Genomic DNA, 72,089 nt, shown 5'->3' on the forward strand with positions numbered 1-72,089 from the left:
CAAAGTAGTTAACCATGAATGAAAGTCAATTGTTGAAGTGTATGGACAAACCATTCTGAAAATTCTCTTAGTAAAGGTTTGTTATTTTTGTTGAAATATGATTTTCCTTCAAATACACAAATTATAATGCTGTCTTAACTTTTAATATGCGTCACCATATCAGAAAATTTGTTCCATAATTGGATTATGCCCAGTTTATGGAAGTAATAATAGAACATTAGATATTTTCTCTATCGTTAAGTGCAATACTTGTGAAATGTTGTGTGGATGGAGAGTGAGCATAAGAGGAATCAAAGTAAAACTGTTATTTAAAACTATGCTAACAAGGTAAATATTTATTATTCTCATTTAAAATAATTAATATTAACAGTTGAATCAAATAAATGATAAAAAAAAAACTAATGTTTACATCGGCTATGTGATTCGTTGTCAATACCAAATATGCAATCAGATGTGGATTGTTTGCTAATTTCTTCAATGCCTATAGTTTCGTTTTTAATTGGTTCTAGAAATTTTAACCTCTCACTTAAGGAGGTAAATGATTGTCTATCTTATTTTACTTTAATGGTTACATATTTTGTATTTTAATTGAACTGATATAAAATATTTAATTTGTCTTGAATTAGTGTATAATGAAGACCGGAGAAGGAGATAAGACTAATTGCACAAGTGGCTTTATTTCTAGAGATCTTTCTACTCGCGACCTATCTGGTTTGACATAATCTATTTCTTTTTAAATACTTGCAATAATGAAAACAATTTGAAAATTTTATTGATGAATTTAAGAAGGTGTCTCAAAGTGTGGCGATCCTCAATTTAAAGAATTCTTAATCATGAGATCTTTAATCTCTTATTCAAATATTCTTTTTATTTTTTTATTTGAATTATATTAGTGAGTTAAGATTAATTCTTATTTTTATAAGTTAAAAAGTTGAATTTGAGATATTTGATTTCTTAACTAAATGATAATTTTTTTAAAAGCTAGAAAATATACATCATAAGTTTTTTCATAATATGTCAAACTGGTTAAGACAATTATATATTAATTCATTAATCATGATTATCTTTGTTTTATCTATAAAGGGTTTTGGGGGACATATTCATGGGTCCTTAGACCATCTCCAACCGAAAAACTCATTTTCAAACTTATTTTGGTGTAAATGTCACATCAAACAGTAATTCTACTCCAACCGAAAAACTCATTCTCAAACCCAAAAGAATATTTTTATAATATTCTTTCTTACATCAACTTTTATAACTTTTTAATATCACTCATATCTTTTACAAACTTATAAATTACACCACAATATTATAATATCATCTAAATATTTTAAACTTAAATATAAATTAATTATAAAAATTTATTAAAATAATATATATATATATTAAAATAATTTTTTTTAATATTATTATAATTTTTTTTAATTATATTATAAATTTATGTTATATAAAAAATATTATATAAATTAAATGAATAATTATATAAATAAACTTAATATAAAATATAAGATAAAAATAAAATATAAATAAATAAAACATATAAACAAATTAAAATATAAATAAATTAAAATATAAATAAATTATATAAGTATGTTTAATATATAAAATTAATTAAGTAAAAGTTAAAGGGCTAAAATGCAAAATATATATATATATATATATATGTGTTTGTGAACAGTAGCAACGCATATTTGGGTTTTTTGAAGAGGGAAAATGAGAAATCTCATTTTGAGTTTGGTTTTGCAGTTCGGTTGGAGGAGAAAACCCATTTTGGGTATGCGTTTACAGTACTATTGGAGATGCTCTTACACACAATATTTGACTATGGCGGATTGGATGTTGGATTTGCCGATACAACATAATATTAATAATAAAAATATTTGACACATATTTGTTAAATTATTTATGTTCATAAGAATATTTGAATCAAATTTGTTTCCATTTACAACATTTATATTGAGTCTTGTATTTATTTTTTTCTCTCTGACTTGTTTTTCGATCTTTAAAATATTTTAAGATAATTCATAGCTCGCAATTGGTTTGAGTCTCGTGCCTTATTTTCTACTCGACTGCACCCGCCGTAAGAAACGAGGAATTTAAATGTAGGCTCGATCCGAGTGTTTTTAGAAAAATGATTTAGTCAATTATTTTCTTAAGTCCCGTGGTTTATTTTCCTCTTGAGTCTCGTAAAACGAAACAGGAAAATGACTCTATCAAGAGTCGTCTCATCTTAAATTTTGATGAGGAACTGCAATATTACTTAGCAATAGTTAGACATACTTTTGTGCTTTTTAAGAGTCATCACCTAGTTACTTATCGAGAAATTAAGAAAGAAATGTTTTAGAATTTTTTTTTGGCTCGGCGCTTAGTTATGTATGGGAAATGGCCTCGCTGTTGTGTCCCACACGCCCATCAAAATGAACTGTCTCTATTCCGAAATAAATTTGATTTTATTTTATTTTATCATGACATGACATGTTACACAATTATTTATAAAATTTAAATCCTGAACTTAATCTCGTTTCTCTTTAAAAGATTTTAATTATGCCCTAGTCCAAGATATAAAAGAGATATACTATTTTCACCTAAATTTTATCTATATTAAGACATTTCAGTAGAGAAAATTTCATCTAAGTTTAACCGAATTACCTGCAGTGTAAGTGGTAAATATGGACCGAAAATTGATAAACGATTAGGGTCAGAAATGTAAAAAATTATTCTAAGTAATTTTCTATTTTTTAAAAATTTTAAAAAATGTTTAGAACCTTCCTAGATCAAAAATGACTTAGATAATTAAATTTCCCAAAATAAAACTACAAACAATGCCTTAACCCTGAACTAGGAGTAACATATTGTATAGATATCCTTGCTAATTAGAATATTTTTGAAACTAGGAGTATACTGGAGGTAGCATTTGACTTTTAATAATCAAGATTCATCCTTGATATCCCAAGGAAAAGCTACTAGATGAAACTACTATATTTTGAGATTGTGAAATATATGTATTTATTTTCTTTCATACAAATAATTGCCTGTCCAAAATATCTTTATGTTAGTTATGAGTATGAGAAACTAACATGTTGTTTTGAGTATTAAGTGAAACAATATTGATAATTTTTTTTATTAATCTAAATAAACCTGCAAACTAGTTGAATTTGATGATTAAGACATACCAGTATCATTGTAATTAACTTAAGTTATTCCTTGTTTGTGGCAATAATACTTAGAGGTCATGAGTTGAATTTTTACTATTATCTTATTTTTTGTTTTAGAATATAAGATTGAACTTGAAGATCTAGTGAAATATGTTAAAATCAAGTTAGTGAGATCACTTGGAGCAAAGAAAAATGATCTTTACAGGTATGGCTTTACAACTTTAGTCATATTTATAAAATGTCTAATTTGACAAAAACGTGAATGCGAAGGAAGAAGAATGATAATCATTTTCATTTGATTAAATTCTCAAATATATTAATTATCTTCAAACTGCAATCTAAATTCTAAAGAAAATTATTGTCATTATGTCGGATTGCAATATTGTCGCTGCTGACATTAATCATGTATTTCTAAGGGATTAAGAAGACGGGCATAACCCTTATTTACGAACTCAAGCTGATGTCAATATAAGTAAAAAATTTACTTTGTGTGATAATGTCTTCTTTAAGGGTAAAATTATTTTGTATTAATTTATAATTTATTTAATATCGTATTAATCATGATGAACATCTAGGCATTATTTACATGCTTTTTATAATTTAAAGATTGGATAAGTCAAAAGCTCTTGAGAGTTCTGCACAAGAAAGGAATTGGCAAGAAACATTTGATGGTAGTCAATCTGTAAAAAAATATATATTATGTATGAAATGTATTTGGATAAACAAACTTTTGTAGATTTTGGGGCAATTTAATGTTGATAGACTTATGGCCTTTGATCAAATGGTTTTGATTATCTCCATAAGCTTAAAAATTTGTGAGTTTAGAACATTATTTGTTGTATACGTATTAGTATCAACTTTTTTTTGGTAACATTTGATACTATGTAGTGGACTAGAAATAATTGTGTAGAAAGATGAATTGTTATATAAGGTTAAAATTTCAACTGAAAAAATAATGTAAGTTAATCTTTGTTAAAAATCTAGTTTATTTATTAAAATTTATGGTTTTGTTTGTAGGGAATCAATCAAAACATAAGAAGAGGAAAGGTTGATATATGGAATTCAGATAATATATTTCCAGATTATTTGCTTTAGACATTATTAATGTTGTCTTAGATCTGATGAATTCTCTATTATATTTCCCAATATTCCACCTGGATAAATGAATAGTACCTTTAAAATCCTGGATAAATTAATTATACTTTGATTTTTTTTATCTGATAAATGATAATAACTCAATTTATTTAAATCTATGATTTATGTTGTCATATAAACATGGTAATTGACTAAATAGTACCTTTAAAATTTCTTTTTATATTATGGTTTTGACATATTACATAACTAACATGCAAAATTTCTTTTCAAATTTTATTTTATCTAGGATGAAGATCGGTTTAACTACAGATTTTAATATTACTCCCTCTTAATCAATTATAAATTTTATTTGTAGAATTATCATCTCATTCATTGTTTTTATCATGGACAGATATTGAAGACTATGTAATAATAATAAAAAAGAGTTTTCTGATGTGATGTGAGGATTCAAATTTATATCTTTAATTTTATAATTGATGTATTTTATATTCACTTTATATCATTGAAAAACAATAATTATATTTAATAGAAATATTAATATGTTTCTTTGTTTTTGCTAATGAATGTTCTAGTTTCTTAATTTTTTAATTTTTATAATTTAAAAAATTGCTTATTTAGTATAAATAATTATAAAAACATTGGGTGAGTTTTAATTTCCCATAACACACCATTAGCGACAGTAAATTATTCATGTAGTTATATTTATAGCGACGGTTATTTATTACTATAGTCATTGTTTAGCGACGGTACTTAATCATGTAGCTAGCAACGGGTATATTAAATGTGGCTAAGATCAATAGCCACAATATATTCATCAATAACGACGGTATTTCGATTGAGTAGACTTAAATATTTGGGCATTGTTAATGGGCCGACCTAAATCTATATTAAATAGGATTATGATAAATATATATAATTAGGACTTTTGGAAATCTGAGTCTTATAGTTTCTTATATAAACTCATTCACAACTAGAGCGGTCAGACGAGTCAACCCACGGCAGGGCGGGTCTACCCACCAAAACTCATTGTTTGATGGATCAATGGCAAGTCGGCCTCCATCCCGGGCTGAAAATCCCCAACCCAACCCAAGGTGGGTTGCATGTTAGGCAAGCCAACCCGCGGGTTGTCTCACTATAAATAAAAATCATTAATAGTTCTAGAAAACAAGAGTTAATAACATGATCAAATAGTCATAATACACACCAAACAATTGAGAACTTTTCCATAATGGAGGGAGTAACACTATCATAAAAGAGTATTTGCTCACCAATAATGGAGGGGTAACACTATCATAAATCGAGAAGCATAAACTCAATTGAGAACTTTTCCATCTCCACAATGCATGTCCCAGATGACATCTCATCATAGGAAAGAAGATCAATCCTTTGCATTCTAGTTCAAATATCTTGCAACATCCTTGGTTTGTAACATATTTTCATTCCTCATTGACATTGACAGTCCTTGCAATTAATTATAGTACATACATCATCTCGTGATACTACTTCATAAGAGGATTATGTACCTTTTTTTATTTAAACATGTCTAGTAATTATTGGGATAAAGCTCTAGACAACATTTGTGTGGCATACCTTCCTAATGTGTCTATTATCAAGAGTTTAAAACAGTAAAAACATATATAATTTTATAGTCAAAATTTTGTTTTTCGAGTTAAACAGGTTAAACCCCAGTAGGGTCGCCAAGGGGAGGTGCTCGCATCTCCCGATGTATTTTATGCCTCGGGTTTGGGTCCGTGAGAATTTGTTTTATCAAAATGGGATAGCTCAATTAAGTTTAAAAAAATCCTTTTAGAAATATCTTTTAGGAGAAATTATTTTTAAATTAACTTTTTTTAGAATCTCGACTATGAGTATTTTTTTTTTTTTACAATTTGTCATATCAAACCGCTAGCAACTTAATTTGAAAGAATTTCTATTTGACTTTTAAGAATATCAATAAAATATTTACGTATACAAACGCAAATTAGATAATTCTTTTGAATTCGCTATTTGGTTACACTTGGTAAAGAGTTTTCGCAATAAATTAACAACGCTCGTTAAAGAATAATGTCTATTTCACGAAATTTTGGCTTTAAGAAGTTGGATTGTAGGTTTTATTTGTCCGATTATTTTTTAAAATAAATTTCAATACATGTAATTGGTGTCAAGATTTATTGAAAAGTACTTTAAACTAATTTGAAAATATTAGTTTAAAGAAGTTATATTTAAAAATAAATTTAAACTAGTCTTTAATAAAATATTTTTTATGATAGTATTCTATTACTATTTTAAATGAGTTTTTTATTTTTCGAATTTTTAAAAAATAATTTAAAACTTTTAAATATCAGAAAGGTTTGAAATTGAAAAAAAAAAAAAAAACCTCTAGGAACGAATTTGGCCGTACGCGAGGTAGACCACCTGTTCTTGGCGTGGTTTGTGCGTGAGTTGGGTCGTCTTTAGGGCGTGGTTTGAGCTGAAGTCAAAGTGGCTTAGGCTTTGGTCAAGGTCAATTGGAACGCAGGTTGAACGGACGCGACACGGTAAGGACTCGGTCTCATCGTTCAAGGCGCGATAAACTTTTTTTCGTTTGTTTGATATCCGTTTGATTTCAATTTTGTGTTTTTCCTTAGAGAATTGATAAACTAAACGAAAAATTCAACGAAAGCCGGTCCACAAATCCGACGTGGCCTGCCAGGTGTCTTCATGTCCCAAAAGTGCTCATTTCGTGTCCCGAAACTACTCATTTCGGGGAAAAAAATAAATTTTCTCGAAATGGCCGTTTCGGGTCCCGAAATCACACATTTCGGGTTCTGGGTCCCGAAATCACACATTTCGGGTTCTGGGTCCCGAAACTACTATTTCAAAAAGAATTTTTTTTTCGAAATGGCCGTTTCGGAACTTGAAATTACCGTTTCGAGACCCGAAATTACCGTTTTGGGACATTTGAAATTTTTTTCTCTCCTACCCAAATGTAATAACACGATTCGTGAACTTACTTTTATTGAATATTTCGTTGAATATATTATTTTTTGTTTCCTGGTATGGTTGTGTGTCCATTTCATTTAAATACTTCATATTTCCCTTTTAAGTTTATTTTGTAGAATGATGTTGTTTTCTTGAAAAAAAAAATTAGGTCTTATCCAGATTGTGAAATCAAAACAAATGGAGAGCTTCCTCTCCTTTTCGAAGTCAAAACTATTAAAATAAAATACATATTTATTTGACTTATCTTGTTTAATAAATTTTATAATAATTTTTATTTTTATAATACAATAAGATTTTTATTGCAATATGTTTTATATTAATATTTATATAAAGAATTATATGATATTTAAATTAATATTAATTTTTAATAAAATAGATAAAGTTAATAATTTTTTTAAAAAAAAAGTAAGGTCTATAATTTTTAAAGGGATTTAGGAAATATAACCTTAACCCTCCTTGTTCATTTGCTTTCCCCATCGTCACTTACACGATCATGCAAAAACTACTTTGGGAGAAGAATTTCAGCTCTAGAAATGTCCCCATCCATCACTATCGATTCGCCAAAGCGAAGAAACACAATCATCCAAGTATTTTCCAAATCTTCGTTCTTCTTGCACTTCTACTTCTCATTCGTTTTGTTAATTAATCAAGTTCTTCAAATCGCTTTTGCAGGTGGTCAAGCATGGGAACAAAGTTTAGAGCAGCAGTTATTCTCCTTTTTCTTTCATTCATCCTTCTTCAGCTGGTGTTTTCTGAATCCAACGATGGATTCGTTAGAATTAGACTCAAAAAGTTTAAGTTAGATGAAAACAATCGGAACGCTGCTCGACTTACCAGGCAAATACTGGATTCTAAAATTGCTCGTGGCATTGTAGGGCTAAAGAATTACATGAACATGCAGTACTATGGTGAGATTTCAATCGGTACACCGCCACAGAACTTCACTGTGCTTTTTGATACAGGAAGCTCTAATCTGTGGTTACCTTCCTCAAAATGCTACTTATATGTAAGTTAGATCATATTTATACAATGTATATATCATCCATACAATTTTTCATACAATGTATCGCCTCTATTTCTGCTGCAGCCTGCGTGTCATTTTCATTCCAAATACAATGCCAGTCAATCAAGAACATATAAAGTCAACAGTTAGGTGTCTGTTGCAACTTTTATAGAAATAACTTCATGTAATCATGAAGGTGACATTGACTTAAAACAGAATGTTGTTGTTTTGCACAGAAACATCTGCTGAGATATTCCATGGTTCAGGTTCAATTGCTGGCAACTTTTGCCAAGACAATGTTTTAGTTGGTGGTTTGACAAGTAAGAATCAGGTTCATAGACTTTCCAAATCCCCATTTCTTTAATACTAATACTATTACTTAAGTTTACTACAACTACAGGACTTCATTGAAGCAAGAAGACTGTCCGGTTTTGTGTTTAAGTTTACCAAGTTTGATGGTGTTCTTGGCCTTGGATTTCAGGAGATCTCAGCTGGAGGTGTTGTTCCAGTATGGTATGTACCATCTTTTGTCAAGTTCAAATTTGTTGTGATCGATATTCCTCGTTAAGATAAGGAGTATTCGCTCATACTTGTAGGCACAACATGATGAACCAGGGTCTGATTCAGAATCCAGTGTTCTCATTTTGGCTAAATAGAAACACAAAAGAAGAGGAAGGAGGTGAACTTGTGTTTGGGGAGATTGATCCAAGGCATTACAAGGGGAATCATACTTATGTCCCTGTGACCCATAAGGGTTTTTGGCAGGTTGATAAAATTTATAAACATATTTTTAATTTTTATGGTTGTTTTTTTTATAACTATATTCCTCTTGTAGTTTGATATGGGTGAAGTCTTCGTCAGGGGTCAACCAATAGGTAAGCTCTTTCATCGGTTATTCATAAAGGAAGAGGTCATTTCTTAAACTAAGAGATATTGTTTAATGGGAGGTCATGTTGGTGTAATGAATAAAAGAAAAGGAGAGAACATGTCATTCATTGATTATAGAGTACATTTTTCAGGTTTTTCTGGTTGTTCTGCGAGGGTGGATTCTGGAACTTCTTTTTTGTCAGGTCCAACGGTATGTGAAACTGAAAAAGGGTTTTATTTTTTTGTGATTCATACAATACAATGATGATCGAGAAATAATGAATGATTTTCATAAGTGTAGGCTGTGATTACCATGATAAACAATGAAATTGGAGTCAGAGGAGTTGTTAACCGTAAATGCAAGACAATCGTTGGAGTGCATGGACAATCCATTCTGAACAAGCTCCTAGTAAAGATTTTTTTGTTTTTTTTTAATCTGATTTACCTTAAAATACACAAATTCTAATGTTATCTTAACTTTTAACAGGTTCCACCATTTCAGAAAATTTGTTCCCTAATTGGATTATGCTCTTTTAATGGAAGTAATAATAGAAGAACTTCAGATGTTTATAGAGTACATTTTTCAGGTTTTAGAGTACATTCTAATGTTGGTGTAATGAATAAAAGAAAAGGAGAGAACATGTCATTCATTGATTATAGAGTACATTTTTCAGGTTTTTCTGGTTGTTTTGCGAGGGTGGATTCTGGAACTTCTTTTTTGTCAGGTCCAACGGTATGTGAAACTGAAAAAGGGTTTTATTTTTTTGTGATTCATACAATACAATGATGATCGAGAAATAATGAATGATTTTCATAAGTGTAGGCTGTGATTACCATGATAAACAATGAAATTGGAGTCAGAGGAGTTGTTAACCGTAAATGCAAGACAATCGTTGGAGTGCATGGACAATCCATTCTGAACAAGCTCCTAGTAAAGATTTTTTTGTTTTTTTTTAATCTGATTTACCTTAAAATACACAAATTCTAATGTTATCTTAACTTTTAACAGGTTCCACCATTTCAGAAAATTTGTTCCCTAATTGGATTATGCTCTTTTAATGGAAGTAATAATAGAAGAACTTCAGATGTTTATAGAGTACATTTTTCAGGTTTTAGAGTACATTCTAATGTTGGTGTAATGAATAAAAGAAAAGGAGAGAAGATGTCATTCATTGATTATAGAGTACATTTTTCAGGTTTTTCTGGTTGTTCTGCGAGGGTGGATTCTGGAACTTCTTTTTTGTCAGGTCCAACGGTATGTGAAACTGAAAAAGGGTTTTATTTTTTTGTGATTCATACAATACAATGATGATCGAGAAATAATGAATGATTTTCATAAGTGTAGGCTGTGATTACCATGATAAACAATGAAATTGGAGTCAGAGGAGTTGTTAACCGTAAATGCAAGACAATCGTTGGAGTGCATGGACAATCCATTCTGAACAAGCTCCTAGTAAAGATTTTTTTGTTTTTTTTTAATCTGATTTACCTTAAAATACACAAATTCTAATGTTATCTTAACTTTTAACAGGTTCCACCATTTCAGAAAATTTGTTCCCTAATTGGATTATGCTCTTTTAATGGAAGTAATAATAGAAGAACTTCAGATGTTTTACTTATGTACAATACTTGTGAAATGATAGTTGTATGGATGGAGAGTCAGCTTAGGAGGAATGGAAGAAAACTGTTATTTTAAAATATGTTATTAAGGTACTTATTTATTATTCTCGTTTAAAATAATTAATTTTAATATTTGAATCAAATAAATGATAAAATAAAATGTTTACATAGCTATGTGATTCGCTGCCAATTCCAAATATGCATTCATATGTGGATTGTTGGCGAATTTCCACCATGCCTACAGTTTCATTTTTAATTGGTTCTAGAAATTTTACCTTCTCGCCTAAGGAGGTAAATAATTTTCTATCTTATTCTATGTTAATTGTTACATATTTTTGTGTGTTTATTGATTTGGTTGATAAAATATTTAATTTGTTTTGAATTAGTATATATTGAAGACTGGAGAAGGTGAGCCGGCACATTGCAAAAGTGGCTTTATTTCCCGTGATCTTCTTTCTTTCCGCGGACCTCTATGGTTTGAAATAATATCTTTTAAATTTCTATACTTGCAAAAATGAAAAAAAAAATTAAAAAACTTATTGATAAATTTAAGAAGTAGAACGAATCTCATAGTGAGTGGCGATCCCCACTTTAAAGATTCTTAATCATGGGATCTTTAATCTCTTATTCAAATACACTTTTTATTTGAATTATATAATTAGGAGTTAAGATTAAATTTTATTTTTTTAAATAAAAAAAATGAATTTGAGATGTTTGATTTATTAGCCAAATAATAATTTTTTTTTTTTGTTTTAAAAGCTAAAAACATACTTCTTAAGTTTTTTCATAATATATCAAACTAGTTTTTGACAGATACATTTTAACTCACTGATCTTGATTATGATTAATGTTTTTATGAAGGGTTTTGGAAGATATATTCATGGATCGTTACCACACAGTATTTAACTTTAGAAGATCAATAGTTGGATTTGCCGATGCGGCATAATATTAATAATAATAATGATAATGGACACATATTTGTTAAATTCATTTATGTTCACAAGAGGTCAAATTTGTTTCCATTTACAATATATATTGAGTCTTGTAGGCTCTATTTTTTTATCACTGTCTCGTTTTTCGATACTTAAAACAATTTAAACCTTGTCTTTAAGGCAGTTGGTAGCTCACAATTGGATTGAGTCACATTCCTTACTTCTTTCTGCTCGACTGCACCAGCGGTAAGAGACGGGATATTTTAAATGTAGGCTTGCCTCGAGTACTTTTAGAAAAATGTTTTAGTCGATTATTTTCCTAAGTCTCGTGGTTTACTTTTCTCTCAAATATAGTAAAAAAACTAGAAAATGATTATATCAAGAGTCGTCTCATCTTAAATTGAGATACTGAATCAAAATATAACTTAGCAATAGTTAGACATGCTTTAATTATTTTTAAGAGTCGTCGTCTAGTTACTTATCGAGAACTTAAGAAAGAAAATTTTTAGAAATTTTTCCAGCTCAGCGTTTGATTACGCGTGGAAAAGGGCTTAGGTGATGTGTCCCACATTCCCATCCAAATGGACGGTCTCTACTCCGAAACAAATTTGGCTTTTTAGATTTTATTATAACATATTACAAAAAATTATTAATGTAAATCCCGAACCTAATCTCGTTTCTCTGTAAAAGATTTTATGAATGTCCCAGTCTAAGATCTAGAAGAGATATGCTCTTTTCATCTAAATTTCATTTGTATATGGTAAATATGGACCGAAAATTGATAAACGATTAGTGTCAGAAATGTAAAATTTTATTCTAAGTCATTTTCTATTTTTTAAAATGTTTAGAACCTTCTTAGATCGGAAACGACTTAAAAATATTAAATTTGTCAAAATACAACTATAATCAGTGCCTTACACATGAACTAAATTAAGGGTGTTTATCGGTTCAGTTTTCGAGTTATTCGAGTTCATCGGTTTGGTTTCTTAGAATTTGATATTTGGTTCGAATTTCGAATAATACGAATTCGAACCGAATTTGATTTTATTTTTTATTTTATTGTTAAATATTGAAAGCAAATTATTCTAATTCAAACTAATTCGAACGGAATTCGATTTAATTTTATTGTTAAATCTTGAATTCAAATTAGTCTAATTCAAAACAAAATTTGAAATTCAATTTGAAAATCAAAAATGAAATTCGAATTCAGTAAATTTGAATTCGGTCGGTTATTCGGTTCAGACCAAATATTAACACCCTAAATCGATTGTTCTAAGTGTGAAGGCGGTTAAGAGTTGAATCATGGTTAAATGTAAAAGTCAACTTACCAAAGTAAGTCTTAACCTTAGCCCCCACCAATTTATCAATAATAATGCAATAACAAGTTCTTTTTTGGGGGAAAAATAAAAAATAGGACAACGGATTAAGTATGTAGCCCACAAACACACTTAACCATTTAACCAGACGCAGAACTTGCCGCCTGACAGACTCGAACCTAGGAACTTAGGGTTGGTATCCACTTCTTATTACACTAACAAGTTTTGAATATATCAAATCAAGAACTTATCATAGAAATTAGATGGTGTTTTTTAGAAGATTTTTTACTTTCAATCGAATGTGAATTCCTGGTTAGGTTGGATTATACAAATTTCTAGAATAATAAATGAAGTAAGTGATTTGCGACTTGTCTACACTAATTAACACATTGGACCTTCGCCTCACAGACGAGAAAGATTATCATAATTTCTCTGATGGTTAAATCAAGATTACAACAATCAAATTAATGTTCTAATTAACTTAAAATTGTCATACAAATATGCTGCAAGTCTCATATTAATGTATGGACCAACAAATTGTTAAAGAAAAATTAACACTAAACTCTGACAGTCATCATAATTTCAATACATTATCAATTTTTCTTTACAAACATTTTATAAATTGATCATAGGAGTTTCTTATATCATCTTTTTCAAGCTTACACTGGAAAGAGACGATATGAAATTTTCATCCGAAATTCAAATTTAGGCGAACTCTAGTTAGATTTATTCAAGCGTTTAAGGATCTAACAATTAACTTCTATATCATCCTAGGTATATATCAGTAACCGAATCAAAAATTGATGTAGTGCTTCTTCATAGTTCCTACCACACCTTATTACCAATATTCTTGCAATTTTTTTGTTCTTTTTTCCTCCATTTTTTTTTTTATTTCGGCAAAGAATCAACCACAACATTAAATCTCAAAACAATATATATTTAATATTATTATTATTATCATTACTTCCCTATTATTTTTATTTATTTCAACACTTAATTTTATTATATCTTAGTCATGTTGTTTTATTTTATTTATTTGTATATTTATTTAATTCAAACAAATCTTTAAGGCTGCAAGTATTTTCAAGCTTTTAAGTTATTTTTGAAATCTTGTACTGAGATTTTAAACTCGGTTATAGATAATCTGAAAATTTCAACAAGAGTTTAGGAGTGCTATTCAACTCATGGTACTTTTCTTCACAATTTTTGGCATCAATCACAAATGTAGACACTCATTTTTTACATCCTTCAAATTTATAACTTTTAAAAATTTCAAACATTTTTCAAAAAAATATAATTTTTTTGAAATTCATAAACACAGTATCCTTACACGAGATTAAAAAATTAATTCGAATGGTGTAGTTGTGTCAACCAATTTTTGAATTAGTTAAAATTCAAACATATTTTTAAAGTAGTCAAAATAAATAGATAAATAAATACATATTAAAAATCATAAAAAGAGAGAGTTATTATAGACTTACTTTTTTTACAGGTCAAGTCCAACCTAAAGGACCAGGTCCAGCCTCTTAGAATGCCCAAGCCCAAAGGGTAAAATTTTAAGGAAAAAAAAGGAAAGAATTTTAGGTTTGTTTTGTTGGAAGGCTATTTCATTTTTGGATTAATTAGAATAGAGATAATGATGGGTGTTTGTGTTGTTAATAAAAATGGGTTGGGCCAAGAAAAAAAAATTATAGCTCACAAATTAAAAAAAGTTATAGATCACAAAGTTAAAAAAATATATATACTTAAAATTCCTTTACTAGTGAGGCATTAAAATATAATATTGTTAATTTATCTTTGAATAATTTTAATATATATGGTTAGTATACCCACTTTGAAATTGTTATAACGAGTTATTACGAGAAAAATAATATTAAAATAAATGAAATTCATTGTTTTTAAAACTTTTAATCTTCATTTCAATTTCTTGAGTAGAAATTATAAGATGAATGAGATAGTCAATATTTTCTTTATAGAAATCATACTCATTAAAATGACTTTAGTCATTAATGTTGGAACCATTCCAATTTCTTGTGTAGAAATTATGAGATGAATGAATAGTTAATGATTTTTTTGGTAGAAATAAGACTCCTTAAAATGACTTGAGAGTCATTGATGTAAAAATCATTCAAATTTCTTGTGAATTATGAGATTAATGGGATGACGATTTCTTATAAAAATATGATTTGTCAAAATGACATTAATCATTATTGTTGACATCATTATAATTTCATATGTAAGAAATTATGAAATGAATTGGGAATCCTAATGATTTCTTATGTAGAAATTTAATTTGTCAAAATGATGTTGTCATTAATATTTTGAAACATTTTAATTTCATCTATAGAAATTATGTGATTAGTAATGACAGAATGAATGTCATTTGTGTTATAACTCATTATATTAGCATTCAAAAAGATAACTATGTAAATCGAAATATTTTCGCAAGAAATATCTCGGTGAGAACGATCCACCTAGATTTGTTTTAAGTGTTGTCGCTTCACGTGGATTATCGGTCAAAACACGATAATGTAATTACTTCGATTAAGACATGAGATACATTTGTTGTCATATATTGTGTTGCTAAGTGATTGTTTATATATATATCATGCATATTAGCTAATAATATGATAACTTGTGTTACATTAACTTGTTATTTATATACATACGTGAATAAAAATTATTGTATATCTATTTTATTTTAATAGAAAATTCTAATTTTTTTTCATAAAATTATTGTGTCTTTTGGTATACAGTAACTACTATGGAAAGTTAAAAGTCATCATTAATTAAGAAATTGACGAATTGATGACATGAATAATTTATATATATAATGATGCTTAATTTTTAAAGTGTCCGGATTGCCGGGTCGAGAGCTGTGGTTAATTTGGATATATGTGAGAGCAAATGGATACTTGGGTCGGATTGTGGGTTGACCCGCGCATAAAAATTTTACCGTAATATTTTTTTCACGGTTTTTTATATTATTACTCGTGCAAATGCACGGGATACATGCTAATTATTTATAATAATTATTTATTTTATATTTGATTAAAGATAAATTGTCAATTATTGATGTATTTTAGAAAGATATTTATTTAATGATATACGAAGTAATTATAATATATATGACATATCATTTGATTATATTATTTGATTATGTTATTTGATTATGTTATTTGATATATATAGTTCATCATAAAGACTTGTTTAATTTGATGTTTTTGAAATCTAATAATTACAAGAAAAGTTGTGTTTGATTTGAGAAATAATGTGGCAAATGTGTCGATATTATGAGATACAAACGTGCAATCAATATAAATGTTTAAGCGTCTTCAGCCAAAAATGCTTGAAACATTATGATTTATTTTGTAGAAATAATGTGACATTGTGAATATTAATTTGATTAAATATTCTAATTTCTTTTATAGAAATAATGTGATGAAATAAATATTTTAATTGATTAAATATTATAATTTCTTATGTAGAGATTATGTGAAGAATAATTTATATATGAATAAACATTCTAATCTCTTGTATAAAAATTATGTTTTATTCAATTAAATATTTATAATATAGTTATCTTATTCATTATAGGATAAGTATAACAAAAGAAATTTATAAAAGAATTGTGTGACAATTTCTTGATTAGAAAATTATTGATTTAAATCATAAATGTATGTGATTTAAAAAAAGGTACCAAAACAAATGTGGGGATAAATATTTTTATTGATGATAACAAAAAAAAATTGTGTATATTATGTAAAAAGATAAATTGGTAGAGAAATATGTTCTCTATAAAAGATAAAGTTGCGCAATTTTATAAAAAAAATAACAAGAAAATGTCTTGTTTATATTTGCTGAGTTGGTGCTCAAATCGATATTTAAAATTTGAGGATTTTGATATCAATAAAAGTGTCATTTCTTTGACATTACTTTCATAAAAAAAAAATTATAAGAACCAATGTCTTCAAAATGATTTTATGAAATAGATGAAAAAGAAAGTTTATAAGTCTTTGTATGACTTATAACAATTTTTAGTAATGATATGAAAATTTGATCATACTTTGATTAAAAGTGAATGTGACAATTATATATATCATAAAAACAATGGAAATTATTTCATTATGTGTCTTTTGTACGATATTTTTATTGTTGAAAAATACAATAAAAATGATTAAATCCATTAAGGATGTGAATTGCACTACACGAAATATCATGTTGTTATCAAATAATATATCGATATTATTATATGAAAGACTTTACATCTAAAAATAAATATGTTTACACTTAAAAGTGCAATTTACGTATGAAAATCTTTTAAGAAAATTATGATGGATAGATTAAACGTTATAATCTATATTTTTGACTTATGTCGAAAAATAAAGAAGGCAGAATAGTTCAAAGACATTTTATCTACTAGTTAGCCAAGTAAACAATATTTTCATAAAAAAAATAAAAAAAATTAAATGATAAGCATGTACGAATGACTATGCTCTTATTAGAAGATGTTCCAAGGTTAACTAAGAATGTAACAACATAAATTTCTAATTATTTTAAAAGTAATTTTAAATTGGACAAGCTTAGATCAGTCAATGACAAGTCTAGACATAAACGTCTTAGACATAATGTTATTAGACTACTCTCTAATGGAGTTATCAAATTTGACTATGTAAGTCAAAGATAACGTAACATTGTGGATCCAGTAACCAAATTATTGAATAGATAGTTAGTTTGAAAGTCTTTTAAGACATTAGCCTACTATAAGTTGGTATGAAGGAAAACTCAACCTATGTAGATTGGAGATCCCAAGAATTAGGTTCAATAGGACAACCTAATTGTACTGACTTGGAAAGTTATTATTGAGAATTAATCATATAACGAAACAATATATATTTTGACGAGGATAAGCATATCATGTTCCATGGCCAAAATGGACACAACCATGACAGCTTGACATGTATCAGGGAAAATTCGATTTGAAAGTGTGTAATCATTTACACATATGGTATAATAGTTCAAGAACATCAAGTCTACTAATTGGCTAGTAAAGTTATATACTTTTATAAGGGAATGTTCAAATGGTTGCAACTACCCATCCTAGGTATAATTTAACTTTTGAAACTTTCAAAAAGTTAATCTTTCAATTTCCATTAATGTGGGGATTGTTAAAATTAAACTAATTCTATTAATGAATGAATGGAAATAAGATTGTTAATAAATAATATCAAATAAAATTTACACAAATTTAAACGTGAATTAACGGTGAATTTAGTCCAAATTATAATTTAATTAATATTTAATGTATAATTAGAAAATTAAAATTCAATGTTATGATAAACATTCAACTTTATGAATTGGCTAATGTATGGACTTTTCATTAGCTAGCATTGAATATTAAATGTTCAACATTTTCCTTCAGCGAATCAACGTATATGCAATGAATGAGCAATATTTATTGCCAATATACCTTTTTGGATGATTTTATTTGAAAGTTTAATTCTCACCAATATATACTCATTCTTTATTCATTTCAGCACACAACATCATCTTATCATTTCTCATTCTAGAATTCCAAAAGTTCTCTTCTTATTACGTGAATAATAATCGAATTTCTTGCTTGATTTTTTCGTTGAAACTCAGTTAAATTCGATGCGTAGTGATTTCAGTGTAGAATCACTATTGGATTCGTTGTACCTTGGGAGATAGCTATCTGCGATAAGTTTCAGCACAAACAGGAGACGATGAAACTGTTTTAAGATAAATGTGTTTAACACATTTCTCGAATCAATATCAAATTCGGTGATATTGTTCTTCATATATCTTATTTCATTGTAACATTGTATTTTTATATATTTCTGTTATTTCAAGACAAGATTTTTAACACTTTGAACCTCTTGGTGGTCTGTAAGAATTTGTTGTAACAAAGTGGACTAGTCGAATAAATTTTAAAAAAAAAAATCCATTTAGAAATATCTTTTAGGAGTAAATTTACTTTTTTTTAATTAACTAGTAATTTGATTTTGTAAGAGTTGCCATTTAACTTTAAAAAAAATCAATAAAATATTTACCTGACAAACATAAGAATTCATTTGGATTCGCAATTTGGTTACAATAGGAAAAAACTTGTGCACATCAGTGCTGGTTAAAAACGGTGTCTACTTCATGATTTAGGTCTTAGAAAGTTGGATTTTACGTTTTATTTATCGAAAGGACCCGATAAGTTTTGACCGGGTTATCTTCGTCATTAACTTCCTGTCATACACAGTTTTGATCTTGAACTAGAAGGCTAAATCGCGAAACCAAACAAACGGGGAATTTGGTCTCCCCATTTAGAACAAATTTAAGAAAATAAAATATGTATTTGATTTGATTTCTATTGTTTAATAAGCTTTATAATACTATTACTTTTATTTTCATAATAAAATCTCACTTTAATATATTTTATTTTAATTAAACAGATAAAGTAAATAATATAAAAAATGAAAAATAATGTGTGTAATTTGAAAAGGTCGGTAAAAATGGACGGATTTAGGAAATATATCCTCCTGGTTCATATGCTTTACTACTGGTGCTTTCTTCATCGTCACTAACACGATCATATATACATGCAATTTCATCCAAGTATTTCCAAATCATCGTTCTACTTCTCATTCTTTTTGCTACGTACGTACACGGCGCCGTCTGTCTGTCTGTCGGTGAGTAATCAATCACTTATTATATACATTTTCTGAATGAAGTTCTTCAAATTGCTTTGCAGGTGATCAAGCATGGGAACAAAGTTTAGAGCATCAGTTATCACTCTTTTTCTTTCATCCCTCCTTCTTGATCAGCTGGTGTTTTCTGAATCCAACGATGGATTAGTGAGAGTTGGACTGAAAAAGTTTAAGTTAGATGAAAACAACAGGATCGCTGCTCCTCGACTTACCCCGCAACTACCGGATTCTCAAAAGGATGGCGTCACTGTAAGGCTAAAGAATTACGATAACATGCAGTACTACGGTGAGATTTCAATCGGTACACCACCACAGAACTTCACTGTGCATTTTGATACAGGAAGCTCTAAAATGTGGATACCTTCATCAAGGTGCTGCTTATCTGTAACTGTAAGTGTGATCATTCATACAAATTTTATTAGGGGAGAAAATTGTGTTGAATTTGCCTATATTTTTGCTGCAGCGTTGGTGTTTCTTTGCCCGTCGTTCAAAAACATCTAAAAGGAACAAATACAATTCCTGTCGTTCAAGAACGTATAAAAAGAACGGTTGGTGTCTGTTGCAACTTTTATAGAAATAACTTCATGTAAGCAACAAAGCAGGAAGGTGATATTGAATTGAAACATAATAATTAATGTTGCTGTTTTGCACAGGAACATCTGCTGAGATACACTATGATTCAGGTTCAATATCTGGCAATGTTAGCCAAGACAATGTTATAGTTGGTGGTTTAACAATCAAGAATCAGGTTATATATACAACATTAGCCTTTCATAGATTTTCCAAATCATAATTTCTTTAATACTAATACTATACTTTAAGTTTACTACAACTACAGGGCTTTATTGAAGCAACAATACCGCCTGATTCTGCGTTTCAGTCTAGTAAGTTTGATGGCGTTCTTGGCCTTGGATTTAAGGAGCTAAATGATTTAGGTGTTGTTCCAGTATGGTATGCACCATCATATGCTAAATTAAAATTTGTTTTGATATTCCTCTTAAGATAAGATAAGGAGTAACCACTCATATTTGTTTGCAGGTACAACATGATGAATCAGGGTCTGATTCGGAATCAAGTATTCTCATTTCGGCTTGATAGAAACAAAAAAGAAGAGGAAGGAGGTGAACTTGTGTTTGGTGGGATTGATCCAAAGCATCACAAGGGGGACCATACTTATGTCCCTGTGACCGGAAAGGGTCATTGGCAGGTTGTGAAACTTATATACATATTTTTAATTTATATGGTTGTTTCTTTTAAAATCTTATAATGTGCTTGCTCTTGTAGTTTGCTACGAGTAATGTTTTAATCAATGGTCAATCAATAGGTGAGCTCTTTCATCAATCTTACATAAAAGATGAGGTCATTTCTTAAAATAAGAGATAATGTGTAATGGGAGGTCATGTTGGTAGCATGAAAAAGAAAGAAAAAGAGAGAACATGTCATTTATTGATTATAGAGTACATTTTGAAGGTGTGTGCAGATTTGATTGTTCTACCGTTGTGGATTCTGGAACTTCTTTGTTGTCAGGTCCAATGGTATGTGAAGCTGAAGAAGTGTTTTATTTTGTTGTTATACAATGGTCGATAAATAATAAATGATTTTAATAAGTGTAGACTGCAATTACCATGATAAACCATGAACTTGGAGTCAACGAAACAGGATTAGTAAGTCATGAATGTAAGTCAATTGTTGAAGAGTATGGACAAACCATTCTGAAAATGCTCCCAGGAGAGGTTGTTATTTATGTTACTGAAATTTGATTTTCCTTAAAATACACAAATTCTAATGTTGTCTTAAACTTTTAATAGGCTAACAAAATTTGTTCCCTAATTGGATTATGCCCAGTTAATGGAACTAAGAGTATCGAGGAAAGTGATGATAGAAGAACAATAGATGTTTACTCTATGGGTATGTGCAGAACTTGTGAAATGGTAGTTGTATGGATGGAGAGTCGGCTAATGAAGAAACAAACAGAAAATAATATTTTATACTATGTTAATAAGGTAAATATTTATTATTCTCACTTAAAATCATTTAATTAACTTTAGAATCAAATAAATTAAAAAGATAATGTTTACATCAGCTCTGTAATTCACTGTCAAGACCATTTGAATCATATTTTGTGGATTGTTCGCAAGTTTCCTCAATGCCTATAATTTCGTTTTTAATTGGCGATAGAAATTTTACTCTCTCATCTAAGGAGGTAAAAAATGTTTATCTTATTTTACCTTAATTCTTACATATTTTGTGTTTTTATTAAACTTGTTGATAAAATATTAATTTGTAATTTGAATTAGTATATATGGAAGGAAGGAGAAGGTGATTCTGAACAATGCATCAGTGGCTTTTTTTCCAATGTTGATTATTATTCTACATGGTTTGACACAATCTCTTTCCATTCTCTAGCTCAAATGAAAAAAAAATAAAAAATATATTGATGAATTTGTTATTATGTTTTCTATAAAGGATTTTGGGGGACATGTTCATGGGTCGTTATCACACCGTATTTGACTATGAAAAATCTAAAATTGGATTTGCAGATGCTGCATAATAATAATAACAATAATAAACACATATTTGTTATCTTTATTTATGTTTACAATAATATTTGAGTCATTTTATTCCATTCACAATATTTATATATATTGAGTGTTCATTAAACATGCATGCATTAAATCTCTTTTATTGATATCTTCTATTTCTTTTTAACTTATATTTTAAACTAGAATAGTCTCTCATTATCAAGAACTAGGATGGAGAATTGTATGTCAAATTTATTATAAATTTGTTAAAATATATATAACACAAACATTAAAATAAAATATATTAAATAAAAAACAAAACATTTATAATAACTAAATAAAATATTAATTCCCCTAATTTGACTATTGAATTTTAATGAAGTCATCATTTTGATTACCGAATTTTAGAAAATCGATAATCTACATGGCGACTTTTTATGAAAAAAAATGTCAAAACTCTCCCTTCGAAGAAATTCGGTAATTAAGTAAGAAACATCGTTTTGTATAACTTTAAAAATAAGAAATCTCAAATTTTAAGATTTAAAGAAAGATATTTCAAGTTTCTATTTACCTCACTAAAGAGCCCAATTTGACATTTCAATCAAAAATAAAATATATTTTATAAATTACAAAATAAACTTACCAAAATTTATTAAAATAATATATATATATAATGTTTAACTGTATCTAGATTGTCAGATTTTTGTTCAAGAAATATTATTGGAACTGTCCATATCTGGTTCATCCTTCGAAACCATAACACATCCTGAATCTGATAAAATACGATGAATTGAGACGGTATTTTGTAAATACGTAATTATTTTGCATATATTAATCATTTCTTTCTTTTCCGATAGTCTGGAAGAGACAAAAGAAAGATCTCAAGGCGATGGATGACTATCACTTACTTTTTTCCCTATGACCGAGTGAGCAGTTATTCTTGCTCTTCTTGAATCAGTTGCATTTGTTCTTGCTCTTCTTGAATCAGTTGCATTTAATTTGGGAAGGTGGCAGTTTGATCCGTCCATAAACTTGAAATAGTTAAATTTAAAAAATCTAATTAAAAATGTGATACACAATTCTAAAACTTTCCACACCTATGAATATAAATTCATAATTTTAACCAAGAAAACTAATAATACTTTATATTTTAAATTTAATATAAAAATTTATAAATATTTTATAATATTTTAAATTCGTTTATATAATTTTATAATTTATATATATTTTTAAATTTTATTTATTTATTCTCATAATTATATATATAACATCCATATATAATTATAATTTTTTAAACTTATTTTATATTTTAATAAAATAATCAATAAATATATATATATATATATATATATATATATATATATATATATATATATATATATATATATATATATATTCTGGATTGTAAGAATTTACGTGTAGCACGGTGGAGCGATTTAAATATTTTTGTTAGAATATAAACTCAATCGTTACAAACTGTTTGTAAGTATTCGACCGAAATATTTATTATTCTCATATATATATATATATCCAAATTAACGATGAATATTTTGAAATTAAGTATTATTATATAATTTATATAATTATATATATATATATATATATATATTTTATTAATATTTATATAAAATATTATGTAATATTTAAATTAATATTTATTTTTAATAAAATAGATAAAGTTAATAATTTTAAAAAGAAGTAAGGTGTATAATTTAAAAGGGATTTAGGAAATATAATCTAACCCTTTTTGTTCATTTGCTTTCCCGTAGTCACTTGCATAAACTACTTTGGAGAACAATTTCATCTTTAGAAATGTCCCCAATGCCTATTTTCGTTTTTAATTGGTTCTAGAAATTTTATCCTCTCGCCTAAGGACGTAAATAATTGTCTATCTTATTCAACCTTAATTGTTACATATTTTTGTGTTTTTATTGATCTAGTTGATAAAATATTAATTTGTTTTGAATTAGTATATATTGAAGACTGGAGAAGCTGATGCGACTCATTGCATAAGTGGCTTTACTTGCAATGATCTTCTTTCTCTTCACCGGACTTTCTGGTTTGAAATAATCTCTTTATCTTCTCTATACTTACAAGTAAATGAAGAAAAAAAATTATTAATAAATTTAAGAAGCGAAAACGAATTTCATAGTGAGTGGCGAAATCCCAATTTTAAAGGATTCTTAATCATGAGATCTTTAATCTGTTATTTAAATACTCTTTTTATTTATACTATATTAGTGAGTTAAGATTAATTCTTATTATTAAAAAAATAAAAAGTTGAATTTGAGATATTTGATTTCTTAGCCAAATAATAATTTATATTTTTGTTTTAAAAGCTAGAAAATATTAAACAATTAGTGTAAAAATATAAAAAAAAAATTATTCTAAGTCGTTTTCCATTTTTTATTTTTTTATAAATGTTTAGAACCTTTTAGATCGAAAATAATTAAATTTGTCAAAATAAAACTACAAATATTGCCTTAGCCTTGAACTAAACCGGTCGTTCTAATTAAGTTTGAACACGGCTAAGAGTTGAACCAAACTGGTCAACTGTAAAAGTCAACCAAAACAAAAAATCTTACCAACACTTAGCCCCCATTTGATTGATCAAATCATCCACAAATTCTCACAATTTATCAATAATAATGCACTAACAAGGTTTTTGAATCATATATACTAAAGGAAGAACATGGTGTTTTTTAGAAGATTACTTTACTTTCAGTCGAATTCGCATTAATCCTCGTTAGGTTGCATTGATCGACATTTCCTACCACACAATGTTACTAACAAATAAAACCCAATGTTCTTGCAATTCCTTGATTTTTTTTTTTTATTTCTACAAGGAATCAAGCAAGACATAATCTCAAAGCAATATATATTTATTATTATTATTTTATTTAATATTATAATTTCCAATTATTATCCTTTATTTATATAGTAACACTTTATTTTATTATATCTTATTCATGCATGTTGTTTTATTTATTTTATTTATTTGTATATTTATTTAATTCAAACAAGTCTTTAAGACTTAAAAATCAAGTATTTTCAAACTTTTTAAAGTTATTTTTGAAATCTTGTACAGAGATTTTAAACTCGGTTCTGAATTATCTGAAAATTTCAGCAAGAGTTTAGAAGTGCTCTCCAACTCACGGTATTTTTTTTTTCATAATTTTCGGTATCAATCAAAGGTATAGACACTTATATTTTACACCCTCCAAATTTATAACTTTTATAAAGTCCGAACATATTTCAAAAATATATATTCTCTGAAACTCATAAACATAACATTGCAGGAAATTAAAAAAATTAATTTGAATGGCTTATTTGTGTCTGAACAAATTTTGAATTATTTAAAATCAGAACGTATTTTAAAAATAGTTAAAATAAATAGATAAATAAATAAATGAGAAATGATTGAAAGAGAGAATTTGATAGAGAGAATGAGGGAGGAAATGATGTGACTGTGATTGGCCGAAAAATAACAAAATTTCTCTCTCTTCTTTCTCTCCTCACTCTTTATCATTTTTTCGATATTGTGACACATAATTCCATTCTCCGTTCCAGAAAAGATTTGTTTGGTTGGAAAGTTATTTTATTTTTGGATTAATTAGAAGAGAGATAATGATGGGTGTTTGTGTTGTTAATAAAATTAGAAAGATTCTCGGGCGATTCACACGGATAAAAATATAATAAAATAAATAATAATAATAATATGTATTCAATGTTTAAAATTCTTAATAAATCACGAATAATATATTTTAAAAAAAAGAACACTCTCATTCTATATTTTATTCATTCGATAAAAACAACATGTTTTCTCACATATCTCATCATATATTTTTTCCGAATGAACCTCTTATCTCGTAACCTTATATTTTCATTTTGAAAAATCAAATATTTGACTTATATTTTTTAACATTTAGCATCGTGACCTCACACTTTGGTCAATCAAATATTTGATTCATATATTTTAACCACTTTTAATTGATACCGGTCTATTATCCCTCGACAAACCACATGTCAATCACACTTGTTTAAATGTTTGTACTTGTTTTATTAGGTTGCAAGTTCGAAACATACATATAACATTTTTAATTTTATTTTTAACCGTTTGAAGTTTATGGCGGGTCAACCCACAATCCGAGTCAAGTATCCATTTACTCTCATATATATATATATATATATATATATATATATATATATATATATATATATATATATATATATATATATATATCCAAATTAACCACAGCTCTCAACCCGACAATACAGACACTTTGAAAATTAAGCATTATATATATATATATATATATATATATTAGTTAGTTAAAAAGTTGAATTTATATTGTTAAAATGTCCTGCGTTCATCAAATTTGGTGTTGAATTTAAAATATAAAATCTTATTAGCCTAGTTGATTAAAGGGTTGTACTTGTTTTGTTAGGTTAGGTTGCAAGTTTGAAACATACCTATAACATTTTTAATTTTATTTTTAACCGTTTGAAGTTTATGGGTGGGTCAACCCACAATCCGACCCAGATATTCATTTACTCTCACTTATATATTCAAATTAACCACAGTTCTCGATCCGGAATCCGAACACTTTGAAAATTAAGCATCATTATTTATATATATATATATATATTAGATTTAAGATTTTTAATATTTTAAGATTATTTCATATAATTATAAATAATTTAATCACATTTACAAATAATATATGTAAATTTTAAATAATATAACATTAATATATATATATATATATATATATATAAATATATATATATATATATATATAAATATATATATATATATATATATATATATATATATATATATATATATATATATATATATATATATATATATATATATATATATATATATATATATATATATATATATATATATATCGTTTTAATCAAAATTTATATCTAAATTATTCTTATAAAATTATATATATATATATATATATATATATATATATTAAGATAAACTCTTTTTAATTTTTTTGTAAACTTTTATCATTTATAATTTGGTATACGCTATTATCTTTTATGTCGTATAAATTCTAAAAATATGAAAAATTAGTCATTTTTATTTCATTTATATTCCTAAAAGATAAGATGTTTATTGAAGATTTGATACTATAAATGACTATTTTCATGTTAATTAATGCATATAAATTGTTATCAATTAATTATTTAGTATTTTTGTTGTAACACACGGTATTTAAAATTGTAATTTGTTTAATTATTAATAATATTTTGTATTTTAAATTAAAATTTATAAAATAAACTAAAAATATTATTTGGTTTTAATTAATGAAATTTTTTAAAAAAACAATCGATAACAAATTAAGAAAAACTAATTAAGAAAGTGTGAAAATAATTTTTTATTTTATTTCTATTTTATGTTTAACTTTAGGTGAATTTATAAATAACTATTCCGTGAAAAAGTATATACAAAATATTATTTATCTACAAATATTTTAGATAAAATTAATATTATTTCAATCTAATTAAGTAATTAATTTAAAATTGGTTTAATGTTAACTTATATTTTATCCCCTAGTCAAATGTACCTACTTCATATACTACATATTTATTTTATTTATATAAACATTTATTTTTGTTATAAATGCAAATACCTTTATAATTTTTATATTTATATATAATATTACATATTTATTCTATTTATTTATATATATAAACAATTTCTTTTTTTATAAATGCATCTTTAAACCTAATTAAGTAATTAATTTATAATTAGTTTAATGTTAACATATATTTTATCCCCTTGACACTCACTTAATCTTTCAATTAACCCTTATATTGTGACTCATACTTTTTCATATGCCTATTTTATCTCCTCGTCAAACCACGCACCAATCTTAGTCGACTTCAATTGATTACACACATTTTATCTCTCGTCAAACTCAACCACTAACCCCCCAATTGACCATCATTTTTTGACTCACATTTTTTCATGTATTTTTTATCCCTTCGGCAAACCACCCACTGACCATATTTTTGTGACTCACACTTTTTCATATGTCTCTTAATTTCTCGACAAACTACTCACCATTCTTAGTCAACTTCTCTTTTATTCTCACTTCAACAAATCAACAATCAATCTCAATTGATCATACACCTCTTATCCATTTTCAAAACACAACTACTATTCCTCAACTAACCCTGATCTTGTACCTCACACATTTTCATGTCTCTATATCCCCTCATATGTTTCTTTATCTCTTGGAAAAATCACTCATTGACCATAATCTTGTGACTCCTAAAATTAAAACGGTTAAAAATAAAATAAAAATGTTATAGGTATGTTTCAAACTTGCAACCTAACAAAACAAGTACAACCATTTAACCAACTATGCTAATAAGACTTTATATTTTAAATTCAACATCAAATTTGATGAACACGGGACGTTTTAACAATATAAGTTCAATTTTTTAACTAACTAATCTATATATATATATATATATATATATATATAATGATGCTTAATTTTCAAAGTGTCCGGAGTGCCGGGTCGAAAGCTATAGTTAATTTGGATATATATGTGAGAGTAAATGTATATTTGGGTCGGATTGTGGGTTGACCCGCCCATAAACTTCAAACGGTTAAAAATAAAATTAAAAATGCTATATGTATGTTTGGAACTTGCAACCTAACAAAACAAGTACAACCATTTAACCAACTAGGCTAACAAGACTTTATATTTTAAATTTAACACCAAATTTGATGAACGCGAGATGTTTTAATAATATAAGTTTAATTTTTTTAACTAACTAATCTATATACTATCAAATTTTAACTGTAAATTTTTTTTCTCAATTTTTATATCATTACTCTTTCAAATGCACAAACTACATGCTAGTTTGTTTAATGACTTAAAATAAAAACTGAGGGAGAAAAATAATTAAAGTAGAGAGATAGATTAAAAAAGAGAGAATTAAAGAAGTGACTTAATAAATTTTTATTATATTTGCTGACCTAGACTTCCACTTTATAAAGAAATAGAGAGTAAAAGAGAGGAGAGATAAAATATTTATTGAAGTGGAGGATTATGGTGATCTTAAATTTTAAACATTATTATATATATGACAAATTATTTGGACGGTACTCTAATTACTTCGATCGCTCACTTTTAGCCCTCAAATTAATTTTTAAAACAAATCGTCCTTCAACTTTTAAAAAGGTCCAATGACCCTCCTTTAACTTTTTGGTTAAACATAACTGATTAAGCTTAAAATATTATATATATATTATCTTTAATTATAATATTTTTATTTATATATATAATTATTAAATCGCTTATATATAATTTATTTATTGAGCTTAAACTTGTTGACCAAAAATATATTATAATTTAGTTTATTAAAAATAAATAAGTGCATAATGTCAAACAAATTTTAAAACAATTAAAGAATAATTTAATATATAAGTTAAATTGATAATAATTTTTTAGATGACTCAACTTTTAGTTTGAATAATTCAACTTCACAATTACTTCATAGGGTAATTCGTCGTGTAACCATAAAATGTGTAAATATTTACATGGTTCTTCACTAACCGATGTATGAAGATTTAAAGAATGTGTATAAATTATTTAAAAAATAATAATGGAAAAAAGTGTATATGTTATCCTTAATTCGATTTCTGAGAGTTTCGACATAAAAGTAGTTAGACTTTTGTATTAACTTTTGTGATATTAGTAATGAAAATCTTTGATTTGTTTTAAGAGTAAAAAGTAATATAAAATTTATTAACTATCAACATTTTTTAATGCATAATCTTAGAATAGTCAAATGTCACAACGGTTATATATATATATAATCTTCTCGCATTTACTCATTTGTCTTTACGAAAATCGGTCATTTATAAGAATTCAATAATAATGGGTTGTTTTGAAAAATCATCATAAGAAAAAATTTATGATTATATTAATTAAAATTTTTAAAAATATATATATATATATATATATATATATATATATATATATATATAAAGTCAATGTAATTATCGAGCATTCACTCAAATTATTTAGTACATCTGTTGCATGTTCTTCCTCGCTTGGACATAGATATAGCGAACTAGCGTTATATTCTTTTTTATAAATTGATATATAAAAAAAACTGTAATCAAGAAAAATAATCGACATAAACTTTTACCATATGGTCCGCAAGATTGTAAAAAACATTTAAGTTTTTTAATCTCGCCAAATATACTCCGTTCCTCAATTTGTTTTTTAAATATTCAAAAACTAAAATACTCAAAAAAAAATGAGAATCATAAGTAATATTGGAGAAATATAGAAGGCATAAATATTTGTATGATTCTTCACTAACTAAGGTAACGAATATTGAAAATGTAGACTTATATTATAGTAAAAAACAAATAATGGTAATCTCGTGAAATACGTCAAATGAAGTCATCAAACACATGAAATTGACAATCTATTAATATTTTGCAATCTTCGTACTTGATAATAATGATAAATCAATAGAAAAAAACGAATGATCATAAATTTTACCATTTCAGTAATATAGTCAAGATTCACAGATGTGAATCGAAGGAGTTCATTGCAAAAAATCTCTTCATTGTTGTCGTATCTTTCTCACTCCATTACAAATTACGATTCAGTGCAACACCTTAAATGGTAAAAAAAACTCGTATCTTTATATTATGTAATTTTAGACACACGAGACAATAATAATTTTATCTAGTTCGAGCTACTTTATAAACAAACTAGAGAGGAAAGACCAAATAAAGATAATTTTATCAAAATTATTTTTTGTTTAATGATTTTTTTAAGCAATAACACATTTTCTCAAATTCTCACCAACATATACAACCACTATTATCAATTTAGTCTTATACCAACATATCATAATCTATATTTTAGTCTTATATTGACATATCTTTTCATTCAATTTCTTCATCCCCATATATACTCCACCATTATCATGCCCATATTCAAATTCTTCGAACCAATGGTCTCATATATGAAATGAGAATACTTTAACTATTAAACCATTTGTGATTGTTGATTTTAATTTTTAGTTTTGTGTATGTATATATATTGTTATATATATAATATAATTATATAATTTAAAAAATAATTAATATAAATATAATTAATATATAGAATTATAGATTATAAAATAATTAATAAAAATATAAAATAAAATAAATAATAATAATAAACTATTTAATAAATATGAAAATAATTAAAATAAATATATTAATAAAAATATATGAATTAATTTAAAATTTTTAAAAATTAAACATTATTAGATTCCATCCAAAATCAAACAATCATTTAAGTTAATCAATATTTTAATGGGAAGAATGCCAATTTTACACACCAAGTTGTAAGAAGGTGTCAAATTTACTTATTAAGTATCAAAATTCCATTTATATGTATGAACTTGTCAAAAAATGTCAAATATATTTAAAATAACAGAAATGTTAAACGGTGTTAAAATTTTTGTCACATGTAATATCAACATTTTTTTTTTTAAATTAACATTACTTTAATTATTTTTTATTCAAACAAAACATTAAATCTTGGAGGTTAGAAAAAGGTAAAAAACAAAAGAACTTGAGTTAATCAAAGAGAGAAAAGTTAGAAAAAAAATGGAGAGTTGTGGAGGAATGAGAGAGAAAGTAAAAATAAATTTTGTTTAAATGGAAAAATAATTAAAGTAATATCAATTTAAAAAATTTAAAAATATGTGGATATTACATGTGACAAAAATTTTAACACCGTTTAACATTTCTGTTATTTTAAATATATTTGACACTTTTTTGACAAGTTCATACATATAAATAGAATTTTGATACTTAATAAGTAAATTTGACACCTTCTTACAACTTGGTACGTAAATTTTACATTCTTCCCATATTTTAATTATTTAGACCAGAGCAAAGTTAATAATATGAAAACAAATGAGTGAAAAGTTGGATAATTTGAAAAATTCTGTATAAATGGTCGGATTCAGGAAATATATCCTAAACCTTCTTGTTCATTTGCTTTACTGATGCTTTACCCGTCGTCATGAACACGATCATGCAGTGAACGCAACCTTTTCATCAGCAAAAACTACTTTCGGAGAACAATTTCATCTCTATAAATGTCGCCATCCATCACTATCGATTCGTCATTCTTCTTGCACTTCTACTTCTTATTCGTTTTGCTACGTACGAAGGCGGTGTCTGTCGGTGACGACGGTGAGTAATCTTGTGTAAATTAGTCGATTTCTGCATTTTCTGAATCAAGTTCTTCAAATCGCTATTGCAGGTGATCAAGCATGGGAACACAGTTTAGAGCAGCAGTTATCACTCTGTTTCTTTCATCAGTCCTTCAGCTGGTGTTTTCTGAATCCAACGATGGAATCGTTAGAATTGGACTCAAAAAGTTTAAGTTAGATGAAAACAACATGATCGCTGCTCGACTTACCCCGCAAATACTGAATCCTCAAAATGCTGACGCCATTGTAGGGCTAAAAAATTACAGGAAAATGCAGTACTATGGTGAAATTTCAATCGGTACACCACCACAGAAATTCACTGTGGTTTTTGATACAGGAAGCTCTGATCTGTGGATACCTTCCTCAGAGTGCTACTACGATTCTGTAAGTTTGATCATTTTTATACTTCATTCATACATATTTTATTAGGAGATAAAATTATGTTGAATTTGCCTCTGTTTCTGCTGCAGCCTGCTTGCTATAATCATTCCAAATATGATGCCCGTCGATCAATAACATATAGAGTGAACGGTAGGGTGTCTGTTGCAACTTTTACAGAAATAACTTTATGTAAGCAACTAAGCAGGAAGGTGATAATTGACTTGAAACATAATGTTGCTGTTTTTCACAGGAAAATATACTGAGATACACTATGGTTCAGGTTCAATAGCTGGCCACATTAGCCAAGACAATGTTTTAGTTGGTGGTTTAACAATTAAGAATCAGGTTATTATATATATACAACATATCCTTTCATAGACCAAATCATCATTTCTTTCATACTAATACAATACTTAAGTTTACTACAACTACAGAGCTTCATTGAAGCAAGAAGACTGTCTGGTTCTATGTTTAAGTTTAACAAGTTTGATGGTGTTCTTGGCCTTGGATTACATGAGATCTCACCTGGAGGTGCTGTTCCAGTATGGTATGTACTATCTAATGTCAAGTTAAAATTTGTTGTGATATTCTTCTTTAAGATAAGGAGTATCCGCTCATATTTGTAGGTACAACATGATGAACCAGGGTTTGATTCGGAATCAATCGTTCTCATTTTGGCTTAATAGAAAAACAACAGGAGAGGAAGGAGGTGAACTTGTATTTGGTGGGACTGATACAAGGCATTACAAGGGGGAGCATACTTATGTCCCTGTGACCCACAAGAGCTCTTGGCTGGTTGGGAAATTTATACATATATATTTATTTTTTATGGTTGTTTCTTTTAGAACCTTATAATGTGTTTGCTCTTGTAGTTTGATATGGGTGATGTCTTCGTCGAGGGTCAACCAATAGGTGAGATCTTTCATCGTGTTCATAAAAGAAGAGGTCCTTCATAAAAGAAGAGATACCATTTAATTGGAGGTCATGTTGGTGGAATGAATAATAAAAAGAGAGAGCGTGTCATTTATTGATTATAGAGTATATTTACAGGTGTTTCTGGTTGTTCTGCAATTGCGGATTCTGGAGCTTCTTTGTTGACGGGTCCAACTGTATGTGAAACTGAAAAAGAGTTTTATTTTATTGTTCATATAATGGCCGATAAATAATGAATAATTTTTATACGTGTAGGCTGGGATTGCCATGATAAACCATGAAATTGGAATCAGAGGAGTAGTTAACGATAGATGCAAGTCAATCGTTGGACAGCATGGACACAAAATTCTCAACATGCTCCTAGTAAAGGTTTGTTATTTTGGTTGAAATCTATTTTTCCTTAAAATACACTAATTATAATGTTGTCCTAACTTTTAATAGGAGTCACCTGAGAAAATTTGTTCTCTAATTGAATTATGCCCAGTTTATGGAAGTAATAATAGAACATCAGATTTTATCGATGTCGATACGTGCAATAAGTGTGAAATGATAGTTGTGTGGATGGAGAGTCAACATAAGAGGAATCAGAGAGAATATGCTATTTTAAATTATGTTGATAAGGTAAATATTTATTATCTCACTTAAAATAATTAATATTAACATATGAATCAAATAAATGATAAAAAATAATGTTTATATCAGCTATGTGATTCGTTTCCAACACCAAATCTGGAAAGAAGAGTGGATTGTCAGCGAATTTCCTCTATGCCTGTATTTTCGTTTTTAATTGGTTCTAGAAATTTTACCCTCTCGCCTGAGGAGGTGAATAATTGCTTATCTTATTTTACATTAATTGTTACATATTTTGTTTTCTTATTGATTTGGTTGATAAAATATTTAATTTGTCATGAATCAGTATATATTGAAGACTGCCACTAATTGCAGAAGTGGCTTTATTGCCATAGATATTCTTTCTCCTGGCGGACCTCTCTGGTTTGACATAATCTTTATATATTCTCTATTCTTGCAAAAATGAAAAAAAAATTATTGATGAATTTATGAAGTAAAATGAATCTTATAGTGAGTGGCATCCCTACTTTTAAGGATTCTTAATCATAAGATCTTTAATCTCTCATTCAAATACTCTTTTAATTTAAATTAGATTAGTGTCTTAAGATTAATTTTTATTTTTAAAAGTTAAAAATTGAATTTGAAAGATTTGATTTAATCGAATTATAATTTTTTGTTTTAAAAGCTAGAAAATATACATCATAAGTTTTTTCATAATATGTTAAACTAGTTTAGACAAATTATATATTAATGAATCTTATTATGATTAATGTGATCTATGAAGGATTTTGGGGCATCCATTCATGGGCCGTTATCACACAGTATTTGACTATGTCAATTCGAGAGTTGGATTTGCGGATGCTGCATAATAATATTATTATTAATAATAAAAATAATGTACACTTATTTGTTAAATTCATTTATGTTAACAAAATATTTGGGTCAAATTTGTTTTCATTTACCATATTTATATTTGAGTCTTGTACGTCTTATTCTTTTGTTCTGTCTCGTTTTAGGATAAGACTTGAGAGATTTTAAAAATAGGCTCGACTCGAGTATTTGTAAAAAAATGTTTTCGTCAGTTATTTTGCTATGTCCCGTAGTTTACCATATTCTCGAATCTCGTAAAACAAAATGAGAAAATAACTCTATCAAGAGTCTTTTCATCTAAAGTTGAAATGAGAAATCGAGATGTTAGACATACTTTTGGTTCTTTTTAAGAGTCGTTACATAGTTAATTATCGAGAAATTAAGGAAAAAAATTACATTTTTTTTTGGCGTGGAAAAAGGTTTTGATGATATGTTCCACTCGTCCAACCAAATGAAGGGTCACTATTTTGAAACAAATTAGGCCTTTTTAATTTTATCACGACATATTACAAAGTTCTTTTTAAATTTAAATTTCAGAACTTAATCTCGTTTTTCTTTAAAAGATTTTACTTAGACTAGTCTAAGATTTGAAAGTGATACGCTCTTTCAGTAGATAAAATTTCATTTAAATATAATTGAATTATCTACAACGTAGGTAACAAATATGGACCGAAAATTAATAAACGATTCGGGTTAGAAATATAAAAAATTATTCTGAGTCATTTTCTTTTCTTCTTCTTCTTATTTTTAATTTTTAAAAATTTATTAGATAAAAAATGGCTTAAATAATTAAATGTCAAAATACACTTACAAACAATGCCTTAGCCCTTAACTAGTTGGGTGAACGCGGTTTAGAGTTGAACCAGACTGGTCAACGGTAAAAGTCAACCAAACTAAAAAAACTTACCAACGTACATCTTAACCTTAGCCCCATTTGATTTTTTTTTTTCATTTGTTTATCAAATCCTCACAAATTTATCAATATTAATTTACTAACAAGTTTATTGAATTATAATGAAATTAGGACGTGGGTAATAAATCAAATAAATTTTATATAAATTCAAACATTAATTAAAGAGTGAAATTTGATTTAAATATATAATTTTAACAACTCAACTCAATATTCATTATCTTCAGTAGTGAAATTTACTAAAAAAGAAAAATACGAAGAGATAGTAATTGATCAATGACTATAATGAGGGAGCTGATTAAGGACCCTAAATCGAAGACCTATACTATCAGGAGCAACTCTACTTGGAAAGTAAATTATGTATGGAATAAAAATGCAAGAAAGAAAGTTGAAGACCACGCCTACAAAGGGAAAATCTTCTTTGGGGATGTTAAAATAAAAGTGGAGGTACTTAATCCTTTTTTTAAGTTTAAACTGCCCAATGAAGTAGAAGAAAATTGCATAAACGAAAGAGAAAATGTGGTGGTAGAGAATTATATTGGGAAAAATCGAGTATCATTTGCAATCATCAAAGAAGTTTTAATGACACAGTGGAAGGAAAAAGGGCTGAAGAAGATCTCTGCAAATATTAATGATCTCTATTTTTTGCAATTAAAGAAAGAGTCGAATCTTGATGAAATTCTGGAAAATGGGCATACATATATATTGGATCCAACTGAATGAAGTTGGAAATATTATTCGAAGATTTGAACATGTTAAGTAAACCTAAGGAGACAACACAAATATGGTTCAAGCTTTGGAATATCCCTACAGACATGTACAAAGAATAAACCATTAGTCATTTTGCAGGGTTATTGGAAAACTATTATACATGGACCCAATAAAAAAGGAGAAGAGCATATATCCTTTGCTAGAATTAGCATAGAGGTGAATCTTTGTAGCACATTACCAAATAATATTATAATGGTTGACATGAAAGGAAAATCTACTATCATGAGAATCACTTATGAGTGGAGACCAACAGGTGTGTTGAGAAAAGATCTAATCTAAACACACGATAAAAGAAGATATAAAAATAAAGTGGTAATAATAATAAAGAACAAAAGATATAACGAGGTTCGACCAACAATGTCTACATCCTCGGGAAGTCGTCCATTCTATTGTTATTCCATGGAATAATGGTCCAAGTAACCCTATGTTACAATGTCTCTATTTATATAAGTACATCAAAAGCCAAGAGACTAAACTACTGCTCCTAAGCCCAATAAAGGCTTAAAGCCCAATTACAATATATAAACTCTAATTAAAAATGAGTCCAAAACCCAACAATCTCCACCTTGGGTGAATACCGCGCTTATTGAGATGTAATGAATAAATTACAAATTCAAGAATCTCCACCTTGACGAATTTCACATCCCTTAGGAAACACACGAGCCATACCCATCAATCTCCACCTTGAAAAAAGTCAAGCCATCAAGAAATAAGTGGATCTACACTTCAATCTTCACCCTTGCTCAAGCCATTCATGAGATAACTTTTTGTACCTCAATTTCCACTCAAGAGTCCTTATAAGAATAACAATATCCACCATCACGTATATCATGCCATCAAAATATTATGAGCCACACAATAATCTTCACTGCTCGAGCCATTAACGAGATAAATCATTATACCTCTACTTCTGTTCAAAAGCCCTTAGAAGATAAAATTATAGAGTTTATAACATCAAATAAATTTGGGTAAATACGTTATTTCAACGACGAGAGATATTCAACAACTTTTCTCAATCTTTGTTCATACCCGTTGACATATGCGGGAACTAGAATTAACAATTCTTTATTATGTCAAAATAATCATTACCTTTGTTTGTCACAAACCGAGTGTCTTATTTTTCAAGTCCAACAATCGACTGAAATCAAAATACCGAATAGACCCAAGACGAACTTTTATCGTCTACTTTATCAAAATCAAATATCTATTGAAAATTGAGGACACCCAAAATAAACTTCCACTTCCTCAAAATAATATATCGATCAAAGTAAAACCCTTTAACCAATTAATCTAATACGATTTTATATTTTAAATCCTACTATTAATCTATATATATTATATATATATAATGCTTAATTTGAATTTGTCAGGTCGAAAGCTATGATTAATTTGGATATATATGTGAAAGTAAAATAGATACTTGAGTCGGATTGTGGGTTGACCCACCCATAAATTTGAAACAGTTAAAAATAAAATAAAAAATGCTATATGTATGTTTAGAACTTGTAACTTAACAAAAATAAGTAAAACCCTTTAACCAACTAAGCTAATAATACTTTATATTTTAAATTCTACACAAAATTTGATGAACGCGCAACATTCATAATAATATATATATATAATGTTCTATTTGAATTTTTCGAGTAAAAAACTGTGGTTAATTTGGATATATATGTGAGAGTAAATGGATACTTAGGTCAGATCGTGGGTTGATCCGCCCATAAACTCGAAACGGTTAAAAAATAAAATTTTAAATGTTATATGTAAGTTTTAAACTTTCAACCTAACAAAAACAAGTAAAATCCTTTAACCAACTAATCTAATACGATTTTATATTTTAAACACTACACAAAATTTGATAAATTCACGACAATATATATATATAATAATAATAATACTTAATTTGAATTTGTCGGGTCGAGAGTTGTGGTTAATTTAAATATATATATATGTGAGAGTAATTGAATATTTGGGTCTATATCATTATTAACGAAATATTTTTATTTAATATTAGGATAATTTATTTTTATTATATATAATGTTATATATATCATTATTAATGAAATATTTTTATTTAATAGTATGATAAATATATAATTATTTTTATTAAATTTTGTTTTTGTAGGATTATGAAAATTTTATATAATATATATAGTTATTTAAAATGTAACTTACAAAATATATATATACATACATAAAATTATAAAATTATTTCAACAATTATAAGTGGCTAAGAGTGATATTTTTTATGCAAATATTTTCAAATGCTTTTTTAGAGCCCTGGTCTACAATACCTAGAGAAAAAAAATACAAGAATTAATAACACGAATAAGTGAATTGAAGGAAAAGTTTGGGATGATATTTTTTCTGATGGCAACGCTCTCATACATACATGGAGGGGATTCCGATTAATGAAGACAATTGAAAGCTCAGTCAAAAATGAAATATCTCCTATAAAATCATTACAAGGAAAGAAATGTTCAAGTAGTTCTTGTTTGATGACTTGTTTGTAATTTAATTGTTTGTTGTTCTATTAGTTTTCACTAGTAAAAAAAGGACCTTTACCGACGGTTTTTTCCGAAGGTTTTGTAAAACTCTCCTAAATACTCCCGAGAGGAACAAATCCTTAGGTATTAAAAATAGATTCCGAGGGGGGTGTAAAACCTTTGGGTTTATTAATTATTACCGAAAGTTCTTTGTAGAACTTTCGGTTTTTACCTTCCCAAAAAACCAAAAAAAATTCTAAGTGTTGGATGTGGGTTATTTGCGAAAGTTTTTACAAAACCTTCGGTTTTGAAATCCCGGAGATTTTTAATTGCAAAGGTTATTCAAAGAACCTTCGGTTTTACCTTTTTTGAAATTCTCTTTTCCAAAAGTTTTACAAAGAACCTTCGGTTTTGCTCAATTAAAAATAATTCTAAGTTTGGTAATGGTTTGTTCCGAAGGGTTTTTAATAAACCTTCGGTTTTGACTAATATCAAAACTGAAGGTTATATGAAAACTTTCGGCATCTACCTCTATAAATACAAACCCTAACCCTTCTCTTTTTCATTCCACCCTCTCATTTTCTCTCTCTCCCGCGCCGCAGCCGCCTCCTCCACGCCGGTTTTTCTCTTCTCTCGTCCAGGTTTGTTTCATTTGTTTTTTTTGTTTTGTTTATTATTAGATTAAGATTTATTAAGTTTATATATATATATATTATCTAGATTTAGGCTAGTTTAAATTATTTGTTTGTTTCATTGATTTAGATTTGTTTATATACGTTTTTGTTTAGATTAGATTTAAGTTAGTTTGTTAAATATATGTTAGTTTTGTTTTTTGTTTGATTGAAGTTATATATATTAGATTTAGGTTACAGTTATTTTGTTTGATTAATATATATATATACATGATATATCTGAAATGCATGTAGGAATATGGGTGATTCATGGAATAGTCTTCGGCGTACACCGGAGAAACTGCATCCGTGTTACCAGAATCTGATAGCACAATCAGAAATTGCGGCACGTGAGGAAGAGGTGAGACGGATGACGCTGGAAATAGAGCAAATCCGATTGAGGGATGCGGAAACAGGCCGATTGCTCAGTGAAATTAAAACGGACAGGGCCGAAATGGCCCAGAGATTAAAGAATCTCGAACAGGAACTTGTAATATTGAGGAGTCGACTAAATCAACCACCCCCTCCTCCCACCCCATCTAATAATTTCTAGATTAATTATGTGTTTATTTGTTTTTCCGTACGAACGATTATGATATTTTTATGTGTTTTGTTTTAATTTTCATGAAATATTATTATTATGTTTGGTTTGGTTTGGTTTAATATGTTGTTAATTAATTATGTTATTTTTGTTTACTTTTCACCTTTAAAAAAAACAGCATGGCCAAAACCGAAGGTTTATTTGAAAACCTTCGGTTTTGACCCCTACTTAAAAAAATCTAAAAAATTTCTAAGTATGGGGAAGGGTAAAACCAAAGATTTATTTGAAAACCTTCGGTTTTGACCCCTGCTTAAAAAAATCTAAAAAATTTCTAAGTATGGGGAAGGGTAAAAACCGAAGGTTTATTTGAAAACCTTCGGTTTTGACCCCTGCTTAAAAAAATCTAAAAAATTTCTAAGTATGGGGAAGGGTAAAAACCGAAGGTTTATTTGAAAACCTTCGGTTTTGACCCCTGCTTAAAAAAATGGGAAGGGTAAAACCGAAGGTTTATTTGAAAACCTTCGGTTTTGACCCCTGTTTAAAAAAATGGGAAGGGTAAAAACCGAAGGTTTATTTGAAAACCTTCGGTTTTGACCCCTGCTTAAATTTTTTTAAAAATTTCTAAGTATGGGGAAGGGTAAAAACCGAAGGTTTATTTGAAAACCTTCGGTTTTGACCCCTACTTAAAAAAATGGGAAGAGTAAAAACCGAAGGTTTATTTGAAAACCTTCGGTTTTGACCCCTGCTTAAAAAAATCTAAAAAATTTCTAAGTATGGGGGAAGGGTAAAAACCGAAGGTTTATTTGAAATCTTCGGTTTTGACCCCTGCTTAAAAAAATGGGAAGGGTAAAAACCGAAGGTTTTCAAATAAACCTTCGGTTTTGACCCCTGCTTAAAAAAATCTAAAAAATTTCTAAGTATGGGGAAGGGTAAAAACTGAAGGTTTATTTGAAAACCTTCGGTTTTGACCCTTGGTTAAAAAAATCCGAAAATTTTCTAAGTATGGGATTGGTAAAAACCGAAGGTTTATTAAAAAACCTTCGGTTTTAACACTTCCCAAACACATCCTGTTTAAGGTCAGGACCGAGAGGTTTATTTAAAACCTTCGCAAATACACATAAAAACCGAAAGTTAATGTTATAACTTTCGGTTTTAACAATTCCTAATTTGTTAAATTATTTTGTTTTTAACCCACTAATCTTAACTCCTAACTAATATAATCAAGTATGGGTTATATTTAAAAAATTTATATTGTGTTTTATGTTGAAATGTTTATGATTGTGTTTGATTATTATATAGAAGTGTATTTGAATGTTTATGTATGATTATCTTATTAATGTGTGTAATGTTTGATCATATGGATTGTGCAATATTTTAAGGATATCAAATGTGTTAAATTAATGTTGTTAAAGGTCATTAGAAGGTGAGAAACAAAAGAATTTAACAAATTAGGAGTGATAATCCCGAAAGTTATATATTTAACCTTCGGAAATATCCATCTAAACCGAAAGTTTTATATAAAACTTTCGGGTTTTATACTTCCGAAGAACGAGAGTTATATATACAACTCTCGGTTTATATGATTATTTCCGAAAGTTAATTATATAACTTTCGGTTTTTACATTTTAAATTTTTTAAATTAAAGTATTTTTTCTTTCCAATATAGACTCCTAACTAATATAATCAAGTGTGGGTTATATTTAAAAAATTTATATTGTGTTTTATGTTGAAATGTTTATGATTGTGTTTGATTATTATAGAGAAGTGTATTTGAATGTTTATGTTTGATTATCTTACGAATGTGTGTAATGTTTGATCATATGGATTGTGCAATATTTTAAGGATATCAAATGTGTTAAATTAATGTTGTTAAAGACCATTAGAAGGTGAGAAATAAAAGAATTTAACAAATTAGGAAGTGATAATCCCGAAAGTTATATATTTAACCTTCGGAAATATCCATCTAAACCGAAAGTTTTATATAAAACTTTCGGGTTTTATACTTCCGAAGACCGAGAGTTATATATACAACTCTCGGTTTTTATTCTGTCATTTCCGAGAGTTGTATATAAAACTCTCGGGGTTTAATAAGGGTCAAAACCGAGAGTTTTATATAAAACTCTCGGGGTTTAATAAAGGTCAAAACCGAGAGTTGTATATAAAACTCTCGGAAATGACAAAATAAAAATAAAAAAGCGCCTCTTTCTCTTCTTCTTTCCCGATTTGCTTTCTCTCTTCTCCTCTCATCTCCGCCGCCCGCTTCTCTCTCCCCGACGACCAAGACGCCGCGCCGCCTCCCTGCCGAAGACCACCGAAGACCAAGACGATGCGCCGCCGCCCTGCCGAAGACCAGCGAAGACCACCGAAAGGTTTTGATGAATCGCCCAGCCGCCGCCGAAACTTGAAGAATCTCCTCTGCCGCCGCCGCCGCCCTTCTAGGTTAGTTTATAATTTTTTTTGCAATTAGGTTAGATTATTGTTAGATTGTTGAAATTAGGTTAGATTAATTTGAGATTCTTGTTAGATTTTTGAAATTAGGTTAGATTATTGTTAGATTTTTGTTAGATTTTTGCAATTAGGTTAGATTATTGTTAGATTATGTATATATTATTGTTAAATTAGGTTATAAGTTTAAGATTAGGTTATTGGATTAAATTTTTGAATTGATTTTAGATTTTGATTTAGGTTAGATTTTGTTTAATATAGGTTTTGGTTGATTTTGGTTTGATTGTGGTTGGTTTGATTTGGGTTTAATTGATGTTTGATTTAGGTTAGATGTTGTTTAATTTAGGTTTTGGTTTGATTTTGTTTTGATTGTGATTGGTTTGATTTAGGTTAGATGTTGTTTAATTTAGGTTTTGGTTTGATTTTGTTTTGATTGTGATTGGTTTGATTTAGGTTGGATGTTGTTTAATTTAGGTTTTGGTTTGATTTTGTTTTGATTGTGATTGGTTTGATTTAGGTTAGATGTTGTTTAATTTAGGTTTTGGTTTGCTTTTGTTTTGATTGTGATTATTGGTTTGATTTGGGTGTAATTTATTGTTTTTAGGTTTGGATTACGAATTTCAGTCGCCCCCTGCCCGCCCGTCAATCTACATCCGCTGCTCTTCTTCGTTGCTCGTTTTGTGCAAGGTTAGTTCTTGTTGGTTTATTATATGGTTAGGTTTAGTTTAATGTTAGATTTATGTTAGATTTTCATGTTAGATTTAAGTTTGATTTATGTTCGATTTGATTTATGTTAGATTAGGTATCATGTTTGATTTATATTAGATTATGTTAGTTTTTCATGTTAGATTTAAGTTTGACTTTTGTTTGATTTGATTTATGTTAGATTAGGTATTATGTTTGTTAGATTATGTTGGATTAGATTGGGTTTGAATTAGATTTGATTGTAGGTTAGAATTGTTATATGGAATGAATTATGTATGAATAAAATTATGTTGGATTATAATTGATTGCTTTGAAATGTGTATGAATGATATAATTTTATATTATATGTTTGTTGAACTTTGGTTGGATAATGATATATTAGAAATAAATTATGTTAGCATTATGTAAGCCTAATTAATGTAAACAAATTTAAGTAAATAATAATGCGGGTTGTTTTCCATTTTATTAGAAATATGGAAGTACCCGATAAAAGTTGGATGACCTTACGTCGAGATCATCCAGATTACGAGGAAGGCATTGACAAATTCCTCGAGTATGTTCTTAGGAATACATCCCGACAAATCGTGAAATTTCCCTGCGTGAAATGCTTGAACACGCCGTTTATGGAAATAGACGAAGTGAAGACTCACCTCATCATTTATGGAATAAATGTTCATTATGAGTATTGGTATTTTCATGGAGAAAAGAGACGTACAACTCAAGTGGTTAATGACGATGTCGATGAAGATGCCGATGACTTAGATGATGATGATGATGATGATGACGATGATCAGTCGGAGAATGCCGTGCCGGAATTCAACGATGCGAGACAGGAGATGAATAATACAGTTAATGAAGAGGTCAATGAAGAACGTTATATGCACGAATTTATAAACGATATGTTCCCCAACGTTAATGACGTCCCGAGCAACGATGAACCTGTCGAAGATGCGCATAGATTTTATAAATTGCTTGATGATTGCAAACGGTCATTGTATGAAGGTGCTCGAATAACGAAATCATCGGCACTACTGAAACTACTTCACATAAAAAATGTATGTCAATGGACGAATTCTTCGTTCGATATGTTGTTGCGTCTGCTTAAAGACTACATATTACCGATTGACGCTCAATTGCCAAACTCATACTACGAAAGTAAAAAATTCATTATTGATATCGGGCTTAAATATGACAAGATAGACGCATGTAAGAACAACTGATTTTGGAAGGACGACGTATGTGAAGATTCTTGCAGAGTTTGCGGTCTTTCAAGATGGAAAGTCGACCAAACAAGTGGGACAGTTCGGGAGAAGCAAAATGGGAAATTCATTCCAAAAAAGGTGTTGAGATATTTCCCTTTAATACCAAGACTGCAAAGACTATACATGTCCTCAAAAACGGCTCCAATGATGAGATGGCATAAAGAAGGAAGAGTTGATAGTGATACGTTGAGACATCCCGCTGATTCCTTAACTTGGAAGACGTTTGATGAAAATTATACCGATTTTGCTTCAGAATCTCGAAACGTAAGACTGGGTTTATCAAGCGATGGGTTTCAGCCAATTGCAAACGGGAAAAAATCATACAGTGTTTGGCCGGTTATTCTCGTTCCTTATAATGTGTCACCCACGACTTGCATGGATTCTAGCAATTTCATTTTATCTATGTTAATTCCGGGTCCAAAGAGTCCGGGAGATGCAATTGACATATTTCTCCAGCCATTGATCGAAGAGTTGCATGAACTGTGGCAAACAGGTGTGAAAACGTTTGATGCACACACCTCGCAATACTTTAACATGCGAGCGGCGTTGTTGTGGACCATTAACGACTTTCCCACATACGCGAATTTATCAGGCTGAAGTACGAAAGGTAAATTCGCTTGTCCTTGTTGTAACAACGACACGGTATCTCTTCGATTGGTTCATGGTTCCAAACAATGTTACTTGGGTAGACGTTTCCTTCCACCGAAGCACAAATACAGAAGGGATAAAGAGTCGTTTGATGGTCGAACTGATTATAGAGATCCCCCTAGATTGTTAACGGGGAAAGAAAGTTACAAGCAAGCACGAGACCTAGAAGACATAATTCTTAGTGCGGATCTGAGCAAGAGAACCAAGATATATCATGAAACACGGGGAGACAATTGGAACAAACTTAGCATTTTCTTCCGTCTGCCTTATTGGAAATCACTATTATTGAGACATAATTTGGATGTGATGCATATTGAGAAAAATATCTGTGATAGCGTGTTGGGAACAATAATGAATGTGAAAGAGAATACTAAGGATGGTCTTAAAGCTCGTAAAGACTTAGAACTCTTAGGCATAAAATCATGGTTACATCCTATAAATGATGATGGAGTTGTTCATTATCCAGAAGCGCCTTTCACTTTGACACCCGAAAATAAAAAAAACGTCTTTGTAACTTCTTGAAAGATCTCAAGTTGCCCGATGGTTTTTGCTCAAATATCGGCGGTTGTGTAAATTTGGAAGAGAAAAAGATTTCCGGATTAAAGAGTCATGATTGTCACATTTTATTGGAATATCTTATTTCTTTAGCAACTCGTGGATTACTTCCAGATAATGTGTATAATGCGTTAGTAAATTTGTCTCGTTTCTTTCGGTTGTTGTGCTTCAAAGAGTTGATTCAAGAAGACCTCGAACAATTGTACATGGATATTACATTGACACTTTGCAAATTTGAAATGATTTTTCCGCCGTCAATCTTCGACATCATGATGCATCTCCCGGTTCACTTATTATTTGAGGCTTTGCTTGGAGGACCTGTTCAGTATCGATGGATGTATCCGTTTGAACATTACATGGGTACAATGAAAAGATATTTGCGGAATAATAACCACCCCGAAGCCTCTATAAGCGGGAGTTATCTTGTTAATGAGAGTATTAGTTTATGTGCCAGGTATATGGAGGAACAAGAGCAAGAAAATGCACAAACTGAAATCTCGGGCATTTTAATATTTGCATCGTTGGAAGACCTATCTAACGGAAAAGTATACAACTTGGATTATATCGATCGAGTGACAGCTCATTCTTACATTTTGAAAAATTGTCCCGATGCAGAACTTTTTTACATGTAAGATTCGATGTTGCTGTTACTAATTAGCATTAAAGAGTATGCTATTTAATATTCGATCTATTTGCAGAGATTATAATAACGAGTCCAGTGGAGAAACGTTTGCCGCATATTTCAAGCATCGAGTGAGTAAATTATAAACCATATATCCTAACTCTTTTTATTCATTTTAACAAGTTTATTTCGGATACATATATAGGTCGCCCATTTAGCAGAAATTAACGACATATCAAGAGACCTCAAGATCTTAGGAGAAGGTCCAAGTATGTACTCGTCGATGTATGTTTGATGTAAAGTAAACAGATTCAAATTCTGTACAGAAAAACACGACGAAGGTTTGACCACTCAAAATAGTGAGGTGGTTGTTGAGGGGTACAACGGATCTGAAACCATGTCATACTACGGAGTTTTAACGGATATAATCGAAGTACAATACTATTCTTACAAACGAGTTGTTTTATTCAAGTGTAAGTGGTTTGATACACACTCGGGGGAACTAGGAGTGAAAGTGGATAAATATGGCTTCGTAAGTGTAAATGTAAACCGAATTTTGAAAACCCAAAGTCAAGACCCGTATATATTGGCGAGTCAAGCGAAACAAGTATTCTACGCCCCTGATATGTCAGCCCGACACGGTTGGAAGATTGTGACAAAAATAAAACTGCGGTTTACAAACATATAGTTCAGATTAATTAATTAGGTAGATTTATGTTTTTAACTTTATATTCATTCTTATTACTACTTTATTTCAATTATTCACTCAATTTTATTAATGGTGTGAATTAAGAATGTCTGAAGGTCCTAAAACAACTTGGAAGAGTACGAGGAAGACACCCAAGAAATTGGATAAAAGCTACCAAAACCTACTTGCCCAATCCGAGTCCTTAAAGCTCCGAGGATCGTCTTCTACAGACCAACCACCTATTGTTGTGGTCCCGATAACTACTGCGCCTCCCCAACAGACGAGGATGTTGAGGCTAGTGAGATCCAAGAGTTTATAGAGAGCACATTTGTTGATATGGTGGATAGCGATGAGGCTGAAGACGAGGGTCTTGAGGACCCTATCGAGGAGCAGGATGGCGAGGAGGAGCTCGGGACCACTCCCGACCCATCATCGACAGGTAACTCGTTTACAAATTAGTTAGTGTTTCAATTGATTGACATATCTAATTATGATTTTGATAATTTTGAAGAATCTTCTACCCGCAAGAAACGAGGGAAGAACAAGAATATTGCGCTGTCTAAGAGGGTAACGGGGACAAGGATTCCTCTCACGTTTAGAGAGAAGGATGGTAGGCCAGGCGGTACAGACGTGGGAAGAACACGGTGGTCTAGACATGTGGGGTCGATTATTCGGGACCCCGCAGCCGTCTCACACCGTCTTCTAAAGTGGAAGGCCTTAAGTGCAGACCAATTGGATTCACTGTGGACTACTATCAAGGTAATACTTATTACTTGATTATACATTACGTCATTAAATAATTATTTTTAACATTTGGATGTTATTTTTTCCAGGATCCGTTCGAAGCTACTAATGTTGATATTGAGTCTTTTCGAAATACCGGATTGGGACACGCCAATCAGATATGGGATAGATGGCGGTCGGATTTGAACAAGACATATATCCGCGTCCACAAAGGAGACGAGGCGGCGGTACTGGCTAATCCTCCACCAGACTACGATCGAGATGATTGGGAGTTTGTGTGTCGCAACCATTTTCTTCACAGAAACATTTAAGGTACGGTTTCATAATTCAAATAAAATTTGATATTAATTAATCTATCTTCATTTTTTATTTCAAATACAGAGAAACAGTTCTACAAATATGAAGAACGGGAAGAAGCTGAAATTCCCGCATCGAACGGGAAGTAGACCGTTTGCACAGATTGAAGACGAGTTGGTAAGTAAATTATTTGTAATAACTTAATCTAAAGATTGTTTTAATTATATAAATCATTTATTTCAACAGGCGATTGAAATGGGACGGGCACCGTCTGTAACTGAAGTATTCAAGAGGACCCGTACCTCAAAACCGACAAAAGAAAACCCAACACCCGTCCCGGACGAACACGTGCAAGAGAAAATTGTAAGTGAATTGAATATGCCTCATTTTTTATTATAGAAATGATATTTTATTTGAATTGTGCAGGTTTAGATGGAGGAGGTTGTTAGTAACGAACCGAGAATATCGGATTTCGAATTGACGAAGAGGGTGTTCGGACAACAAAAACACGGGGTCGTGTTCGGAATGGGATCAAGCGTCCGGCCGACACACTTTCGTGAGGATCGTGGAAGTGGAAACAGTTCACAGCGAAACAATGAGTGATTGTTAGAAGAAAATCAAATAATGAAGCTCAAGCTGGAGGAACTGGAGAAGAGGGATGAAGAAAGAAGGCACAGAATGGAATAAATGGAAGCGGAAAAGGAAGAAATTGTGACAAGAATGGAGAGGGAGAAGTTAGAGATGAACGCAAGAATGGAGAGAATCGAATTGTATATGAGGCAACAACCACCTCCTCCCCCCACAAGCTAAGGTTGTTTCGATTCAAAACATGTTTTCATTAATAGTTGTATCAATTTGAATTTATAACAGATTGTTCGGATTATTCGTTTGGTTTCGAATTTTGTAATGATAATTATCAATTAATGTGATGTGGCATTTCTTTTATCATTGATATATTGGTTTGGCTGAACAGGTTTTGGTTGCGAGCAAAATAATCCGCACATTTTTAAAAAATTACGGGAAAAAACTGAAAATAATATTAAAAAACTCTCGGTTTTTACCCAAAGAGAAAACGAAAGTAATATTAGAAAACTCTCGGTTTTTACCCAAAGAGAAAACCGAGAGTTATATGACAAACCCTTTGTTTTTACCCAAAGACGAAAACCGAGAGTTATTAGAAAACACTCGGGTTTTCCACAAAGAGGAAAACCGAAAGTTTTATAATAACCCTCGGTTTTCTTCAAACGGAAAAAATTGAGAGTTTTCATATAACTCTCGGTTTTCTTCAAAGGGAGAAAACCGAGAGTTTTCTAATAACTCTCGGTTTTCTTCAAATGGATAAAAGCGAGAGTTATATGAAAACTCTCGGTTTTCTTCTAATGGAGAAAACCGAGAGTAATATTGAAAACTCTCGGTTTTCTCCGTTTGAAGAAAACCGAGAGTTATTTGTAAAACTCTCGGTTTTTCCACAAAGAGAAAAACCGAAAGTTTTTCAATTACCTTTCGGTTTTACTCTAGGGTATCTAAACCGAAAACTCTACGATATCTCTTGGTAATTGCCCAATTGTTTTTAACGAGAGAGTCAATACCGAGGGATGGCGAGAGTTACCAAAACCTTCGGTAAAGTGTCTATACCGAAAGTTATATGGTCAAAACCGAGAGTTTTTACTCTCGGTTTTGACCCCTTTTTCACCAGTGTTTGTAATTTCGTTGTTTGAAAATTATTTGATATTTTCAACAAAGTTAGGTCTGTCTACCTTTATTTCTTGAAATTCATTTTTTTTCTTTTGTGGTTTTATTGTTAAGTGTAATATATTTTATTTTATTAAATAGATGAAGTTAATGAAAAATAATGTGTGTAATTTGAAAAGGTTAATGGACGGATTTAGGAAATATAACCTCCTGGTTCATTTGCTTTACTGATGCTTTCCCATGTAGATAACGCCACCTTTTCATCAGCAAAAACTACTTTGGGAGAACATGCAATTTCATCTCTAGAAACAATGGCGGATTCGAGCCTCTCCCAACCTTAAAATAAAATATTTTATATACATATTTGATAGGTAACTCTTAGTCCAGTTGGCTTTGTAACCTAACGTCTCACCTTCAATTTTTATTTATTATATTTTAAAATATAATAAAAACTAATATAATTTATATCTATATAATTTATCTATAAACTAATTCATAATTATATTATTTTAATTTTAAATATAATTTTATTAAAATAATTATTATTAATATTTTATTTTATACTAACACTATTTTCTAATATACAAATATTTATAATAATATATAAATTTTAATTAATATAAATAAGATTTATTTATATAAATAAAGTATAAATAATTATATATAAAATAATATAAATCATATAATAATATTATTTATTTTAAAATTATATAATAATTATACATTATTTTTATTTATTTCAATATAATTAATAATACAAATTACTTGTAAAGCTAAAATATAAAAATTAAAATAATAATAGTGTTTTATATTTCTTAATTTTAAATTATTTTAAAAATTTATAAGAAAATATAAATTAACAGTAATAAACAAGTTAAAATAGTTACATTGGTTTGGTTCGGTATCTCGAGTGTTTATTCACTTGATAATATGTGTTTATCACGTTTTTGTATTTTTGTTCTTATATATATATATATATATATATATATATATATATATATATATATATATATATATATATATATTATATTCTCATAAAAAAACTAAGCTGAAATCTATTAAATTAGATTTTCATATTTTTTTTTATATAGTTAGTGTTTTATGAATTTGTTTTTGTGTTGCATTTGATGAAAAATTTATTGGGAATTACAAGTGAGTTGTCATTTTGCCTACAAAGATGAGATCAAAATATAGTTCAAGCCATGTCATTGATTGCGAGTTCGAAAAATCAATTACAAAAATTTAAAGAAGATGGATGACATAATATTTTGGACCAAGTTAACAATTTTGTCAATTACACTCGATCTCGATACTTGATATGAATGAGCATATGATAATTGATAGCAATGGTAGGCGGAGAGGAAAAGGGGAACTCATCACTAATCTTCATCATTATCGTGTAGAAATCTTTTGTCAAGTATAATAAAAATTATTTCTTATCTATTAATAGTTATTATTTCTTATTTATTAATAGTTATTATTTATTATTTAATGCTAAGTTGTTGACTTAATTATGCAAAAATCAATAATCGTTTTTCAGAAGTTAATACAGAATTACTTGGCTGCATATCATGTCTTCATCCCAGAAATTCATTCTCCCAATTTGATATTCGTAAACTCATTCGTCTTGCTAAACTTTATCCCGAAGATTTCACAAGCAGTGATTATTTATTTTTGGAACAACAACTTCGAGCTTACGTATTTAATTTGCGGGATGATCCTTAATTTTCTTCAATTGAATATTTAGAAATTCTTGCTCAGAAATTGGTTGCAACATAAAAACATATAGTATTTCCATTGGTTTATCGATTGATAGAGTTGACTTTAGTTTTACCAGTTGCAACTGCATCCGTTGAAAGAGTTTTCTGCAATGAAGATTGTGAAGACTGATTTGCATAATCGAATGAGAGATGAATGAATGAATGATAGTTTAGTTGTATATGTTGAGAAAGATATTTTCTCAACAATTGAAAATGAGCCAATATTGCAATATTTTCAATAAATGAAATCTCGTAGAATAAATTTGTCTTCTTTTATACCGACTCATGGAAAAGAATAATTTAGTAATTGTGCTTATTAGTATTTTGTAATTATGTTTGTTAGTATTTTTATATAATTACCGAGTAAAATTTTAATTACAAAATACATTTATTTGATTGTCAAAAAAATGCTACATTACTATGTATTGGGCTCCCCGAGAAAACATTTCTAGGTCCGCCACTGTCTAGAAATGTCGCCATCCATCACTATTTCCAAGACGAAAAAGCACAAACATCCAAGTATTTCTCTGCATTTCTGAATCAAATTCTTCAAATTCGCTTTGCAGGTGATCAAGCATGGGAACAATGTTTAGAGCAGCAGTTATCATTCTGTTTCTTTCATCCATCCTTCTTCAGCTGGTGTTTTCTGAATCTAACGATGGATTCGTTAGAATTGGACTAAAAAAGTTTAAGTTAGATGAAAACAACAGGATCGCTGCTCGACTTACCCTGCAAATACTGGGTTCTAAAAATGATGGCGGCATTGTAAAGCTAACAAATTTCATGGAAAAGCAGTACTATGGTGAGATTTCAATCGGTACACCACCACAAAAATTCACTGTGATGTTTGATACAGGAAGCTCTAAAATGTGGATACCTTCCTCAAGAAGGTGCTACTTATCTGTAAGTTTGATCATATTTATACAATGTACACATCATTCATACAAATTTTATTAGGGGAGAAAATTTTGTTGAATTTTCCTCTGTTTCTGTTTCTGCTGCAGCGTTGGTGTTTCTATGCCCGTCGTTCAAGAACATATATAAGGAACAAATACGATGCCCGTCGTTCAAGAACGTATAAAAAGAACGGTTGGTGTCTGCTGCAACTTTTATAAAAATAACTTAATGTAAGTAACTAAGCAGGAAGGTGATATTAACTTGAAACATAATACTGTTGTTGTTTTGCACAGGAACATCTGCTGAGATACACTATGATTCAGGTTCAATAGCTGGCAGGTTTAGCCAAGACAATGTTTTAGTTGGTGGTTTAACAATCAAGAATCAGGTTATATATACAACATTAGCCTTCCATAGATTTTCCAAATCATAATTTCTTTAAATTTTCTACAACTATAGGACTTCATTGAAGCAACAAAACTGTCCGGTTCTGTGTTTGACTTTACTAAGTTTGATGGCATTCTTGGCCTTGGATTTCGGGAGCTATTTGATTGTGGTGTTGTTCCAGTATGGTATGCTCTATCTTATGTAAAATCAAATTTGTTTTGATATTCCTCTTTAACCTCTCATATTTGCAGGTACAACATGATGAACCAAGGTCTGATTCAAAATCCGGTGTTCTCATTTTGGCTTAATCGAAACACAAAAGAAGAGGAAGGAGGTGAACTTGTGTTTGGTGGGATTGATCCAAAGCATCACAAGGGGGACCATACTTATGTCCCTGTCACCCACAAGGGTTATTGGCAGGTTGGGAAACTTAAATACATATTTTTAATTTGTATGATTCTTTCTTTTATAACCTTATAATGTGCTTGCTCTTGTAGTTTGATATGAATGATGTTTCAATCAATGGTCAATCAATAGGTAAGCTCTTTCATCAATTATTCATAAAAGAAGAGGTCATTTCTTAAACTAAGCGATAATGTGTAATGGGAGGTCATGTTGGTGGCATGAAAAAAAATAAAGAGAGAACATGTCATTTATTGATTATAAAAGTACATTTTGAAGGTGTTTGCAAATCTGGTTGTTCTGCAATTGCGGATTCGGGAACTTCTTTGTTATCCGGTCCAATGGTATGTGAAACTGAAAAAAGGTTTTATTTTGTTGTTAATACAACGGTCGTTAAATAATAAATAATTTTAATAAGTGTAGACTGCCATTACCATGATAAACCATGAAATTGGTGTCACTGGAGGAGAAGTAAATCATAAATGCAAGTCAATCGTTGAAGAGTATGGACAAACCATTCTGAAAATGCTCCCAAGAGAGGTTGTTATTTTTGTTAATTAAAATATGATTTTTCTTAAAATACACAAATTCTAATGTTGTCTTAACTTTTAATAGGCTAAGAAAATTTGTTCCCTAATTGGATTATGCCCAATTAATGGAACTAAGCGTATGAAGAAAAGTAATAATAGAAGAACATCGATCAGTATGTGCAATACTTGTGAAATGATAGTTGTGTGGATGGAGAGTCAGTTAGTGAGGAATCAAACAAAAAATGATATTTTTAATTATGTAAATAAGGTAAATATTTATTATTCTCACTTAAAATAATTTAAATTAACATTAGAATTAAATAAATTATAAAGAAAATGTTTACATCAGCTCTGTGGTTCACTTCCAATACCATATCAAGCGTCAGATGTGGATTGTTCGCAAATTTCTTCAATGCCTATAGTTTCGTTTTTAATTGGTGCTAGAAATTTTACTCTCTCGTCTAAGGAGGTAAATAAATGTCTATCTTATTATTTTACCTTAACTATTACATATATTGTGTTCTTATTGAACTTGTTGATAAAATATTTAATTTTCCATGAATTAGTATATATGGAAGATTGGAGAAGGTGCTGATCAAGAATGCATAAGTGGCTTTCTTTCCATAGATGTTGTTTCTCCTCCTTACAAACCGTTCTGGTCTGACACAATTTCTTTTTCTTTTCTTTTTTAAAATGCAAAAAATAATAAATGTATTGATGAATTTATGATTAATGTGTTTTATGAAGGATTTTTGGAGACATATTCATGGCACGTTATCACACCGTATTTGACTTTGGAAAATCCATAATTGGATTTACGGATGCTGCATAATAATAATAATAATAATAATAAACACATATTCATTAAATTCATTTATGTTTACAATAATATTTGAGTCAAATTTATTCGTTTACAATATTTATATTAAGTATATTATCAATTAAAATATTCTTTATGATTAAATATACCTTAAATCTCTTTTATTTATATTTTTTTAACTCATTAATATATTTTAAACTAGAATAGTCTCTCATTAGAACTAGGAGGGAGAATTATAGTCAAATAAAATAAAAAATATATTTAATAACTATATTGGTAAATAGTAACTTAGTGGGTAGATATTTTTTTTTTTTGATTTTTTGACTTTTTTTTGTTAGATAAAATAATAGGGTTGATTCATTAATATAAACTCAACCCACCCTAACTAACAATTCTAAGTAACGGATATGAATATAAGTTATATAAAAAAATAAATAATTAATTATGAAACTTTATTAATGTGAAAAGTTTTGTTTCTCTTTTTAATTATACTTTAATTTTTTTGAGTGGTTAAATAATTTTTAATATATAAATTATTTCTATTTTTACTAATTATTTTTTAATATATATATTATATTTTAAATATATATATATAATAATTTATTTAAAAATTAATTCTCAATATTAAATAAAAAGAAATAATTTTGATTTAATTATTTTTCTCTATATATATTTATTAAATTAATCTCTAATATTTTTTATTTATATTAAAATATTTTTTACTTATCTTCATATTTATTAGATATATTATTATTATAACTGTTATTTTAATTTAATTTTTTAAATAAATTATATATATATATATATATATATCAATAATTCTATTTGTATTAATTATTTTATAATATATAATTATATGTTAAATTTTAAAAATATTTTTATTTATTTTTATTATTAAAAATTACTAATTTTTATATATTCTATATATATTTATTTTTTTATATGATTATTTTTTTATTCATATTTGAGAGAATGGTGGTGTGAATTTAGGTGGTGTTAATAATGAGATTCTAATTCTAAAAGATGGATGGAATAGTGGTTCGAAGGCCATTAATAATAAAATCTTTGAAGGATAGGAATTGAGGATTGGTGGTGCGAATTTGATGATGAAATAATGGTGGTTTGAACTTCATAATATAATCTTTGAAAGATAAGATATGATGATGGAATATGTGAATTTGAATTGAGGGATCGATGGTTCAATGTTGTTTATAATGAAAATTCTTAAAAGATAAGATAGGTAAGGTAAAGTTCTTCTTAAATTTAATCTTTGAAGCATAAGATATGATGATATAATATGTGAATTATAGATAAGAAAATGGTGGTTCGAATTTGAGGGTGGTGTTAATAATGAGAATTCGAATTAAGAATGATTAAGGGAATGTTGTGCAAATTTGAGGATGAAAGAATGGTAGTTTCAAATGCCATTATTAATGGAAATCCTTAAATGATAAGTTATGTAAGGTAAAGTTCTTAAATTTAATTTTTGAAGAATAAGATATGATGATAGAATTTGTGAATTCTAATAAAATAGATTGAGAAAATGTGGTGCAAATTTGAGGATGAAAAAATGGTGGTCTTATAGATAAGAGAATGGTGGTTCAAATTTGAGGGTGGTGTTAATAATGAGAATTTGAATTAAGAATAATTGAGGGAATGGTGTTGCGAATTTGAGGATGAAAGAATGGTGGTTTAAACTTAAGGGTGGTGTATAATGAGAATTCAAATTAGAATGATTGAGGGAATGGTGGTGCGAATTTGAGGATGAAATAATGATGGTTTCAAATGCCATTAATAATGTAAATTATTAAAGGATAAGATATGCAAGGTAAAGTTCTTCATGGAATATGTGAATTTGAATTAGATGAGGTAGATTGAGAAAATGTGGTTTGAAATTGAGGATGAAAGAATTATGGTTCTAATGTCGTTAATAATGAAAAATTATAGATAAGAGATATGATTATGTATGTGAATTCGAATCGAGGAATAAATGGTTCGAATGCCATTAATAATGGAAATCCTTAGAGGATAAAATATGTAAAATAATTTTTTTCTTAAATTTTAAGTACATTTTTTAATATTTTATGTATATTTTACTTATTATTTTGACAAATGTGTATAATGATTTGAAAAAATTAATTAAAATATTTTATGAGAAAATAATAAACACATTTAAAATAAAGTAAAATAAATGTTTACCAATTTTAAATTTTGACATTTTTAATTTGTCCAACTGAACAAACAATATAGTTTAATTTGACTAATTTTAATATCCATTTAGCTGTCCTTTTTTTCTTTCTTTTTTTATGCTAATTGTGAATGTTTAATTAGAATATTAAAAAAAATATTATAAATTCATTGAAAATGTAATAAAATATTTATTTATGTACTATAATTATTCAATTATGTGTTTAATTTTTTTTTATTATCAATTTTGATCCTATGATATTTGTTAATTAAATTGAATAGTTATTAAATGCTTTTTAAACATGTGATCTTAATTATTAATTTTAAATTGAAAAGCTATTTTTTAAAATTATAATATAACAGATTAATTTTTGCAATGCAAGGTATCTATGCTAGTTTATTAAAATAAAATATATTACACAAATATTAAAATAAAATATATTAAATAAAAACCAAAACATTTATAAATAACTAAATAAAATATTAGTTCCACTAATTTGATTATCGAATTTTAACGAAGTGATAATTTTGATTACCGAATTTTAAAAAATCGATAATCAAAACTATTAATTCGATGAAATTCGGAAGTTAAATTAGTTAAATGATTTTTTCAAAATATTTTTAAACATAAATGTCAAAGTAGATAATATATTAACGACGTTTGGAATCATTAAAACAAAACCTAGTTTTGTATAACTTTAACAATAAGAAACTCAAATTGTAAAGTTTAAAAAGAATAAATTCGAAATTTATATTGACCTCAATAAATAGCCCCAATTTCACAATTCAATCAAAAATAAAATATATTTTACAAACATTAAAATAAAATACATTATAAAATAAATTTAGTAAAATTTAATAAAATAATATATATGTATATAATATAATATTGATTAATTTAGTTGTGGTTAATTTTGATATGTATATAAGAGTAAATTGATATTTGGGTCGGGTCGTGAATTGACCGGTCCATAAACTTGAAATAGTTAAATTTAAAAAATTTAATTATAAATGTGATACACAAGTCTCAAACTTGCATCCTAAGAATATAAATTCAACATTTTAACCAACTATACTATCAATATTTATATTTTAAATTCAACATAAAAATTTATAAACATAAACATTTATAACCATTTAATTTCAATATTTTAACCAACTAAACTAATAATATTTTAAATTCCTTTATATAATTTTATTATATATATTCGTATCATATTTTTTTCTCATAAATAAGATAACACCCATAATTATGACCCTCCACTTTAATTAAAAAAAAAACACTTCCAGTTGATCATATATATATATATATATTAAAAATGTTAGAACGAAGATATTTTATTAATTTAGTGAGATATTATTATATCATTAAATTAATAATTTATTAATTTAAAGAGATTTTACATATAACCTTTAAATTTTTAAGTCCAATTTACCAGTTAAAAGGTATATTAGTTAGAAAAAAAATAAATTACAAAAACAATTTTAATGCAAAATCTATGAATGTACATTCACAAATTAATTGAATTTTTAATTAAATAAAAAGTTAGTTTATGGTAAAAAAGTTGTATCTATATTAAATATGGTTAAAAATTAATCAATATAAAATGTCCAAGTAACGGTAGATGAACTTAATATAAATTTAAAGTTTAAATAAAAATAAGTGACTATAAGTTCCTTTTTTACTAGACGGTCTAAGTTTGAAATTTTTTAATAATTATTAATTTATAGTTTCGTTGGGTCTAAGATTTCAAAAATATTATTATCTTGTTATTTTATTGATTGGAGTCTAATTTTGTATTAGTCCATGTTGGGACTAGACAAATTATTAATTTAATCGAGGTTATTAATTTATTGAGTTTTAATTTATAATAGTGATTTTACTGCATATAATAACACTTAATTCTGGATTTGTAAAAATTTATGGGTTGCACGTTGTGAACGATTTAAATATTTTTATTAGACAAAATGAATTGGGTTGATTCATTTAAATATATAAGCGTGTATGAGTAAGTTATACAAAAGTCATTTTTTAATTAATGTCTCCAATTTAATAATATATATATATATATATATATATATATATATATTTAAAAAAACATTAATGAACTTGTATTAACTAAAAAGGTAAAAAATATTTTCTTTCTAATTTTCTTTTATATATTTTTTAATAAATAATTATATATATAACAACTTATTTAAAAATTAATTAATTATATATATATATATATTTATAATTATATATTCAATATATATATATATATATATATATATATATATATATAACACCTTATTTATAAATTAATTCATAATATATTTATATAAAATTGAATTAATTTGTCAGATTATTTGTTATTCTTTATATTTAAGAATAAAAGGTGATAGTGTGAAGGATTGAGTATTAAGAATATATATTTTTTAATATAAATTGAATGATTTATTTTTAATTGTAAGACATATTAATTATATATTTGTATATAAAATTATAAAAATAAATTAATAATCTTTAGTGTTCATAATTCATAATAAAAATCAAGAGTTCGAATCTCGTTAGTTGCAAGTGATATATTAGTTGACCGAAATAATAAAGTCTGTAATATGATAAGATGGTTGTATTACAAAATGTTTTGAATAATAATTCAATTGGGGTAAGGGATATGTCCGAATAGTTTTATTTAATTTATCTTTAATAAGTTGTATAATATATATTGACTTATATTATAATATATTTTTATTTTGTTTTATTTAATGTATTTTATTTGAATGTCTTATATAATGTCTTTTATTTTCCTATATATATATATTTCGATTAGATTTTGGGATGACATTTGGTGTAGTATCAAAAGTCTAGCTACGACGTATCCTAAACTTGTTTCCATTGTTATAGGTAGAAATGTCACAGTTAATGACATGTTTGATCATCGGTCTAGTGGTTTCGTTCGCCGAATTAGATATAGAAGGAGATTAAACATTATGAAAACTTAGTCCCATAATAGAGTTTTACTATTGGTAGGGCACAAACAAGTGTCACCATCTAAACAAGAAATTATGCATTGACAATATATGGATAATTTCCATGTGGGGGCATTATTACAAGTTGTTCGCTAAGATGATTCTATATCATTTTTATTGGGAAAAACTTTGGGAGTCAAAGATTTCATCTTAGATCTCATTCTTTGGATGAAGCGTTATTCATGGTGGAATTCTAACAGATGATACGTGCATGAAAAAATATTGTATTATGGCTAGTCGTTGTCATGTGTGTCAAGAATAGGTTGAATCAGCACCTCGCTTACTTTTACATTATCGAGGGGTGACTAGTATTTGGAGTCTTTTGTGAAGTATTACTAAGATTCATTGAGTGATGCCGGAGTCTTTAGGTAGTTGTTGAGAAGTTTGGATTGATGTGACTGATATAGCATGCCTACATATTTGGGTTAACATCCCAATTATTCTTTGGTGAACTATCTAGTTGGAGAGAAATTGTCGAACTTTCAATGATCGTAGTCGTCCGATTCACATAATTTATAATACTATTATTATGATGTTTTTTGAGATACGTCGGGAATTTACGAGCTTGATAACTTATTAATTAGTATTGTTTTTTCTTATTTGTTATTTTCATGTCATGCTCTGTTGTTATGCTTAAACGATTTTTATTTTTATTTTTAATATATATCTTTTTTAAAAAAACAAAATTAATTTCCAAATTTAAGTTAATCTTTATTTTAATTATTTAGATATAGAAAAGTTAATAATTTGAAGAAAAAGATGGTAATTTGAAAAATTCTGTATAAACGGTCGAATTCAGGAAATGTAACACTAAACCTTCAGCTCATTTGCTTTACTAATGCTTTTCCGTCGTTATTAACATGATCTGCATTTAACGCCACCTTTTCATGCGCAAAAACTACTTTGGGAGAACCATTTCATCTCTAGAAATGTCGCCATCCATGGATTCGTTAGAATTGGACTAAAAAAGCTTAAGTTAGATGAAAATAACAGGATCTCTGCCGGACTTTCCACGCAAATACTGGATTCTCAAAATGTTGGCGGCATTGTAAGGCTAAAGAATAACATGAACACAAAGTACGAGATTTCAATCGGTACACCACCACAGAAATTCACTGTGGTTTTTGATACAGGAAGCTCTAATCTGTGGATACCATCCTCAAAGTGCTACTATTATGTAAGTCTGATCATTTTTATACACAAGATTATACACTATAAGGGGGAGAAAATTATGATGAATTTGCCTCTGTTTCTGTTGCAGCGTGCGTGTAATTATCATTCCAAATACTATGCCCTTCGATCAAGAACATATAAAGTGAACGGTTGGTGTTTGTTGCAACTTTTATAGAAATAACTTCATGTAAGCATGAAGGTGATATTGACTTGAAACATAATGTTGTTGTTTTGAATAGGAACATCTACTGAGATACACTATGGTTCAGGTTCAATAGCTGGCAAGTTTAGCCAAGTCAATGTTTTAGTTTGTGGTTTAACAATCAAGAATCAGGTTATACATATATATACAACATTTTCATAGATTTTCCAAATCATCATTTCATTAATACTTAAGTTTACTACAGCTACAAGACTTCCTTGAAGTAACAAAACTGTTCGGCTTTGGGTTTGAGTTTGAGTTTGGGTTTGAGTTTAAGTTTGTGTTTTCCAAGTTTGATGGTATTCGTATTCTTGGCCTTGGATTTGAGGAGATATCAGCTGGAGGTGTTGTTCCAATATTAGGGATGACAATGGGGCGGTTCGGGGCGGAGAATGTATTTACCATCCCCGTCCCGTTTTTATTTCGAGAATTTTTTTAATATCATCCCCGCTCCGTTTGGTTTTTTCGGTTTCGAAAAATTCCGCAAGGCACCGTTAATAAAATATTTTTAAAAAAAATAAAAATAAATTATACAAAAAAAATTATATAAACGAATTTTTATATTGTAATATATTAAAATTTTATATTATTATAATTAAACTTATTACTCTTATAAAATATATAGTGAATAAATAAATATATTGGTGATTTAATATATTTAATTATGTTTATAGTGTTCGGGGTAGAATCAGGGTGAAATCGGGGTGGGAGACACAAATACCATTCCCGCGCCATCCCCGTTTGATTTTGGGGAAAAACCGTCCCAAATGGGACAATTCGATTCGATTTTCTTAGGGAAGTTTCATATTCCATCCTTATCCAGTATGGTATGTATTATCTCATGTATGATATTCCTCTTAAAATAAGGAAGTAACCACTCATATTTGCAAGTACAACATGATGAACTAGATTCTGATTCAAAATCGAGTGTTACAAAAGAAGAGGAAGGAGGTGAACTTGTTTTGATTCAAGGCATTACAAGGGGAACCATATATATGGTTGTTTCTTTTACAACCTTATAAAGTGTCTGCTATTATAGTTTGTTATAGGTGATGTCTTCGTCAAGGGTCAACCAATAAGTAAACTCTTCCATTCGGTTGTTCATAAAAGAAGAGGTTATTTCTTAAACTAAGAGATATTGTTTGATGGGAGGTCAGGTTGGTGGAATGAATTAAAGAAAAAGAGAGAAATTGTCGTTTATTGATTAAAGAGTATATTTTTCAGGTGTTTTTTCTTTTGTTATGTAAGTGTGGATTCTGGAACTTCTTTATTGTTAGGTCCAACGGTACGTGAAACTGAAAAAGAGTTTTATTTCTTGTAATTCATACCATTACCGATAAATAATGAATGATTTTCAAAAGTGTAGGTTGTGATTATCAAGTTAAACCATAAAATTGAAGTATGTATTTAACCATAAATGCAAGTCAATCGTTGGAGAGTATGGACAAATCGTTTGAGAGTATGGACAAATGATTCTAACATGCTCCTAGTAAAGGTTTGTTATTTTTTTTGAAATCTGATTTTTCTTAAAATACACAAATTCTAATGTTGTCTTAACTTTTAATAGACATCACCATCTGAAAAAAATTTATTCCCTAATTTAGATTATGCCCAGTCTATGGAAGTAATAATAGAAGAACATCATATATTTTCGCTATCGATATGTGCAATATTTGTGAAATGATAGTTGTGTGGATGAAGAATAAGCATAAAAGGAATCAATGAAAAAAATGATATTTTAAACTATATTGATAAGGTAAATATTTATTATTCTCACTTAAAATAATTAATATTAACATATGAATCAAGTAAATAATAAAAAAGAAGGTTTACATCACCTCTGTGATTGGTTGTGAATACCAAATCTGAAATCAAACGTGGATTGTTCGCTAATTTCCTCAACGCCTATAGTTTCATTTTTATTTGGTTCTAGAAATTTTACTCTCTCGTCTAAGGAGGTAAATAATTGTTTATCTTATTTTACCTTAATTGTTACGTATTTTGTTTTCTAATTGATCTGGTTAATAAAATATTAAATTTGTCATGAATCAGTATATATTGAAGAGGAAGAAAGTGACTTTATTTTAGAGATCTTCTTTTTCTTTGTGGACCCTGGTTTGATATAATCTTTTATCTTCTCTATACTTACTTGCAAAACTAAAAAAAATGAAAAATTTATTGATGAATTTAAGAAGTAGAATGAATCTTATAGTGAATGGGATCCCCACTTTATAGAATTCTTAGATCTTTAATCTCTTATTTAAATACTCTTTTTATTTGAAAGCTGATTTTTTTTTTTAAACTAAAAAATATACATTATAAGTTTTTTCATAATATGTCAATCTAGTTTAGACAACTATATGTGTTAATTCATTGATCTTAATTAGATAAATGTGATCTATGAAGGGTTTGGGGGACCTATTCATGGGACATTATGATTTACCAATGCAGCATAATATTATTATTAATAATAAAAATAATGGACACGTATTTGTTAAATGTATTTATGTTCACAAGAATATTTGGGTCAAATTTGTTTCCATTTACAATATTTATATTTCAGTCTTGTGCGTCATATTTTTTTTTGTTCTGCCTCGTTTTTTTATCTTTTAAACTCCGTCTTTAAGGGTGGTTCGTAGCTCGCGATTGGTTTTAGTCTCATGCCTTATTTTCCGCTCGACTGCTCCCGCGATAAGAGACGAAGAATTTTAAATGTAGGCTCGACCCAAGTACATTTAAAAAATTTGTAGTCGATTATTTTGTTAAGTCACGTGATTTACCTTCCCCGCGCTCAAATCTCGTAAAATGAAACAAAAAAATGACTGAGTCTTCTCATCTTAAATATATATTAGAAATCGAAATATAACTTAATAATAGTTAGACATAGTTTTAGTTCTTTTCAAGAGTTGTCACCTAGTTCCTTATTGAGAAATTAATAAAGACAAATTTTAGAAAAAAAATGGTTCAACTCGTCGCTTGGTTACGCATGAGAAAGTGCCTCGGCGCTATGTTCCACACACTCGACAAAATTAACGGTCTCTATTCCAAAACAAATTTGATTTGTTTATTTTATCATGACATGTTACACGATTATTTTTAGATTTAAATCCTGAACCTAACCTCGTTTCTCTTTAAAAGATTTTAAAGAGATACCCTAGTCTAAGATTTGAAAGAAATATGCTCTTTCTACCTAAAATTCATCTAGGCTAAGACATTTCAGTAGAGTATTTCATTTAAGTTTAATTGAATTACTTACCGCGTAGGTGACAAATATGGACCGAAAATTGATGAACGATTCGTGTCAGAAATTTAAAAATTATTTTGAGTCATTTATATTCTTAATTTTTTTTTAAATGTTTAGATCCTTCTTAAATCGAAAATGACTTAAGTAATTAAATCTGCCAAAATACACCTACAAACAATGCCTTAGCGTAAAAGTCAACCAAAACAAAAAAATCTCACCAACATCTTTACCTACACCCTCATTTGATTTTTTTTTTTTATCAAATAATCCAAAATTGCTCACAAATTTATCAATAATAATGCACTAACAAGTTTTCTTACTTTCAGTTGAATTCGCATTCCTTCTTCCTTCGTTAGGTTTGATTATACAAATTTCTTCACTTAAGTTCACTATAACTACAGAACTTCATTGAAGCAAGAAGAGTGTCAATTTTTGATGGAATTCTTGGCCTTGATTTCGGACGGTCAAGTATAGGAGGAAGATACGGATCTGGAAGAAAATCTTAACTCCTACCGGTTAGCGCGATATAGATACCATATGACATTCGGAGCTCTAAAGAGATTTAATTACTCCGATTTGGCGGCTTTTGCATTCCTTGTGGCTGATGAGGTACAAGATTCAGAGCCAATATCGTTTAGAGAAGCGATGAAGATTAAGGAGAGAATCAAATGGAAGCGTGTTATGGCGGAGGAGATGACATCGCTTGACAAAAATGAGACATGGGAATTAGTTGACAAACTCAAGAGTCAGCGAGTGGTTGGTTCAAAGTGGGTGTTCAAATGAAAAAAAGTGTAGAGGGGTAATAACAAAGCATGGTTTAAGGAAAAATTGGTAGTTAAGGGTTTTACACAACGCGAATGAGTCGACTTTAACGAGATCTACTCCATGGTAGTGAAACACATGTCCATTCATGTGTTGCTCGCTATAGTGAATCAGTTTGGTTTGGAGCTCGAGCAAATGGATGTAAAGACAAAACTTTTAATGGGAACTTGGATGAGAAGATCTTTATGATGCAGCCCGAGGGGTTCGTCAAACCCGGTCATGAAAGAAAGGTATGTCTCCTTAAACGCTTGATTTATGGTTTGAAACAATTCCAAGACAATGGTACTTTTGTTTTGATGATTTTATGGTTCGTAACGATTTTGTGAGGAACAATTTCGATAGTTGTGTTTATATCAAGTGGGTTGATGGTTATGGGGTCTTTCTATTGTTATACATGGATGATATGTTAATCGCATTGGGAAATAAGGAAGAAGTTCACAAGGTCAAGAGTTTGCTAGGGAATTATTTGAGATTAAGGATATGGGACCGAGAAATAAAATTTTGGGATGGTGATTGAGCGGGATTAGGAGAAAGGCTCCATGTTCGTGTCTCAAAACGATTACCTTTGAAAAGTGGTTGCCAAGTTTGGGATGCCTGGCGCTAAGGCGGTTCAAACACCATTAGCTACTCATTTCAAACTCTCCTCAAAATTATCACCCAATATCGAGGAAGAAAAAATGAGAATGGAAAACACCCCATATGCGAGATGTCGGGAGCTTAATTAATGTATGTCATGGTATGTACGCAGCCCAATTTTTCACGCGGTTAGTCTTGTTAGTCGATTTATGGCCAACCCGGGGAAAGAACATTGGGAGGCGACGAAATGAGTTCTCCATTACATTGGAGGATCCTTAAATGTCAGTCTTTGTTTTAAATGGGCGGGTGTAGGGAATGATATGTTGAGAGGATATGTTGAGAGGATATGTTGATGCTGATATTGCAGATGACTTGGACAAGTGATGGTCCCTAACGGGATATGTGTTTACCCTATTTGGATGCTTGGTAAGTTGGAAGGTACAATTACAATTTGTAGTTGTCCTTTCAACAACGGAAGCCGCCAAGTATATCGCTATGACGGATGGTGTCAAGGAGACACTTTAGTTGAAGGGTCTCGGGTGAATTTGTGGTGAAGCATGATAAAGTGGAGTTGTTCTGCGATAACCAGAGCACCATACACGTCTAAGAACTCGATCTTTCACGAGCGCACAAAAATAAAGTAAATTATGAAATTTGATTACTAAAATTTAAATTTTAAAAAAATTAAAAATGAAAAATGAAGGTGAACCTAAAATTAATTAATTTTCAACCAAAAAAAATATTCTACCCACCAAACTTAGGGCATCACAGCTCTTTGGTCGATTCTGATAGGTACCTTAAAATTGTTTAGAACGAAAACAAAATTTTGCCTATTAGAAGAAAATATATTTTTAGGTTTTTAAACCTGATAATAGACCTATTGAAAGAGCATGTCGCCCAAACAATACTTAGACTTTACACTAATATTTGTAAGTCATTTGTTAGTCATGTAATCAAATGATACATAATTCTATTTGCTTTAAGAAGTACATTAAATACTATATGTACTTTTATTAGTTAAATGAAAAGTTTGTCGATGAAGAACGGCAATTTATTACCAAACGAGAGATGATGGGAGAAATTTGACTTAAAATATCGAAAAGTTAATAATTTGAAAAAAATTGAAATGGTCGGATTCAGAGAATATAAACCTAAATCTGGTTCATTTGCTTTACTGATACTTTTCGTCGTCATTTTAACCCGATCAACCAGTGAACGCCACCTTTTCATCAGCATTCAGCAAAAACTACTTTAGGAGAACAATTTAAGCTCTAGAAATGTCGATATATATCCATCAACATCGATTCATTGCGTCTTCGTTTTGCTACGGAGGAGGCGTCTGTAGGTGATCAGCAATCTTATATATATATACATGTCGTGTCAGTTAATTAATTAGTCGATTTCTGCATTTTCTGAATCAACTTTTCAGGTGATCAAGCATGGGAACAAAGTTTAGTGCAGCAGTTATCACTCTTTTTCTTTCATCCCTCCTTCTTCAACAGGCGTTTTCTGAATCCAACGATGGAATCGTTAGAATTGGACTCAAAAAGTTTAAGTTAGATGAAAACAACCGGATCCCTGTTCAGATTACCACGCAAATACTGGATTCTCAAAATGCTGACGGCATTGTAAAGCTAACGAATTTCATGGACATGCAGTACTATGGTGAGATTTCAATCGGTACACCACCACAGAAATTCACTGTGCAATTTGATACAGGAAGCTCTAATCTGTGGATACCTTCCTCAAGAAGGTGCTACTTATCTGTAAGTTTGATCATATATCATTCATACAAATTTTATTAGGGGAGAAAATTGTGTTGAATTTGCCTCTGTTTCTCCTGCAGCGTTGGTGTTTCTATGTCCCTCGTTTAAGAACATATAAGAAGAACAAATACTATGCCCGTCGTTCAAGAACGTATAAAAAGAACGGTTGGTGTCTGTTGCAACTTTTATAGAAATAACTTCATGTAAGCAGGAAGGTGATATTGAATTGAAACATAATAATGTTGCTGTTTTGCACAGGAACATCTGCTGAGATACACTATGATTCAGGTTCAATAGCTGGCAGGTTTAGCCAAGACAATATTTTAGTTGGTGGTTTAACAATCAAGAATCAGGTTATTATATATATACAACATTAGCCTTTCATAGATTTTCCAAATCATAATTTCTTTAATACTAATACTATACTTAAATTCTCTACAACTACAGGACTTCATTGAAGCAACAAGAGTGTCCCGTTCTATATTTAAGTTTGCTAAGTTTGATGGCATTCTTGGCCTTGGATTTCGGGAGCTAACAGATTATGGTGTTGTTCCAATATGGTATGCACTATCTATGTAAAAACAAAATTTGTTGTGATATTCATTTTAAGATAAGGAGTAACCTCTCATATTTGCAGGTACAACATGATGAACCAGGGACTGATTCGGAATCCAGTGTTCTCATTTTGGCTTAATAGAAACGCAAAAGAAGAGGAAGGAGGTGAACTTGTGTTTGGTGAGATTGATCCAAAGCATCACAAGGGGAGCCATACTTATGTCCCTGTGACCCACAAGCCTTATTGGCAGGTTGTGAAACTTATATATATATTTTTAATGTGTATATTTTTAATGTGTATGGTTGTTTCCTTTATAACCTTATAATGTGTTTGATCTTGTAGTTTGATATGAGTAATGTTTCAATCAATGGTCAATCAATAGGTAAGTTCTTTCATCAATCATTCATAAAAGAAGAGGTCATTTCTTAAACTAAGAGATAGTGTGTAATGGGAAGTCATGTTGGTGGTATGAAAAAGAAAGAAAAAGAGAGAACATGTCATTTATTGATTATTTAGTACATTTTGAAGGTGTTTGCAGATCTGGTTGTTCTGCAATTGCGGATTCTGGAACTTCTTTGTTGGCAGGTCCAACGGTATGTGAAACTGAAAAAGAGTTTTAATTTGTTGTTAATATAATGGCCGATAAATAATAAATTATTTTTATAACTGTAGACTGCTATTACCATGCTAAACCATGAAATTGGAGTCAAGGGAGTAGTAAGTCATGAATGCAAGTCAATTGTTAAAGAGTATGGACAAACCATTCTGAAAATGCTCCTAGAAGAGGTTGTTATTTTTCTTATTAAAATTTGATTTTTCTTAAAATACACAAATTCTAATATTGTCTTAACTTTTAATAGGCTAAGAAAATTTGTTCCCTAATTGGATTATGCCCAGTTAATGGAACTAAGCGTATCGAGAAAAATAGTAATAGAATAACATCACATGTTTTCTCTATCGGCATGTGCGATACTTGTGAAATGATAGTTGTGTGGATGGAGAGTCGGCTAGTGAAGAAACAAACAAAAAATGATATTTTAAACTATGTTAATAAGGTAAATGTTTATTATTCTCAATTAAAATCATTTAAATTAACATTATAATCAAAAAATAATGTTTACATCAGCTCTGTGATTCACTGCCAAGACCATATCAAGCATCAACTGTGAATTGTTCACAAATTTCCTCAATGCCTATAGTTTCGTTTTTAATTGGTGGTAGAAAATTTTCCCTCTCGTCTAAGGAGGTAAATACATATCTATCTTATTTTACCTTAATTGTTATATATTTTGTGCTCTTATTGAACTTGTTGATAAAATATTTATTTTGTCCTAAATTAGTATATATGGAAGATGGGAGAAGGTGCTGCTGAAGAATGCAAAAGTGGCTTTATTTCTTTGGATGATAATTTTAATTTGCCTCCTTATAAACCCTTTTGGTTTGACACAATCTCTCCTCTTTTTTTCTAAAATGAAAATAAATAAATAAATATATTGATAAATTTATATTAATGTGTTCTATGAAGGATTTTGGGGGACATATTCATGGTTCGTTATCATACCGTATTTGACTTTGGAAGATCGAGAATTGGATTTGCGGATGCTGCATGATAATAATAAACACATATTTGTTAACTTCATTTATGTTTACAATAATGTTTGGGGTAAATTTATTCCATTTACAATATTTATATTGAGTATATTATCAATTAAAATATTCTTTATGATTAAACATGCATTAAAACTCATTTATTCATATCTTTTATCTCTTTTTTAACATATTTTAAACTAGAATAGTCACATTATCAAGAACTATGATAGAGAATTGTAAGTCAAATTTAATAAAATAAAATATATTAAATAAAAACCAAAACATTTAAAAATAATTAAATAAAATATTAATGTCGAACTAATTTGACTATCGAATTTTAACGAATTGATAATTTTAAATACCGAATTTTTGAAAATCGATAGTCAAAACTCTTAATTCGATGAAATTCGGTAATTAAATTAATTAAATATAATTTTTTATTTTTAAATTTATAATTTATAATGCCAAGCATTTTATTTGAAATGGTTGATCCATGGGATTAACCAGGATTCATCTAGCATAGGCATGATCTGTATCACAGAAACAACTATAAACAATGATCTCCTTTTGATTTTAGAAAAATGAGATCTGACTTGTAAATGTTCATTTAGTCGAATTTTCAAACATATATATAGCAGTCATCTAACTATTTGATGATGTGTTTTTGCTATTTTGTATATTGTATCCGGAATTTTGTTGATATGGGGAGATCATAAAAGAGTATTTGTTCACACCAATAATGGAGAGGTTAACACTTTTATAAATCGGAAAACATAAACTCAATTGAAAAAAAGTTATTATCTACATAATAATGTCTTTGAGGACAAGGAATATCGATTTATTGCATTCTAGATTAAACATCTCGTAACATTGTGTTACGGTCTGTTCATCAAAAACCTCGGTCCTAAAATATTTTATTCACCCGTCTCTCGGCCCAAGTGTGCATATGGGTCAGTTTATGTTTTTTTATGGAATAATTTTGTTTTGTCTACTCTCTCTCTTATTTCTCTTGAAACCGAATTCTGTTATGTTAGAAGTAGTTGTAACCGAATACTTTTGGGTAAACCAGCCTCTTTAAATGGTGATGTCCACCCCACTTTTTGGGGCTATGAATTGAATATTTTGGAACTTGGTGCTCTAAGTTATCTCTCGGCCCTCATCCCCTTCCTGGACTACTAGGTGTAATCTAGTGGTATTTCTCTTCTCCCCTTTGGCTCTTCTCTCCTTAACCTCGAATTCTCTTCTCATTCTATGTCCGCTGCGCTTGAGTATTGAATCCCACCATCGGTCCCGATCATCAAGAACCCGTTTCTTGAATTAAAGAACTTGAAAGGCTCGGTTATAGTTTAATGCTTAACAATTGGTATCAGAGCTGACCGATTCTCAACATGGAAGAAACTCGCTAGCAATCAGAAATGGATGCGCTCAAGGCCCTTATTGAAAACCTGTCCCAACTAACAGCTGCGATGCAAGCTGCCATAGACTGAAGATTTGATGCGGCTGAAGAAAGAATGGCAGCCTTTGAGAGCGGGCATCTGGAAATGTGCAAGAACCCCGCCACAGACCCTATGATGATAATTTTTTCCACGGTCCTTAACCATCTAGGCCCCCGCACCCTGGCCAGAACCGCGACCAACACTATGCTCCTCCTACTCGGCTAACCAAGGTCAATTTTCCTCGGTTTGATGGGTCGGATGTCGAGGACTGGCTAATATCTGTCGAACAATTTTTCAGGGTGGACAAAACTAAGGATGCCACTAAATTATAAATCGCCCCCATTCATTTTTCTGGCGAAGCAAGAATGTGGTACGAGTCATATCTTCAAAACCGAAATCATATGGAAGCCTTATCTTGGGACGTGTTCAAAAGAGACTTTATGACTCAATTCGGG

At 29.0% G+C, this 72,089-nt stretch overlaps 4 protein-coding genes and 1 pseudogene across 4 annotated transcripts; all 5 read left to right on the top strand.

Annotated features, from left to right (window-relative positions):
• Positions 1–7,912: 7,912 nt before the first annotated feature.
• Positions 7,913–11,668, top strand: LOC124935959 (annotated as a pseudogene).
• An 8,072-nt stretch (positions 11,669–19,740) lies between these two features.
• LOC124933807 (aspartic proteinase A1-like) lies at positions 19,741–23,249 on the top strand. Its single transcript, XM_047474250.1, has 10 exons — positions 19,741–20,057; positions 20,150–20,220; positions 20,340–20,434; positions 20,525–20,637; positions 20,725–20,893; positions 20,971–21,010; positions 21,157–21,221; positions 21,300–21,419; positions 21,495–21,594; positions 23,143–23,249. Exons 1-10 carry the CDS (start codon positions 19,741–19,743, stop codon positions 23,247–23,249), a joined length of 1,197 nt encoding a protein of 398 aa, XP_047330206.1.
• Positions 23,250–32,480: 9,231 nt separating this feature from the next.
• On the top strand, positions 32,481–35,236 carry LOC124936522 (aspartic proteinase A1-like). Its single transcript, XM_047477026.1, has 12 exons — positions 32,481–32,867; positions 32,954–33,014; positions 33,115–33,209; positions 33,299–33,411; positions 33,491–33,659; positions 33,737–33,776; positions 33,915–33,973; positions 34,053–34,166; positions 34,239–34,418; positions 34,500–34,619; positions 34,714–34,790; positions 35,152–35,236. Exons 1-12 carry the CDS (start codon positions 32,544–32,546, stop codon positions 35,234–35,236), a joined length of 1,437 nt encoding a protein of 478 aa, XP_047332982.1. The 5' UTR covers positions 32,481–32,543.
• A 17,374-nt stretch (positions 35,237–52,610) lies between these two features.
• On the top strand, positions 52,611–55,082 carry LOC124936195 (aspartic proteinase A1-like). Its single transcript, XM_047476674.1, has 12 exons — positions 52,611–52,937; positions 53,039–53,123; positions 53,225–53,319; positions 53,391–53,503; positions 53,570–53,738; positions 53,816–53,855; positions 54,000–54,064; positions 54,144–54,263; positions 54,336–54,518; positions 54,600–54,719; positions 54,817–54,908; positions 54,998–55,082. Exons 1-12 carry the CDS (start codon positions 52,611–52,613, stop codon positions 55,080–55,082), a joined length of 1,494 nt encoding a protein of 497 aa, XP_047332630.1.
• A 12,643-nt stretch (positions 55,083–67,725) lies between these two features.
• On the top strand, positions 67,726–70,218 carry LOC124935891 (aspartic proteinase A1-like). The gene is made up of 12 exons (XM_047476324.1): positions 67,726–68,083; positions 68,188–68,217; positions 68,311–68,405; positions 68,500–68,612; positions 68,690–68,858; positions 68,951–68,990; positions 69,137–69,201; positions 69,281–69,397; positions 69,469–69,663; positions 69,735–69,854; positions 69,949–70,046; positions 70,134–70,218. Exons 1-12 carry the CDS (start codon positions 67,726–67,728, stop codon positions 70,216–70,218), a joined length of 1,485 nt encoding a protein of 494 aa, XP_047332280.1.
• The last annotated feature ends 1,871 nt before the right edge of the window (positions 70,219–72,089 follow it).

Source organism: Impatiens glandulifera, chromosome 4 (genome assembly GCF_907164915.1).
Source record: "Impatiens glandulifera chromosome 4, dImpGla2.1, whole genome shotgun sequence".
In the NCBI taxonomy this organism is placed as follows: Eukaryota; Viridiplantae; Streptophyta; class Magnoliopsida; order Ericales; family Balsaminaceae; genus Impatiens; species Impatiens glandulifera.

Coding starts and splice junctions, on each gene's coding strand:
- LOC124933807 (XM_047474250.1), top strand. CDS start 19,741: ATGGGAACAAAGTTTAGAGCATCAGTTATCACTCTTTTTCTTTCATCC. Junction 20,894..20,970: donor CCGGAAAGGGTCATTGGCAG/GTTGTGAAACTT, acceptor TTGCTCTTGTAG/TTTGCTACGAGTAATGTTTT. Junction 21,222..21,299: donor CTTTGTTGTCAGGTCCAATG/GTATGTGAAGCT, acceptor TAATAAGTGTAG/ACTGCAATTACCATGATAAA.
- LOC124936522 (XM_047477026.1), top strand. CDS start 32,544: ATGGGAACACAGTTTAGAGCAGCAGTTATCACTCTGTTTCTTTCATCA. Junction 32,868..32,953: donor CAGAGTGCTACTACGATTCT/GTAAGTTTGATC, acceptor TTTCTGCTGCAG/CCTGCTTGCTATAATCATTC. Junction 34,791..35,151: donor TCTCCTGGCGGACCTCTCTG/GTTTGACATAAT, acceptor TGATCTATGAAG/GATTTTGGGGCATCCATTCA.
- LOC124936195 (XM_047476674.1), top strand. CDS start 52,611: ATGGGAACAATGTTTAGAGCAGCAGTTATCATTCTGTTTCTTTCATCC. Junction 54,519..54,599: donor TTTTTAATTATGTAAATAAG/GTAAATATTTAT, acceptor TGTTTACATCAG/CTCTGTGGTTCACTTCCAAT. Junction 54,720..54,816: donor TTACTCTCTCGTCTAAGGAG/GTAAATAAATGT, acceptor TCCATGAATTAG/TATATATGGAAGATTGGAGA.
- LOC124935891 (XM_047476324.1), top strand. CDS start 67,726: ATGGGAACAAAGTTTAGTGCAGCAGTTATCACTCTTTTTCTTTCATCC. Junction 68,859..68,950: donor CCCACAAGCCTTATTGGCAG/GTTGTGAAACTT, acceptor TTGATCTTGTAG/TTTGATATGAGTAATGTTTC. Junction 70,047..70,133: donor CCTCCTTATAAACCCTTTTG/GTTTGACACAAT, acceptor TGTTCTATGAAG/GATTTTGGGGGACATATTCA.